At 37.8% G+C, this 72089-nt stretch overlaps 4 protein-coding genes across 4 annotated transcripts; 1 reads left to right on the forward strand and 3 right to left on the reverse strand.

Annotated features, from left to right (window-relative positions):
- Nucleotides 1-29006: 29006 nt before the first annotated feature.
- LOC140885023 (protochlorophyllide reductase-like) lies at nt 29007-30762 on the reverse strand. Its single transcript, XM_073291943.1, has 5 exons — nt 30605-30762; nt 30431-30520; nt 29818-30352; nt 29374-29732; nt 29007-29302 (listed from the first exon to the last, which is right to left on the reverse strand). The coding sequence occupies exons 1-5, from the start codon at nt 30656-30658 to the stop codon at nt 29147-29149; spliced, it is 1194 nt and encodes a 397-aa protein (XP_073148044.1). The 5' UTR covers nt 30659-30762; the 3' UTR covers nt 29007-29146.
- A 1574-nt stretch (nt 30763-32336) lies between these two features.
- On the reverse strand, nt 32337-40584 carry LOC140887729 (uncharacterized). The gene is made up of 7 exons (XM_073295172.1): nt 38728-40584; nt 37936-38026; nt 36359-36516; nt 36177-36228; nt 36017-36099; nt 35731-35824; nt 32337-33436 (listed from the first exon to the last, which is right to left on the reverse strand). Exons 1-7 carry the CDS (start codon nt 40324-40326, stop codon nt 32841-32843), a joined length of 2673 nt encoding a protein of 890 aa, XP_073151273.1. The 5' UTR covers nt 40327-40584; the 3' UTR covers nt 32337-32840.
- A 5374-nt stretch (nt 40585-45958) lies between these two features.
- Nucleotides 45959-46519, forward strand: LOC140874441 (putative ubiquitin-like-specific protease 1B). Its single transcript, XM_073277730.1, has 2 exons — nt 45959-46189; nt 46259-46519. Exons 1-2 carry the CDS (start codon nt 45959-45961, stop codon nt 46517-46519), a joined length of 492 nt encoding a protein of 163 aa, XP_073133831.1.
- A 17473-nt stretch (nt 46520-63992) lies between these two features.
- LOC140874442 (uncharacterized) lies at nt 63993-64445 on the reverse strand. The gene has a single exon (XM_073277731.1). The coding sequence runs from the start codon at nt 64443-64445 to the stop codon at nt 63993-63995; it is 453 nt and encodes a 150-aa protein (XP_073133832.1).
- Nucleotides 64446-72089: the final 7644 nt, after the last annotated feature.

A 72089-nucleotide genomic window follows, 5' to 3' on the forward strand; every position in this document is an offset into this window, starting at 1 on the left:
CGAACTACTCGGGTTTTCGGACTTCCTAGACCATTTTTGGACATCCCAAAATTTATTTTCCACTTATTTTTAACAAAATAAAACACTTTAAATCATGTTTTACCACTTTAAACATGTTTTTCCATTTTAATTAGTAAACAGAGCTCGGGTTAGTACAAATATTTTTTTCAAGTTTTTTTTTTAAAAAAATAAGACTATCTTTTCCTAATTAAATATACATACATGCATTTACAAACACACAATAGTTCCTCCATTTATGATATCAATGTACATTATAACCTCTTAGGTTGATGCATTCAATGTAACCCCTTGGGGTTATGATTCTTTATAGTCTCTAGGACTTGGCAAATTTTTTATAGTAATCATGGCTTGATGAATTTTTTTTACAGTCACTAAGACTTGATAAATTATTTATAGTCGCTGTAACTTCTTGGGATATTTTTAATAGTCTTTATAAATTTTTTAAATTTTGTATAGTTCCTATGACTCTTTGTTGTGCTCTAGGAGACATAACGTAGTGCTTAACACGAAGTACTTAGGAATGGATCAAGTTTCCAAAATTTTGTCTAATGAGAAAGTTCTGAACCCACTCTATTAGGTGGTAAGGTATCCCGAGAATTTATTTTTGTTGTCTTTACCTCTTATAGCATCGTGGCTTAGGTAGTCTTACAGAGCTGGTCAGGCCTCTAATGGATGGGTAGCCTTTAATGATTGCATGAGTCGTGACGTATGAGTTAAGCATTTGTTGATGGAGCTGTGTTTCTGCCTATATAATTGAATAAAAAATTAAATAAATAAACATAAGTTTATTATTAAACTTTAAAATTCGTTGAGTTAGTATATTCCACGTAACCTCTTAGGTTGATACATTCATTGTAACCCCTTGGGTTTATGATTCTTTGTAGTCTCTAGGACTTGGCGAATTTTTTATAGTCATCATGACTTGATGAATTTTTTTATAGTCAATAAGGCTTGATAAATTATTTATATTCGCTATGACTTCTTGGATTTTTTTCAGTCTCAATGATTTGTTTGAATTAGTTATAGTCTCTATGACTCTTTGTTGCGCTCTAGGAGAAATAACGTAGTGCTTAACATGAAGTACTTAAGAATGGATCAAGTTCCCAAGATTTTGTCTCATGAAAAAGTCCTGAACCCACTCTATTAGGTGGTGAGGTATCCCGAAACTTTAGTTTTGTCGTCTTGACCTCTTATAGCATCGTGGCTTAGATAGTCTTACGGGGCTGGCCAGGCCTCTGATGGATGGGTAGCCTTTAATGATTGCATTGGTCGTGACGTATGGGTTAAGCATTTGTTGATAGAGATTTGTATTTCTGCCTACATAATTGAATAAAAAATTAAACAAATAAACACAATTTTATTATTAAACTTAAAAATAAAGGACAAATAAATAAAAAGTTTTCGATCTGCAGTGCAAATAAAGTAACATCACGCAATTTATTTTAGCCTGCAGGTGTTTTCCCTCTGAGTGTAGGGTTTCTTTAGATTGACATGACTTTCGTACTTGCGTTACATTTCGCCGTTTTTTTCTTTTTGCTTTCTTTTTTCAAAGGAGCACAACTCATCAGCTTCATCGATGCGTATGTATTTTTCGGCTCTAGACAACAACTCCTCCAAGGTGTTAGGGAATTTTCCTACTGTAGTTTCCTTGAAATTTCCATGACGCAAGTTTTGCTGCATTATTCTAGACAGCAAATCGTGGTTCACGTTTAGGACTTCATGGAATGCGTGAGTAAATCATCGAACATATTCTCTCAAGCTTTCTTCTTCTTCCTGAATGATTGTGAATTGGTATGCTGTTGTTTTTGGGTATTTATTGTTAATCGAGAATTGTTGGATGAAGCACTGGGTGAGTTGCTCCAAGTTGGCGATGGATCCAGAAGGCAACTTATTTAACCACGAGAGTGCTCACCCTAATAAGATTGTTCAGAATATTTTTCAGTATGTAGTATGTTATGTCATACAAATCTGCTTTCACATAAAACTTGTCAATATGATCTTGAGGGCCACTGGTTCCATCGAACCCAGGTAGGCTGGGGATTTTGACTCCCGTAGGTAATACTTTGGATAGAATGGAACTTGTGAAGAGGCTCCGACGTGCAGGAAGAATTGTGATGAATTTTCTCTGTCGATATCTGTGTGAGATCCATATTCTAGGGTTCTATTGGTGGTTTTTTATTTTTCGGAGTGGTCGCGAACTGTGTGGCTACTTTGTTCGCCTTCTTTACGAGTCGAATTTTTCTTAGTTCCATCGGGATCTTTGCCATTTGTTATTTATGTGTTTTTCTTCGGGTCTTTTGTACCGGGGTCATGAGATGAGGAGCTTCCACTTTGAGCTCTCTTTTCGGTGCTTCGGCATTGACAGGATGCCACGAACTGAGCGACCGCTTCAGTCGCTGCACGTGCAGCTGTTCCTTTAATTAAGTTTGTTAAGGTTTCTGAATCCAGGTGGTGGTTTGGAGATGGGAGGTGAGTCTACATTGCGATTATTTTTCTTGAGATATTTGTGATGAAATATGCATTCTCAATAATACAGTGAACAGGTTCCCACAGACGGCGCCAAGCTGATGTAGCCAAAAATTGATATTACCCGATTGGAGAAAATCTGATTAATTTATTTTGATCTGGGTGACCGGATTAATACTCGAACTGTTCTCGAGAAGGAACTTCGTGGGTTGTTACCTGCATCACAAAGCAAAGTGAGTGGTGTCGGGGGTTGTCCGGCGAAGACACTCCGACGCTCAAGTCAGTATTAGCCCAATAAAAGTTCTAGAGAACTAGAGCACGTGACTGTGAGAGCGTACCTTAACAATAAGAGGACTTTAGCGATTTATAGATAGTCAGAAAGTTTCATGAGTTTGAGCCTCTTATGGGCTTTTAACAATTTATAGGTCTTGATAAAATGTAAAAATAAATATCTAAATAATATGAGACTCAAATAAATTGAGTCACTGGTTTTGGGTCTGGGAGATAGTCAAATTGAGTCATAACCCATCATCAATGTACATTATAATAATGAAATTTTTACATATTTTCCTAAAAATAATTGGGACATTTGGAGTTTGGTAAAGAAGAAAAGTTGTATGGATTAAATTATAAAATTGGACCATAATTTTAATTTAAATATAATTAGTATAAGTAAAAGGTTTCCTTAAATAAATTTTTATTCTTCTAGCAGATCTATATAAAATAATCCAAGGTCGCGCCTCATTAATTGAAGATCTAGGTAGATTGAAAAAAAAGACTTGATTTTTATTTGTTAGCCACTAAGTTTGAACTGTATACACTAGATTATGCTATGATAAGTAGCTCGATCCATTTCAGTCTTAACACTACGAACACGTTCCGTGAATAAGATATAATATATAGGAAAAGTTAAAATTTAATTACTTGGAAATTTCTGGTACCGGCTTTATTTTATCAAATTTCAATCTTAATCTTTTGTCTTTCATCCATCTCTGGCAATTTAGTCATTTCTTTGTGGTGGTCATGACTTGATATTACATGCCACCCCTCGGGCCCAAACCCGCTTGCACTACTGTACAATGGACCCCTATAGCAACTACTTCGTATTCGTCCTCGCTTTACGAAAATGATTAACTCAAGTTGCTATAGAAGTTTATTATAACCCATTATAAACTCATTTTAAATCCTTCATTTTTTTCATGTGGGACTAGGGTATCACATTACACATATTAGCGCATATCACCTCCACTTTGGGAAAAAAAAAGTAATTTGGTTAAAAAAAAAAAAAAAAGATAAAGATGGTAGTAAGATTGAAAATATTAATAACAGAGACGACAAAATTGTAGAAATACAAATATAAAGAACTAAAAATATTGTAATTTCTTTGAAAAAAAAAATTTTGTTTCATTAACTTGTCCAATCTTGGTTTTGATCTATTAAGTTGTTAAAATTTGGTTTTGATATGCTAATTTTAAATTTTTAGATTTTAGTTATATAAGGCCAATTAGTGACCTCTGAAAAGCCAATAATTTTCAATGTCACATCGATGTTTTCTAATATCAATATTTTTTTGGTGCCCACATGTTACGACCATGTATACGATCATGGTTTTACTAACGCTATACGCAGTGTCTACTATTTAACATTTATTCAATAACTCGCATGGACTAGAGACTAGAGACTAGAGACTAGAGACACGTTGCATAGATCATCAGTGAAATGAAAATTTGTTGGTATATATGCATAAAAATTGATATAACAAGGCCAACTCTATTTTATTTACTTTTTAAAAATTTTCTAGTCCATCTCTTTCAAATAGGATTTTACTGAAAAGTTTGAAGACTATAAATAAGTCGTTATTAATATATTTTGATATAATTATTTTTATTTTTTAGTCGATCCATCTCCATTTCAAAAAAGTATTGTTTTAAAAACCGAACGTTTTTTATTTTATAAAAAATAATTGCTAGATAACGTGCAATTAACATATTTTAAAAAATAATTGCTAGTGGTAGCGTGCAATTAACATATTTTAATCTCGCAACAATCCAATTTTGACAAACTTCGATTATTGCTCTCTCAGCCATACACGTACTACACGCCCACACACCGGTGGAAATTGGACAATCTCACTTCAATTTAAATATATATATTATTAAAAGCACACGAATAAAAGCCCTAAAACATATTCATTCCACGCAATTTGAAAATCAAATTTAATATTTGGTAGGTGCATGTAACAACAGAATAAAAAAACATTATAAAAACTTTCTAATTTTTTTGTCACAGTAAAATATTATTGTTAGGAGGGATGATGTTTTCAATTATTTGATAGTTATTATAAAAAGGGTTTTTCTTATTATAGTTTTTTTTTTTTTTTTTTTAGAAAGAGTTTTTCTTATTATAGTACAGGACTAGACTATCGCTTGTGAAATTTATGATCGCTCTTATTGTGATACGGAGGTTATAATGAATAAATTTGACATTTTAAACCATCTACGACTTATTTTTAAATACATTTTTCATTTATGAAAAATAATATTACTTGAAGTAACCAAATTTTACTTCAAGGTAACTGATTTTTGGCCCCTGCAAATCAGAGAATTACTTCCACTCTCCTTTTTAGTGACCTGTGTCATATACGTAGAAACCGATAGAATAATATTTTTTTGATATATTCCCAAAAATGAATGCAAGACTAGTTTATATACAACTAGAAAACCTAAGAGATAAAAAAAAATACAAAATACAAAATATACAGAAGATAATATAGAATATATTTCAAGATATACAATATATTCCAATAGGCCCCCTCAAGATGGTGAGCTTATAGAGACACCAATCTTGGAACATAGGAGACGCAGACGAGCACTGGGAAGCGGCTTTGTCAGAGCATCAGCCAGCTGATCAGACGACGATACATGAGAAACTCGAATTTGTTTACTCTGAACCAGCTCACGAACAAAGTGATAATCCAGGGCAATATATTTTATGCGAGAATGAAAAATAGGATTAGCACAAAGATAAGTGGCCCCAATGTTGTCACAGTAGATGGAGACTAGAGAGGCCAGTAGCAACCCCAAGTTCAACAAGAAGTGATCGAACCCATTGTATTTCAGCAGCTGTAGATGCAATGGCACGATATTCGGCCTCAGTAGACGAGCGAGCAACAGTCCCCTGCTTTTTGGAGCTCCACGAAATGGGAGTTGAACCTAAGAACACAATATAGGCATCAGTGGAGGTGCGATCATCAGGATCACCAGCCCAATCCGCATCACAGTAGGCATGCAAGGTCGGAGAAGAATGCCTTTGAAGAAGAAGACCATAAGAGTGTGTACCATTTAAGTAGCGCAGAAGACGTTTGACTGCAACCCAGTGCAGGGAAGAAGGAGAGTGCATGAACTGAGATAATTTGTTAACAGCAAAGGCAATGTCAGGCCGAGTAAAAGACAGATATTGCAGACTCCCTACCTTTTGACGATACAGGGTGGCATCAGCAGGGGAAGAGCCATCCTGCAGGTGCAGAGCTGCAGTCGTGGCAAGCGGAGTTTGAACTAGTTTGGAGTCAGTCATGTTCGTCCGGGTGAGAACATCAAGAAGATATTTTTTCTACGATAGACAAAGGCCCCCTGCATATGAAGCAACCTCCACACCTAAAAAATACGATAAGGAACCCAGATCTTTGACAGAAAAACGACGGCTTAGGCGATCGATGAAGCCCTGGAGAGCACCAGAATTATTTCCTGTGAGAATGAGATCATCAACATAAACAAGGAGATACATAGTAATATCACCAGAACGATAAATAAATAGAGACGTGTCAGTGAGAGAGCAAGTAAAGCCAACACTGATGAAAAACTGACGAAGCGCAGTATACCAAGCGCGCGGTGCCTGTTTGAGACCATAGATTGCCTTGTTCAATTTACAAACATAGGAGGGTAGCGAATCATCAACAAAACCAGGCGGTTGAGCCATATAGACACAGTCATCCAATTGACTTGCAGGGAAGCATTATTCACATCCATTTGACGAAGATATCACCCATTAGAGACAGCCAGAGACAACAAAATGCGAACAGCAGTGGGCTTCGCCACAGGACTGAAAGTATCAGAGTAATCAAGACCTGGACGCTGATGAAATCCCTTCGCAACAAGGCGAGCCTTGTAGAGATCGACAGATCCATCCGGTTTCCGTTTAAGCCGAAACACCCATTTGCAACCAACCACATTCTGAGAGACGTCAGAGGGAACAAGATCCCATGTGTGATTACGAAGAAGAGCATCAAACTTCTCAGACATGGCTGCACGCCAGCGAGGGTCCTTGAGAGCGGAAGTATGTGTGGTTGGTTCAGATGTAGTGAAGTCAGGAACAACGGTGAGGCCAAAATGAGGGTTGGGTTTGAAGATATTGTTTCTGGAGCGAGTAACCATAGGATGGGTGCTGGATGGTTGGGTAGGGGGGGACGGCCATTTGGTTGGGTGGAGGTGGAGGTGGATTTTTGGTCGTGATAGGTGGCGGGTTCAGGGGTGGTGTAGCATAGGTGCAGGTGTTTGGCACAGGACACGGCTCAAGTGGACAAGCTAGTGAAGGAGCAGCAGCCAGGGAATCCTCCATCGGCACATCAGACGGCACTCCCAGAGATGAACCTGCACCAGAACCACCACTGGAAAAGGGAAATTCAGACTCGACAAAGACAACATGACGCGAGACAAAGATTTTTCCAGATGATAACTCAAAAGACAGGTAGGCACTCTGTGTGAGGGAGTAACCAAGGAAGACATAAGGTGATGAGCGTTGGCTAAGCTTGTGGGAAGAATATGGGCGAAGCCAGGGGTAGCAAAGGCAACCAAAGATATGAAGTTTAGAGAGATTTGGGGGGACACCGAGCAGGCGTTCGAAGGACGACTTGTAGGACAAATTGCGTTTAGGAAGTCTATTGATGAGGTAAACTGATGTGGAAAATGCAAAAGGCCAAAACTTGGTAGGGACAGACGCATGATGGAGAAGCGCTAGACCAGTTTCAACAACATAACGATGAAGACGATCAGCGAAGCCATTGTGTTCAGGAGTATGGGGAGGGGTGGTCAGATGAGAAATCCCATGCAGACTAAGAAAGTCTTTGAGAGCAAGGAATTCACCACCATTATCAGTGTATAGGGTGAGAATGAGACGATCAAAACATTTTTCCACAAGTGACTTGAAACACCGAAAAACAGGGAGAACGTCCGACTTATGTTTTAAAGGATAAAGCCAAATATATTTGTTGTAGTGATCAACAAAGATAACATAATATTTATAACCATCACTAGAAAGAACAGGGGAGGTCCAGACATCATAAAAAATAAGTTCAAGAGGAAATTGAGAGGATAATGAAGAATCATGAAAAGGTAATTTATGACTTTTATTGTACTGGCAAGAGTTACAATTAAAATGATGCAACGGAGAATTAAAGGATGACAACGACTTAGACACTACTAATTGACGTAGGACTCGATCAGATGGATGACCTAGACGATGATGCCAGACGGGCTGAAACACAAAAGAGGAGGTAAATGCAAGTGGTGAAGACGGTATGGGCGCAGACCAGGAGTAGACACCATCTTTAAGTGGACCCTGATGGAGAATTGCTCCGGTGCGACGGTCCTTCACCTGAAAAGAAGAGGAAGAGAAAACAACCAGGACGTCATTAGATTTACACAGTTGTGAAACTGATAAAAGATTCTTCTGAATTGAGGGCACACACAAGGCATGAGGAAATTGAAGAGAAGCAGGAGTAATGGGTGGTGAGAGACAACCTGTGTGGGTGATGGGAAGACCAGTGCCGTCACCAACAATTACACCATCAAAACCCACATAAGGGTCATGCATTGAGAAATTGGCAAGATCAGATGCCACATGATGAGTGGCACCGGAGTCAAGAATCCAGTCAGACGGAGAAGACAGTGCAAGCGAGTAAGCCGCTGGGGAAGCAGAAGGACCAGAGGCGGAATAAGACTGCCCAGAAGCTGCCGTAGGAGCTGGTAGATACTGAAAATCCGGGCAGCGTTTGGCAGAATGTCCCTGACGACTGCAGAGCTGACAACGCCCAAGATAGGGTCGAGGGACACGTTGTCCGTTTGCTGACAGAGACGATTGCTGCGGCTGCCGCGAAGCCCAGCCGCCAGGGTGGCGGATGGGTTGGTGGTGCGCGACAGGGGCGTTAGTCGCAACGGGCGGTGAACGGCGGAAGCCCCCAGTCGATCTGGCATGTGAAGCAAGGAAATTTCGATCATCTAGGCTTCTATGTGTTTTAAAGGATCGTATATATGTGTTAAAATATGATCGTACATCATTTGATTAGTTTTTTTGATATATGCATATGTGTGTGTGTGTGTGTGTGTGTGTGTTTCATCCATTCCATATGATTCGTTCATATGTTTTATGATTTGGTAAGGGGGCTTACATTTGTTTTAAAATGTTATGTATTGTGTTAAAATCTAGTCGTACATCATCTCGTTCATGTTTTGATATGTATAAATTCATTCTATTCTTTATGGCACCCATCGTATGCTCTTAGATTTCGCAAATGGATTTGTCTACTCTTTGAGCAATAATCATTCAGTTTTGAAATCCTATCGTACATGATCATGCATTTCGAGTGATCTAATTTGTATATGTTCAGCAACTCTTGTTATTCGTTTTTATGCTTTGAGTCTTCGAAACGACACTGTTATGATTTGATTTTGAAGTGGAAAGAAATATGATATGTTATGGTCATGTACGGTGGGTATAAAATCATACTTATGGCCCTTCACGATGGGTATAAAATCGTACTTATGGTCCTATACGATAGGTATAAAATTATACTTATGGCCCCCTTCGGTGAGAATAAAACCGAAAATGGTCTCACCCCTTAGAGAATTAACATATAGAGGACATAAAATGAACCATGAATAATGAAATGAAGTTTCAATGTCGTCCATATGTTTATGTTCTGTTTCTGATATGATTTTATGCTCTGTTTTTAATTATGTTTCTGTCATATTTCGCCTCATGTCGTGACACGTCCTGAGACATGTCACATCCAAAATCGTATTTATATGTATATGGCTGTTATGAACAGTGAGATTAATTCCAGTATCATATTTATATGTTCATGTTTCGTCTCTGGTATGTTTTAATGTTTCTTTTGAGTATTGTATCTATCCTATCTTGACTCGTGTTGTGACATATTCTGAGACATGTTACGTTCAGAACAATTTTCATATATATATATTATGTATTTGGGTGTACGAACATTCCCAACTCTTTGAGTGTTTTCCAAAACACTCACCCAATTACTTTCCTTCCCGGATAGGAATTAAGAGCAAGTCGAAGAAGATGAACAAGACATGTTTTGAAGATTGGTGATCAAGTTTCAAGACATGAAGACTTCTTGAATTGTTTTTCTTTTAGTTTCCCTTATATGTTATTGCTTCCGCACTCATTTTAGTATTATAAAGATAATTTCATTTTATATAATAGACTGGTTTTTATGGTCTTTTAATGAACGACGAGACTTATTGTTGCAATATTAAATTGTTTAAAAATGTCAGTGTCGTGTCTCGATCTCGGAACGTGACGTTATTAAGAGCAACATCCATTTGAAATATTTTGAAATCTAAGCAGCATAAACGAGAAATATTATATCAGCCTCTAGTCTAGCTACCAGTACAAAAGTTTCATCAAGGTATATAACATATTCTTGTTTGTATCTTTGAACAACTAATATGACCTTATTTCGAATCACAGTACCATCTTAAAATAAAATTTATTTAAAAAAATAAATATATATATTTACAGTAATAACAACTTATTTATGGTTCTTTAAATTTTATAGTAAAATTTATCATTCTAAATGCATCTGAAGCGATTTATTATAAACATTAATTCAATTATTTTTCTTTAAATATCTTTTTTATTTGTTATATATATTTTAAAAGCCCTAACACAACAATCATAAAATTCTTGTACCGGTGAATTATATTAAGAAGTAGCTAATAGTTATATCTATTTAATTATTTGTACAGTGCCTTATTTCTATATTAACGAAATTAAAATAGTTGTATTTATATTTGATATTTTTAAAAATGACCTTATTAAAACACATTTCTTGAATTAACCTGTTTTCAAAAGTTTATTCCCTATAAGCTTCATGTTCTTTGAGAGCTTAATAAAAATAATTGTTGTTATTAGATATCAACTGTTATTGTAAATGAGATATTGAAGGAAGAAAACGGTGTGATTTGTCGAGGTAAAAGTACGACTCTCATTCCGCAAGACGTAACAGTGTTGACAATCTTCTTTAAGATACAACGACTTGTATCAAGCAATAGTAGCACAACAAATTGTTTGATCTCTACTTTTTTATATTTTTTTAGTCCATCTCTTTTAATTAGGATTAGGATGATAACTTTTACTGAAAATGAAGTTTGTAGACCACAAATAAGTCGTTATTTTATCTATTTTGATATTATTATATTTTAATTTTGTCTAGTCGATCCATCTTTTTTTTTTTACAAATATTTTCTCTAAAAATCCAATGTTTATTACAAAAATAATAGCTGATCATATCGTGCAACTAAAATATTTTAAATCTCATAACTCAATTAACAAGCTTCGATTGCTCTATCAACCATAAACATAACTACTATAGGGCAATCGTGGGCATCCCCAGCGAAAATTGGTACATCCGACCTTCAGTTTAAACTAGCGTCTTGTTGTACGCATTGCGTGCTAAACAATCTGTTTTTTTATAATAAAATTATATTCCAATTAAAATTATCAAATAAAATTATTGTACTATATATTACAGTAATGATCACCTGTACTTGCCTAAAAAAATGATCACCTAAACCCTAGGGTGTAAGGTTTTTCGTGTGTGACCACTAAAATCCAGTACCGGATTTTAGTGTTTTTTTTACACTAAAACACGATACCGAATTTTAGTGATCGCACACGAAAAACCATGCACCTTAGGGTACAGGTGATCAAAATTACTATATATTAAATACAAAAATTGGGAGGAAAAATAGGAGAAATAATTAAACGAAAAAAGAAAAGAAATTAAGATAGTGGAGGGAAGTTGTGAGACCCTGTTTCTAATCTTTTAAACTCAAATAATTAATAATAAACGAACACGAATAGCTGCGGAAAAGCGAATCAATTTTTTTTTTATATAAAGAGGGACGCGAGAGCGCGCCTACCGGCTGAGCGGGCGCGCATAGCCTGCTGAAATCACTCCCAAAAAGACTCCAAAAGTGTAAACTAACACCCGAAAAGGCTCCGACATGATCCAACTATCAATTCTACAACAACGAGATATTCAAAATACAAAAAGAGAGTAGAACATGCAACAGTCTAAGTTCTTTCAAAATACAACAAGTCGAGTTCTATGAAGGAGTTCAAACGACTCAACAAAACTAGAACAGGTTCAACAGACTCGACCCTACAACGCGGTGTCTCACTTATATTCTCTCATCCCAAGCTAACCCAACCGACTAGGTCCAGCTCCTGATCCTCCTGTTGCCAAGTACACATACAAACAAAGATAATAGCTGGGTAAACCGGTTAGAAATATAATTTCTAAGTAAAAGAGACAGACATGCAATAACAGATAACCACCTCAGATTGAAATGCAATAATCAATAACAAATCAAAATGAGAATGAATGTGTGCATGACTTCAAAACTCGGGACTATCAAATCAGATAATCGGAATATCAATCGGTATTTGGTTGGGATCCCGGGGCCAAGTCTTCACAATAACTCACCGACACACCCATTCGGGGTGGATGTCGTTCAACTCAACCCCTAGACTTCAGAGCAACTATAAGAAGTATTCTGGAACTTGGAAAAACTCGAAATTCAAGACCACTTCAATATAGCTCCCTAAATCATCTAATTTCAAAACGAATCGAGAAATCGGTTCAATATGGATGCAAGTGTAAATAAAATAATCAATCAAATTCACACAAGCAAATAAACATGCAGTATGTGATTTTCGGGGCTCGAGAATCAATCGAACTCGAGTATTCAACCCCATTCAAATCAATGTCATCTTTTACCTTTCGAGTCCGTCAAGGATTCAAATCTGAAAAATAACAACGAACTCAAATAAATAATCCATCGAATCGCAACAATTCAAAACAAAGAAGCTCAATCAATATACCGTCTTCAACTCTCGATTCAATTCAACTCCCAAGTTCGATCCAAACCCGATACTCCAATCCAAATCTAAAAACGAAGAATATACGGATTCGGTGTCAATCCAACAACTCAAACAAACTCGGAAATGAACCGAACAAACCAACGATAATCTAAAACTCGATTTCGACGGCATAACGGCTATAATCGTTCAAACCAAAAATCATCAACATCATCAAACCATCCATATCAACTTCTCAATCAACAAAACAATCCAAAATCAACCAAACTTCAACAAAATCCAACAACTCCATTTTCGAAAATAGGCTCCAAAATTCATATAAAATCCAAACTTCGTTCTTTTTCCAAACCGACTTTGAATACACGATCTATGCTAGCTCAAGAACAACATACTCCAAGATTATCAATTTCTGACGAACCAACAAAAATCAAAGTTCGAGGATCGTAGCAAAACTTACGTCAAAATGAAGCCCTCGTTGCGGTGATCGTGGAACTCAGCTCGGAATTAAAATCTAACGGTCGGATCGTGTGAATCGGACGAAAGAAAAGCTTGAAGAATCGTTGGTTATGGCTTCCGGAGGAGAGAGAGACCGAGAGAGAGTAGGGAGGAAGGAGAGGAGGTGATTGATTGGTCAACTTGCTAGTAATATAATATATAATCCAACCTTTTGCATTTCGGTCCCTGAAACTCCCGATTTAATTCGATTCAATCCCGCCTCAATAAATCTCCACAATAAAATAATAATCACGAAAAGTAATTTCAGGGCCTTACAATTCTCCCCTCTAAGATTCGATTTTGTCCTCGAAATCTGACAGGTCATAGACTGAACAAGAAAGAATCATACTGAAGATGACTCACCTCAATCGAATAACTCTGGAAATCGCTGCCTCATATCAGATTCGGTCTCCCAAGTTGCTTCTTCAACTTCGTGACGAGTCCACTGAATCTTCACCAACGGAATCGACTTGTTTCTGAGCTGCTTCTCTTTTTTGTCGAGAATCTGAATTGGTCTCTCGAAGTAGCTCAGAGTCCCATCAAGCTCGGCCTCATCTGGCTGAAGGACATGCGACGGATCCGGATGATATTTCCGCAACATCGAAACGTGAAACACATCGTGGATGCCTGAAAGAGATGGAGGAAGAGCAATCCTATAGGCAAGATCGCCTATCTTCTCCAGAATCTCATACGGACCAATGAATCTTGGAGACAACTTTCCCCTTTTCTCGAATATGACAGTGCCTCTGAACGGAGAAATCTTCATAAACACACGGTCTCCCTGATCAAAAGACAGTGGTCTGCGTCTGACATTTGCATACTTGGCCTGTCTTCATCCTGATTCGAATCAACTTCACTTGCTCGGCCATATCGCAAATCATATCTGGACCCAACTCAGGTGATTCTGAAATCTCATCCCAAAATAACGGAGATTTGCACTTTCTCCCATACAAAGCTTCAAAAGGCGCCATGCCAATACTTGCTTGGAAGCTGTTATTGTACGAAAACTCCACTAGAGGCAAAGAATCCTTCCAACCTGAGCCAAAGTCAAGCACTACCACGCGAAGCATATCCTCCAAAGTCTGGATCGTACGCTCGGACTGACCGTCGGTCTGAGGGTGATACGCTGTGCTCAAGTGCAAGCGAGTACCCAATCCCCCCCTGTAGACTGTGCCAAAAGTGAGAAGTAAACCTCGGATCTCTGTCTGATACTATCGACTTTGGCACGCCGTGAAATCTCACAACCTCTCTGACATACAACTCGGCCATCTGATTGTGACGGTATATCATACGGTATGGAATGAAACAAGCAGATTTCGTAAACCGGTCAATCACTACCCAAATCGCATCACAACCTCTGACTAAACGCGGTATCTTCGTGACAAAATCTATAGAGATATGATCCCACTTTCATTCTGGGACTGGCAGACTGTGCAATAAGCCACCTGGTTTCTTCCTCTCGGCTTTTACCTGTTGACAATTCAGACAACGGGACACAAATCTCGTGACATCTCCCTTCAACTGCTTCCACCAAAACTGAGTCTTCAAGTCGTTATACATCTTTCTGCCTCCTAGATGAACACTGAACCGACTGCAATGTGCCTCTCGAAGAATACGCTGTCTCAACTCAGAAATATCGGGCACAACAATATGGTTCTTCACGGATAGAACATCATCCCTGACTTGAAACTCTGACTGATGACCTGATCGAACCTTCTCTATCAAACACTGACTGATCGGATCTCTGTGCCTCTCTGATCAACTGAAAGAACTCTGGCTCGGCCTGAATCACAAAAACTCTGATAGATCTCCTATCGGTCTCAAACTCCAAACCAGAAGTACAACAGTCTTCAATCAATTGAGAGACACCAATCGTAGCAAGAGATAAGGAACAAAGCTTCCGACTAAGAGCGTCTGCAGCTGCATTCGAATTTCCAGGATAATACTTGTAGTAGCCCGTACCCTAATTGAGTAATTAAAGGATTAATGCTAATTAATTCAATTGGGGATTGGACGGATCGGAAGCTCCGAAGGGACGATCGAAAGCTCCGATCGGGATCGGAAGCTCCGATGAGGATCGGAGGCACCGATGATATTACGTCATCCATGACGTGTGGCTGGATCGGAAGCTCCGATCAGGACCGGAGGCTCCGATCACCCCTATCCGGAGTCGTCAAGTGATATTTTGACACGTGGCAGATCAGGATCTTCGGAAGCTCTGATGACAGGATCGGACGTTCCGATCGAGGTTCGGACGTTCCGATCAAGGATCGGAAGTTCCGATCGTTGTCTATAAATAGAAGGCCGAGACTTCATTTCTCCTTGCCAATTCCGGATTTCCTCTCTATTTCTAGTCCTTTTGGAGCTGTTCTAGTCTTCTTAGGCTTGGTCCGAAGGTCGGAGAGGCGTTCGGTAGTCGTAGCGGAGTTGTGCCCAAGTTCTGGAGGCATCGACATCAAAGGGCTAACGACGGACGAAGGTATAGCTTTTGCTCCCTATAAATATTTAGGAGAATGCAATAGCTTAGTTAAGGCTTTTATAGCACTTTGATGATAGTAGTATCATTTGGCAGTGTAGAGAAGACTATAGGCGTGGACCTAGAGTTGGTAGAGCTTGCACTGTATTGAGGTACGAAAGTACTGTTCGAGATATCCTGACTGAGTATGCATGTATTATATGACTGCATGATTTATATGCCATGATATTATGCTGCATTCATTTGCATCTTGCTGTATCTCCTTCGAGATGTCTGTTAGTAGGGTTGTACCCTATCCTGTTAGTGGATGGACTTCCATCGATTTGGGTCCGGCGTTTCCACGGTTATCTCGGTATGGGAGCCACCTCCTGAAGCGACGGCACAGCGTGCTACATACCAGGGCCCGGTCTGTCTCTGTTATCTGATCCTTGACCTCGAGTCTATAGGGAGTTCACTTTGCATGCATGTATACTCATACTCTCGCACTGAGCGTTTTATGCTCACGTCTCGTACTCTGTATTTTCTGGACACCCTATTCCATGGGGCAGGTTTGCGATTGGATGAGGAGGGTGGATCCAGGAGGGGCTAGTCAGTGGTTGGCCGGCTGGAGCTTCGTCTAGGTTTTATTACTGTTGTTTGGGTTTATACAGCTATTCGATTTGGTTGTATAATATTGGATAATTACAGATTCCTTTACTTGGGATTGTATAATGTTATTGAATTCCGCAGTTTTATTCTGATATCTGTTTTATTAAGTTAATTGCATGCCTAAGTTCTGTTTAGTAGGTGATCCGGGTAAGGGTCACTACATTTATGGTATCAGAGCATGCAAAAGATTTCTTGGGATTTAGTCTCATCTTGAGGTATTTTTGTAGATGTCAAATCGTGACGACAAGAGTTCTCATGGCAGTGTTGGTGGGCGTTGGGGTGATGCCGACCAGGAGCCTCGTCGAGAACGGCGTCATCGTCACCATGACGACGAGCGTTTCACTGTGCGTCGATTCTTAGCTATGGGTCCTAAGCCCTTAGTTGGAGGTGAGTCTCCGGAGGATGCGGAGAACTGGTTAGACCGCATGGAGACGACTTTTCAGACTTTCCAATGCACCGATGAGTAGAAGGTGGAGACCCTTGGCTATCTTCTGGATGGGCGTGCGCGCAGGTGGTGGAGGTTTACTTCTACACCTTTTGTTGCGGCGAGAGGAGTGGCCACCTGGGCCGAGTTCCGCACAGCTTTCCAAAAGCGGTATTTTCCTCCTGCACTCCGACAGTCGAAGGCAGGCGAGCTACTGAGTCTGCGACAGGGAACCATGTCTATCGATGAGTATCAGCAGAGGTTCTTTGATCTGCTATCCTATTGCCCCGAGATTGCTGATAGCTCAGAGATGAAGTATAATCTGTTCCTTCAGGGCCTTAACCCTGAGATCCATGACCATGTGGCGGTTGGCGACGACATGTCCTACGAGGGTTTGGTGAGCCGTTGTCACCAGGCGGAGGACAGCATTCGGCGGAACAGGTCTTTCTCTCAGTCGAGACCTGCTAGTTCTTTGGGTCCCCGTGCCCAAACTTTCAAGAAGTCCGGGTCTACTTCTTCCTCTGGTTCGGGAGGTGTTGTCCGTTACGGTAAGAAGGAGAAGTGTGATCACTGTGGGAAGAACCATCCATCCGACAAGTGCCGCAGAGCTTCTGGAGCTTGTTTCCGTTGTGGAGAGACTGGTCATATCCGGAGAGATTGTCCAATGTCTGGGGGAGGTGGTTCTGGTTCTGGTTCAGGATCGGGTTCTCAGGCTACCGTACAGCAGAGGTCGCAGGGACAGTCTGCTGGGAGTTCTCATTTGAGGCCACGAGCTTCTGGCCAGGTGTTTGCCCTGAGACATGATCAGGCTGTGGAGGAGAATGAGAAAGTCATCGCAGGTACATTTATGCTTTATGGTATACCTGCTCTTGTACTTATTGACACTGGTGCATCTCATTCCTTCATTTCTGCATGTTTTGTTAAGAGGCATAAGTTACCATGCATTGCACTAGACGTAGTGATGTCTGTTTCTACTCCGACGGGCCAATCTGCTTTGGCTAAGCGTCTAGTGATGGGTTGCCCTTTAGAGTTCGAAGGGAACATTCTGTTAGCGAATCTCATGGTCCTGGCGATGGACGACTTTGATTGCATTCTGGGAATAGATGTGCTGACTACCTATCGAGCTTCAGTGGACTGCTATCAGAGATTAGTACGCTTTCATCCGGAAGGGAGTGAGAGTTGGTTTTTCTATGGTGAGGGAGCGCAACCCCCGATGCCTTTGGTATCCGCTTTGAGAGCCTGTCGAGCTCTAGAGTCTGGCGGGGAAGGATACCTTATCTATGCAGTTGATTTGTCCGCTAAGAGTATTGGGATAGAGAGCATTCCTGTTGTGGATGAATTTCCAGATGTGTTTCCTGATGATATTCCGGGTCTTCCTCCTGCTAGGGAAGTCGAGTTTGGCATAGAGTTGATGCCTGGTACTTCGCCTATTTCTAGAGCATCGTATCGTCTGGCTCCGTCAGAGATGCGTGAGTTAAAGAATCAGCTACAGGATCTTTTGGACAAGGGGTACATTCGTCCTAGTGTATCTCCTTGGGGAGCTCCTGTTCTCTTCGTGAAGAAGAAGGATGGGTCGATGCGGCTGTGCATTGACTATCGGCAGCTGAATCGAGTGACTGTGAAGAACAAGTATCCGTTGCCTCGTGTTGATGACTTGTTTGACCAGCTGCAGGGCACATCAATTTACTCCAAGATTGACTTGAGATCTGGGTATCATCAGTTGAGAGTCCGTGATCAGGACGTAGCCAAGACTGCATTCCGTACTCGCTATGGGCATTACGAGTTCCTAGTGATGCCATTTGGTTTGACTAATGCGCCGGCTATATTCATGGATCTGATGAACCGTGTCTTCAGGGAGTATTTGGACAAGTTTGTCGTGGTCTTCATTGACGACATCCTGGTTTATTCGCGTAATACGGAAGAGCATGTTTCTCACTTGCGGTTGGTACTACAGACTCTTCGAGATGAGCAATTGTACGCCAAGCTGAGCAAGTGTGAGTTCTGGATGGATAGAGTGGTTTTTCTTGGCCATATCATATCCAAGGAGGGAATTTCTGTTGATCCAAGCAAGATTGAAGCGGTACTTAATTGGTCGCGTCCGACGACAGTTGCTGAGATCCGTAATTTTCTGGGTCTAGCAGGGTATTATCGTCGCTTCATTCTGAACTTCTCTCAGTTAGCTCGGCCGTTGACGCAGCTTACCCGCAAGGGTGTGGATTTCGAGTGGTCCTCCGAGTGTGAGGAGAATTTCCGTGAGCTTCGACGGCGGTTGACTTCTGCGCCGGTGTTAGCATTACCGTCAGGATCTGGAGGGTATGTAGTTTACACAGATGCTTCTCTTCAGGGGTTAGGTTGTGTCCTGACTCAGAATGGGCATGTGATTGCATACGCTTCTAGACAGCTGAAGCTTCACGAGGACAATTACCCAGTTCATGATTTGGAGTTAGCAGCCATTGTGTTCGCTTTGAAGATCTGGCGTCATTATCTTTATGGCGAGAAATTTGAGATCTTCACCGACCATAAGAGTCTCAAGTATTTGTTCACTCAGGCAGAATTGAACATGAGACAGAGACGTTGGATGGACTTGCTTAAGGACTATGATTGCGAGATTAAGTACCATCCGGGAGCTGCTAATCTCACCGCTGATGCTTTGAGTCGCAAGGTGCGACTATCCGCACTTCAGACTTGTTCGATGTCTAGTGCGATCAGTGACTGTTGTACTTTAGGTTATACCTTTAAGCATAAGAAAGGTATGCAGAGTATCCAGATGTTTGCGATATTATCTGAGCCAGCTTTGTATTCGCGGATCCGAGATGCTCAGATGTCTGATTCAAAGACCCAGCGTTTAGCTCGTCTAGCTAACGAGGGTAGCTCGTCTGGATTTCATTATCAGTCAGATGGCTTTCTGTGTTTGTCTGGTAGGCTTGTGATTCCGCAGGATGAAGAGTTGCGAGAGGAGATTTTGTCTCAGGCGCATCGCACTAAGTTGAGTATTCATCCTGGGAGCAACAAGATGTACAAGGATCTACGTACTCGTTTCTGGTGGAAGGGAATGAAACGCAGTGTTTATCAGTTTGTTTCGAGATGTTTGGTGTGTCAACAGGTCAAGGCAGAGCACCGACGACCTGGAGGATTGCTTCACAGTCTGCCTATTCCTGAATGGAAATGGGAGTTTATCACTATGGACTTTGTGACCCATTTGCCGGTATCCCCGAGGAACTGTGATGCTATCTGGGTGGTGGTGGACCGACTCACCAAGTCAGCGCATTTCATTGCCTATAGCCGAGAGTACTCTGTGGATCGCATTGCTCGGTTGTACATTCAAGAGATCGTTCGACTTCATGGAGTGCCTGTGAGCATTGTCAGCGATCGGGACCCCAGGTTTACTTCTAGATTCTGGGGGAGTGTTCAGCGTGCGATGGGTACTACTCTCAGTTTGAGTACAGCCTATCATCCAGAGACTGATGGTCAGTCAGAGCGCACTATCCGTACGTTAGAGGATATGCTTAGAGCGTGCGTCATGGATTTTGGTTCAGCCTGGCAGGATCATTTGCCGTTGATCGAGTTCGCTTACAACAACAGCTATCACACTAGTATTGGGATGGCACCTTTTGAGGCGTTGTATGGGCGACGTTGTCATACTCCACTCTTCTGGGAAGAAGTGGGGGAGAGACAGGCTGAGGGACCGGAGTTTATCCAGCAGGCGATAGATATTGTTGATCAAATCAAGAAACGGATTAAGACTGCACAGGATCGTCAGGCCAGCTATGCTAATATCAAGCGTAGGCCTTTGCAGTTCGAGGTCGGGGAGAAAGTGTTTCTGAGAGTGTCACCTTTCCGCAAGATTCTCAGATTTGGCCTTAAGGGCAAGTTGTCTCCCAGATTTATCGGTCCGTTTGAGATCTTGGAGAGTATTGGCGATTTGGCTTATCGACTAGCTTTGCCACCGCATCTATCTAGTATTCACGATGTGTTCCATGTATCTCTGTTGCGACGGTATGTGGCGGATGAATCTCATATTCTGCAGCGGTCTGAGGTTCAGGTAGACAAGGATTTGACTTATGTTGAGAAACCTCTTCGTATCCTGGATTATAAGGATAAGGTTTTACGGAACAAAGTCATTCCTTTGGTTTTAATTCAGTGGCAGCGCCGAGGTACTGAGGAAGCTACTTGGGAGCTTGAGGACAGGATGCGTAAAGACCATCCTGAGTTGTTTTGATTTCATTCTTTAAGTTGTATTCAGTTGCAAACTCTGTAAACGTTTGATTTGAATAAAGAATGTTTCTGATTTCTGTATTTGCATTCGGTACTTAAGATCTGATTTCGAGGACGAAATATCTTAAGTGGGGGAGAATATAGTAGCCCGTACCCTAATTGAGTAATTAAAGAATTAATGCTAATTAATTCAATTGGGGATTGGACGGATCGAAAGCTCCGAAGGGACGATCGGAAGCTCCGATCGGGATCGGAAGCTCCGATGAGGATCGGAGGCACCGATGATATTACGTCATCCATGACGTGTGGCTGGATCGGAAGCTCCGATCAGGACCGGAGGCTCCGATCACCCCTATCCGGAGTCGTCAAGTGATATTTTGACATGTGGCAGATCAGGATCTTCGGAAGCTCCGATGACAGGATCGGACGTTCCGATCGAGGTTCGGACGTTCCGATCAAGGATCGGAAGTTCCGATCGTTGTCTATAAATAGAAGGCCGAGACTTCATTTCTCCTTGCCAATTCCGGATTTCCTCTCTATTTCTAGTCCTTTTGGAGCTGTTCTAGTCTTCTTAGGCTTGGTCCGGAGGTCGGAGAGGCGTTCGGTAGTCGTAGCGGAGTTGTGCCCAAGTTCTGGAGGCATCGACATCAAAGGGCTAACGACGGACGAAGGTATAGCTTTTGCTCCCTATAAATATTTAGGAGAATGCAATAGCTTAGTTAAGGCTTTTATAGCACTTTGATGATAGTAGTATCATTTGGCAGTGTAGAGAAGACTATAGGCGTGGACCTAGAGTTGGTAGAGCTTGCACTGTATTGAGGTACGAAAGTACTGTTCGAGATATCCTGACTGAGTATGCATGTATTATATGACTGCATGATTTATATGCCATGATATTATGCTGCATTCATTTGCATCTTGCTGTATCTCCTTCGAGATGTCTGTTAGTAGGGTTGTACCCTATCCTGTTAGTGGATGGACTTCCATCGATTTGGGTCCGGCGTTTCCACGGTTATCTCGGTATGGGAGCCACCTTCTGAAGCGACGGCACAGCGTGCTACATACCAGGGCCCGGTCTGTCTCTGTTATCTGATCCTTGACCTCGAGTCTATAGGGAGTTCACTTTGCATGCATGTATACTCATACTCTCGCACTGAGCGTTTTATGCTCACGTCTCGTACTCTGTATTTTCTGGACACCCTATTCCATGGGGCAGGTTTGCGATTGGACGAGGAGGGTGGATCCAGGAGGGGCTAGTCAGTGGTTGGCCGGCTGGAGCTTCGTCTAGGTTTTATTACTGTTGTTTGGGTTTATACAGCTATTCGATTTGGTTGTATAATATTGGATAATTACAGATTCCTTTACTTGGGATTGTATAATGTTATTGAATTCCGCAGTTTTATTCTGATATCTGTTTTATTAAGTTAATTGCATGCCTAAGTTCTGTTTAGTAGGTGATCCGGGTAAGGGTCACTACAATACTTGATCTCACAGTCGAAGTCCTTAAGCAAATCCATCCATCTCCTCTGTCTCATGTTCAGCTCGGACTGGGAAAACAAGTATTTCAGGCTCTTATGGTCAGAAAATATCTCAAACGACTCACCATAAAGATAATGGCGCCAGGTCTTCAAAGCAAACACAATCGCCGCAAGCTCAAGGTCATGGATTGGATAACGAGCCTCGTGTTGCTTCATCTGTCTCGAAGCATAAGCTATGACATGCTTCCTCTGCATAAGAATGCATCCAAGACCACGGTGAGAAGCATAACAGTAAACGGAATAAGCTCCCGTACCTGATGGAATAGGCAAGATCGGAGCGCTGGTCAATCTCTTCTTCAACTCAACAAAACTGGCCTCGCACTCCTCGGACCAAACAAACGGTGCATTCTTATGGGTCAACTGAGTAATCGGCTTTGCAATGGAAGAGAAACCCTTGATAAAACGGCGATAATACCCCGCCAAACCCATGAAGCTTTGGATTTCTGGCACTGATGTCGGTCTCGGCCAATTCATAACTGGCTCGATCTTACTGGGGTCAACAGAAATTCCATCTCCTGATACAATGTGGCCTAGAAAAACAACTCGGTCCAACCAGAACTCGCACTTCGATAGCTTAGCATACAACTGTTCGGCTCGCAAAATCTGCAATACAATCCTCAGATGCTCGGCATGGTCAGAACGGTTCTTCGAATAGATCAGAATGTCGTCAATGAAGATGATGACGAACTCATCCAGATACCGCTGAAAGATACGATTCATCAGATCCATGAAAATTGTTGGAGCATTTGTTAAACCAAACGGCATGACTACGAACTCAAAATGCCCATATATGGTTCTGAAAGCTGTCTTAGGCACATCCTCGTCGCGAACCCTCAGCTGATGATACCCTGATCTCAGATCTATCTTCGAATACACTGAAGAACCCTATAGTTGATCAAAAAGATCGTCGATCCTAGGTAGAGGATACTTGTTCTTGACCGTCGCTTGATTCAACTGGCGGTAATCGATGCAGAGTCGCATAGAACCGTCTTTCTTCCTCACAAAAAGCACTGGAGCACCCCAAGGCGATACGCTAGGTCGGATGTATCCCTTGGCAATCAAATATTCTAACTGCTCATTCAACTCCTTCAATTCTAATGGAGCCATTCGATAAGGTGCTTGCAAAATGGGCTGAGTACCTGGTGCAAGTTCGATGTTGAATTCGATCTCTCGAATCGGCGGCAAACCAGGAATCTCGTCTGGAAAAACATCCGAAAACTCGCTAACCACCGGTATCTCAGTCAACTCAGGACTAGACCTCTGCACATCTACTACATAAATCAGGAATCCTTCTGCTCCTCTCTGAAGCAAACGAGACATGGACAATGCAGAAATCAAAGGAATCCTGGATCGAGAACCCTTACCAAAAAAACTTCCAATCATCTGTCATCTCAGGTCTGAAACGAACCACTTTCTGAAAGCAATCTACTGTCGCCCTATACTTGGTCAGAGCATCAATCCCGACAATACAGTCAAAGTCAGATAATCCAAGTACAATGCAGTTAATCTCAATCAAATTCCCCTCAGATTCTAACACACAGTTACATACCATTCTCACCGAAATAATTCCTCCATCCAAAGGTGAAGTAATCGAAACAACATCAGATAATGGCTCAGCAAATAAATCATGCATCACGACAAATATTTCAGAAATAAAACAGTGAGAAGCACCCGTATCAATCAAAACAAACGCAGGATAACCAAAGATCGAACAGTTACCTGCTATCACGTCATTCGGAGCTGCATTGGCCTGATCCTCTGTCAGGGCAAACACCCTCGCCTGCTTTCGAAGAGTTTGGTTCTGATTCTGGTTACCTCCCTAACGAGACTGCTGCTGGGGCTGAAAAGAATGGACTGTAGTAGCTGATCTCTCGGGCTGAGCTGGCAGTCGAGAAGAACTGCCGCTCTGAGCTCTATCGGATCCTCGCTGAGGACAGACTCTAGAAAAGTGACCCAACTGCTGGCAGATATTGCAACTACCAAACACGCCTCGACACTGATCACTTGGGTGGCGTCCTCCACACTTGCTACACGATGCTCCTGAAAACCCTGAATTCTGCCCAGAACTGAACTGTCTAGAGCCACCGGATCTCGATGAACTGCTATCAGACTTCTTGAACTGTTTCCCCTTCGGTCGATACTGATCTCGCCTGTTTCTGCCACTGTTGCCTCCCTCAACCCTCTGAGGCTGATTTGACTGCTAAGAAGGTTGGTACTGATACTGGGACTGCTGAGGCTGAAACTGAACAGGCTGGTTCTAAAAAGATCTCTGCTGCTGCTAAGGAGCTACCTGATTTCCTCGTTGCATCAAAAGTCCCGCTTCGGCTCCCTTTTCTTGATCCATTGCATCTACAAAGTTGTTGGGTCTCCCGGTATTGACCAAGGTAAAGATCTCAGGATTCAAGCCATTGATGAAATGGTCGGCTTTGTCTTCCTCGTGATCTGCAATGTAAGGTGCAAACCTCAAGAGACTGTCAAACTTACTCACGTACTCCTCGATACTCAGATTCCCATACTCAGATTCCCTTGCTTCAGATTCGCAAATTCGGCACCCTTTTCCTTTTGATACGAGACTGGAAAGAACCGTTTGTAGAACTCGATCTTAAACAAACTCCAAGTGATAACGGTGCCTCGATTCTCATTGGCCCTCTTGGTCGTGGTCCACCAATTCTTGGCAACACCCTGAAGCTGGTGAATGACTATCCTGATCCTGCGGTCATCAGTATAGTCGAGAGAATCAAAGAGCTGATCAATATCCTCTAGCCAACTCTCACAGTCAACGGAGTTCTCGGTGCCAGTCAAGGTAGGTGGTCGAAAATATCGAAATCTCATCAATAGAGTCTCCATCGGGGTCGCAGTTGCATCAAACTGATCCACTCCAGTACTATCCTGATCATTCGGAGGAGTTATAACTGGCGGCGGATTCTCAGTAGATGGAGGAGTCAAAGGTGGTGGATTCCTTATCAAAGATCGTCGAGGTGCCATCTGATATCAAAGGTTAGGACACAATATCTCAAACTCAATCTCAACCTCAAAACCTCGCCAAAACTCTGCTCTGAGAACTCATGAATCTCAACGATATCCAATGACAGATAATAGCACATAATTCATGCTTTATAAATTAAATCACAACTCATGTAATTCAATTAATTCAAAAATCAATAAAGAATGCTCGCACGTATTTAAATCAATCATTTAAATAAATCAATCACATGCGAGAATTCAATTCATGCGGACTTGATCTACCCCGCTCACTCTAGTTCAAATCCAAGAATCTTATCGCTCTGATACCACTTAATGTGAGACCTCGTTTCTAATCTTCTAAACTCAAATAATTAATCATAAACGAACACGAATAGCAGCGGAAAAGCGAATCAAATTTTTTTTTATATAAAGAGGGACGCGTGAGCGCACATAGCGTCCTGCCCGGGACGCGCGGGCGCGCATAGCCTGCTGAAATCACTCCCAAAAAGACTCCAAAAGTGTAAACTAACACCCGAAAAGGCTCCGACATGATCCAACTATCAATTCTACAATAACGAGATATTCAAAATACAAAAAGAGAGTAGAACATGCAACAATCTAAGTTCTTCCAAAATACAACAAATCGAGTTCTATGAAGGAGTTCAAACGACTCAACAAAACTAGAACAGGTTCAATAGACTCGACCCTACAACGCGGTGTCTCACTTCTATCCTCTCATCTCGAGCTAACCCAACCGACTAGGTCCAGCTCCCGATCCTCCTGTTGCCAAGTACACATACAAATAAAGACAACAGCCGGGTAAACCGGTTAGAAATATAAATTCTAAGTAAAAGAGACAGACATGACAGATAACCACCTCAGATTGAAATGCAATAATCAATAACAAATCAAAATGAGAATGAATGTGTGCATGACTTCAAAACTCGGGACTATCAAATCCGATAATCGGAATATCAATCGGTATTTGGTTGGGATCCCGGGGCCAAGTCTTCACAACAACTCACCGACACACCCATTCGGGGTGGATGTCGTTCAACTCAACCTCTAGACTTCAGAGCAACTATAAGAAGTATTCTGGCACTTGAAAAAACTCGAAATCCAAGACCACTTCAATATAGCTCCCTAAATCGTCTAATTTCAAAACGAATCGAGAAATCAGTTCAATATGGATGCAAGTGTAAATAAAATAATCAATCAAATTCACACAAGCAAATAAACATGCAGTATGTGATTTTCGGGGCTCGAGAATCAATCGAACTCGAGTATTCAACCCCATTCGAATCAATGTCATCTTTTAACTTTCGAATCCGTCGAGGATTCAAATCTGAAAAATAACAACGAACTCAAATAAATAATCCATCGAATCGCAACAATTCAAAACAAAGAAGCTCAATTAATATACCGTCTTCAACTCTCGATTCGATTCAACTCCCAAGTTCGATCCAAACCCGATACTCCAATCCAAATCTGAAAACGAAGAATATACGGATTCGATGTCAATCCAACAACTCAAACAAACCCGGAAATGAACCGAACAAACCAACGATAATCTAAAACTCGATTTCGATGGCATAACGGATATAATCGTTCAAACCAAAAATCATCAACATCATCAAACCATCCATATCAACTTCTCAATCAACAAAACAATCCAAAATCAACCAAACTTCAACAAAATCCAACAACTCCATTTTCGAAAATAGGCTCCAAAATTCATATAAAATCCAAACTTTGTTCTTTTTCCAAACCGACTTCGAATACACGATCTATGCTAGCTCAAGAACAACATACTCCAAGATTATCAATTTCTGACCACCCAACAAAAATCAAAGTTCGAGGATCGTAGCAAAACTTACGTCAAAATGAAGCCCTCGTTGCGGTGATCGTGGAACTCAGCTCAGAATGAAAATTTAACGGTCGGATCGTGCGAATCGGACGGAAGAAAAGCTTGAAGAATCGTTGGTTATGGCTTTCGGAGGAGAGAGAGATCGAGAGAGAGTAGGGAGGAAGGAGGAAGGAGAGGAGGTGATTGATTGGTCAACTTGCTAGTAATATAATATATAATCCAACCTTTTGCATTTCGGTCCCTGAAACTCCCAATTTAATTCGATTCAATCCCGCCTCAATAAATCTCCACAATAAAATAATAATCACGAAAAGTAATTTCAGGGCCTTACAGAAGTTGTTTATGGTGTGTGTGTGTGTGTTTTTTAATATATATATTTATTTTATATTTTTGTGGATATACCAAGAGACCAACTAAAGGTCTCTTACATAATATAGTAGTAATAAATATATTATTAAGATCATTAAAAAGCTCTAATAAATATTCAATCTCGCATTTTGAAAATTCAAATAATACTTGGTAGGTTGTTACAATATAGTAGTAATAAATATATTATTAAGATCATTAAAAAGCTCTAATAAATATTCAATCTCGCATTTTGAAAATTCAAATAATACTTGGTAGGTGCATGTAACAACGGAATAAAAAAGCATTACACAACAATAACAAAATTATAAATTTATTGCCAAATTTATGGTTCTTCAAATTTTATAGTAAATTATCATTCTATTAAAAGACAGATTACGAAATTTTTTTAAAAAAAATAGTATAAACCTTATTATGTAAAAGAGAAGGCCGATTAATCCTCAAACCCCACCTTCTCTCTCATGTTAAATTGAAAATGCATCCGAAGCAATTGATTATAAACTTTAATTCAATTATATTTCTTAAAATATCTTTTTTATTTGTTATATAAAAAGCCCTAACATAGCAATCATAAAATTCTTGTACGGTGAATTATATTAAGAAGTAGCTAAGGTTATGTTTGGATAAGTATTTATAAAACATGTTTATAAAAGTATTTTTTAAAAAAATTATGATATATTTTAAAAGTTGTTTTAAAAATAAATATTGTAGGATCGAACCCTTATCGCTTTACGAAAATTCAAGCGTCGTTGTTCGATCGTTCTACTAGCAGGGACAACTATTGCACCTGAACAATCTGTCTCCCAATAGTAGCAACTCTACAATCTTTCTTCCCAATAATTAGACTCCGTGCAATCAATGAGAATCGAATACATGACTTTGGTTCCCGTAGCAATTATGACCAAGTTTATCGTTTTATCAAAAGTTATAGGTAGTGATAATTGAACTCAAATCTTTTAAAATTTGGGAACATTAGCTCTCAAATTCATGGTGAAACAAAAATCAATGTGTCAAGTGCATAAAAACAGATCATTGTGTTGAATATTCCCTTATTCATGTTATTTGAGAGTTTAATAAAAACAAAAAAAAAAAAACTCAACATTAACTCGCTCCAACTGGATTCTAAGCTTGTGATCTTTCAACCCAGAAAGGCAAACGATTCAAGAAACTATGCGTGTGCTCATCCCGTTTTAAACGAAAGATCCCAATTAATCGAGTCGATTTAAACACAAATATGAATGAAGCTGTTTGTTTACTAGATTGGTGTGATCCATTCCATACAAGATATAATCACTTTGCTGGTTATTGATAATGCATTGTTGCCAGTATCAATGTAGAATGTAAAAAAAACGAAAAGGATCGAGCAATTTTATTGATTCTAACATGAACTCTACTTGGTTTTGAACAACTCCAAAGTTCCTCAATCCAAAATCTTGGCCAGTGGCAAAGATTACAATCAACAGTACACTCTCCGAAAAGTCCTAAGCCAAACCAACAAGTTTCTCGCTGACCTCCCACACTTTTCGGGCTTTGTGGCCATCGCTGGCTTCTTGAGACAACTGGTTCTCGAAATTTGCCGAGTCCTTGTTCCAGCTCCAGTACACACCCGACTTTGTCAAGCTAGGATCACTCACAACCTGCAGAATCATACATAATTAGCAGAATGTTTGCACATAAGCAAAAGAATTTGCTTTGTTTTTTTTAGTACCTGAGCAAGCCTCTTGCCAGATTCCTCCTCTGAGACGAATCCCTTGGTGATGTACTTCTGGAATGGAGGGAAAAGGGCCCTGAATAAAGGGATGTGCTCTCTGAATAGCCCCGTGGTGGCTATGCATCCGGGGTACAGGGAGGCAAATGTGATGCCGGTTTCCTCGTGGTAACGGCGGTGAAACTCTTGCATCATGAGCATGTTGCAGACCTTGCTGTCCTTGTATGCTTTTGCACCGTCGAATTCTCCTCCGTCTATCATGGCGGAGCTGTTGAGGCCATTCAAACCCCCCTGAAGACCCCTCATGTCCCCAAGATTGGCCTTGGGAGGCACATTTCCAGCCAATGTGTTTGTATTACCTGAAAAATGTAATCTTGAATATGAATTCTGCCATATTGATCACACAAAATGATATGGGATCATTCTTAATTTAATTTACTGTACCTGTGATGGAGCCGACTATTATGAGTCTCTTGGAAGGGTAATCGGATTTGTCCATATCATGAAGAAGCAATCTTGCGAGAAGGAAGTGACCAAGATGGTTGGTGCCAACACTGAGCTCGAATCCATCGGCTGTGAATGAAGGCTCGCGTGCTGTTGGTTGGTAGATAGCAGCATTGCAAACGAGCACATCCAGAGGCCGGCCGGAACGCTTGAAGTTTTCGACGAATTGCCTCACACTGTCGAAGGATGAGAGGTCCAAATGCATGATGCTGTAGTTTTCCTTGGCCATTCCAACGGATTTGGCTGCTTTCTCGGCCTTGAGGAAGTCCCTGCAAGCCATAACAACGTCCCATTTCCCACTCTCAGCCAAAGATTTAGCCGTGGCGAGGCCTAAGCCGGAGGAGGCTCCGGTGACCACCACCGTTCCCTTCCTCAAAGTCTTCTTCCCTTGGGCGGTGGAGGGGGTGACAGATGGGGTCGTTGTAGCAACCGCCTCCACCCTCAATGCGGATAGCTTTCTTGACCCGAATTCTCTCTGTAAAAAAAAAAACAATGTCTAAACGTATGAACAATCGAGGAAGAGCTATGAGAGACATCACATGAAGTGGTTTACCTTGGCAGAAGAGCTATGTTCAGCTTTGACATGGTCTGCGAGTGAGACTCCAAACAGGCTGGATTCCTTCAAACCCGCACTGATTTTTCCCTGAAGTGAAACAAGTTTAAAAGCTTAATTAGCCAAGAATTAAAGGCAACTGAAATAATGTTAATTTATCTATCAGCATAATACCTCCTTGTGAATGGTGAATGCAGAGGGAACAAAAGCGGCAGACTGTAGAGCCATTGAGTATCAAGATATTTTATCTTTTCTGTTGCTGCAAGTGCAAGTAAATTCTTGATACTTTTGAGTTTGTGAGTGAGTGGAGTAAGTGATAGCAGTATATATAGCGAGGATTTTTGAGAAAGATCTACTGCTGTTCTGGAGAAGGATAAGATAATATTTTGTGGATGTATATGCCAATTGGACTGTGAAAACCAATCAGAGTTTGTGGTTTGGGATTTCCCTCGTGATATTTTTTTTATTACCTTTTTTCTTATACAGCCAAGAAAGAGCTGGTGTGGGGGTTACACTTAAAACTTACAAAATATGGATATTGGGTACATTACCCAACGCTGTTATGGGCTGGGATATGGAAATGTGGATAACGGGATTCGAATGGGTTATTATGGCATCATTCTCGGATGTACAGGAAATTATATACACTTTTTTGAGTCAAAGTATATTATTTACATCCATGGAAACGCATCTCACTCACTATAATATATTATTTACATCCATGGAAACGCATCTCACTCACTATAATTTTTTTTAAAAAAAAAAAAAAAAAAACCACCTTGAAGTTGAAACACACTATAAGTCTAGGAGTAAGCAAAATATCGGTCAAACCGATAAAACCGATAAAACCGAAAAAAAAAAGAAATTCAATTCAGTTTGTTCGGCGGATCGGTTAATTTTTTTTTAAAATATCGGTTAAATCAGTTTAATCGGTTCGAATTTGGTTTTCATAAAAAAATATCGATTAAACCGATTAAACCGAAATTCATTTATATAATTAAAAAAATATTGGGCTTGTCAAAAAATAAATATTGGGCCTTAACTTTTAACTATAATTATTTATTTATTTTTGAGTTTTAACTACATATATCTAACTATGTTTTAAGTCTAACCCAGCCAACAAAAAAACATCTCATACTTTCAAAATATAGAATCTAAAATTTATTTTTTTTAAAAAAATAAGAAAACTTAAAAATTTTAAAAAAACAAATAAAAATCGGTCAGTTCGGTTGAAAACCGAAATAACCAATTTTTTATCAGTTCGGTTTAGTCGATTTTATATACAAATTCGATCGGTTCGGTTTGTTAAAAAAAATTCGATCGGTTTGGTTTTTATAAATATCGGTACAGTCGGTTCGATTTTGACCGATTGCACACCCCTAACACTTACCAAGTAACCAACCAAGCAACGAGAAATCCTTATTTTCAAATGTTATTTATTTCCAACATGGACAAGATCCAGTATGGTTTCTGGCCTATAGTTGGTGGGGTCAAACAAACTAGCGAGACGAGTCAGCACATAACCCACTGTAATCAACTGTTAGAATCCATCCCACGTATTAGACGAGTTGGAAAAATACTAATTCAATCCACCTATTTTAAGTAATGAAACAAACCGGCTAATGGGTTTATATATAATTTGACGAATTGAGGCGAGCCGACCCGCTACCCATCATTAAACAAAGCATGTCAGCCCGTTATTTGGTGGGTTAGAAAATTTCCATCTCAACCCATTTATTTTAGGTGACAACCTATTTTGATACTCTACCTAGCATCATTCTTGCCAGAATCAAAATTAAGTCAAAATACTTGCTAGACCACGAATCTAAAGAAGACAACACTAACTGTTGTAAACAGGAAAGAAAATAAAGAGATGTCAAAAACAATTTATCAAATAATACTTCCTTTTACTTGTGAAAATTTCAAATCACAGATACATGTACAAATAGGCAAGGAAGCTGCCCATATCTTTAATAGCAGATACTCCACTTTCAGCCTTACCTCCAACAATATGTATACAAATGCCAGTATAAAATTGAATGAACTGTTAAAAGAATTTTGTATATATTACGACACTCTTCACTCTACACTTGCCGATTACAGAAACAAACAAGTTTCTAAATGGTTTAACATCTTCTTCGCTCCTCGCCGCCAACAAGATGCTCTAACATTACCATCTCACAGAATCTGTACAGTTTTGGAAATGTTGTCGTTACGAATCCATCAGGCACTTCACTTGATCACTGCCTTTTGAATCCATTGCTGCCTATTTTTGGTATAGTTCTAAGCTACACCAGGTGGTATACACCACAGGTATTGACATTGTTGCATCATTCGAAATTTAAGTGGAACCAATGAAATCTGACACTTATCGATATACAACACATGGTGCAGCATAGAAAACAACCCCCTATATTCGAACTGGCAACCCGAAATTCTGGAAAATCCTGATCTCTCCTCTAAGACCTGCAGTTACTATCACCATACCCACGGCTGACCTGTTTTGACAAAACCCATTGGAGTAGTCGACACTAACGCGAGGACTATGGTTCTTAGTAGCAGTGAAAAGTTTCTCCTCGGACCATGTTCTTGAGATTCTATCGAATAGATTGTTATTTGTAGCATAACATGGAGTTCCATTAAATGGGCTACTACTTCGATCAGATGCTAATGGCGAGCTCTCGCTACCATTAGCTTCTTCAATAGGTATAGTCGGATGATTGGCTATTACATCTTCCTCAAATCGATCAACCATACCATTTTGCCCCCCAGAACTATGTTGAACCTCAGATTGATCCGACGTGCTAGGCCAAGGAATCGCCACAGATACATCTAGACAATGGAAAAGCTCATAAGATTGGGTAACGGAAACACCTTTGCTTCTGTTTGGTTGTGATCCAACTTCATGCCTCCAAACATAGACATAAGAATCTTCACTCGCTGAGATCACATATTTCCCATTAGATGCAAGGGAGGCTGAAATTTGACTGTGTGTGTTCCGGAAACCTGTCAGAGAGTCTACATTAATTTCTTGGCCATAAAAAATATGTAAAATATTTCAACCAAAGCAAATGCATCAGTTAGGTCCACTACATTAAAGGATCAGATGACAAGGCAAATAAAAACCCTCATCAGGGGTGAAACAAAGTAAAATGAATAGAATGAGAACCGAATCAAATTTTAACATAATCCATTTGTTTGTTGATTCTTCAATGTGATCCTTCTAATAACTCTTTCAATTGTTTACCTGTGATGATCTGATAAAATACCCTTGTAACAAATAGCATGCGCATATAAAAGCACATGCATCATCTAACTGAAGTATTCATTTCAACATTCAAGTATTAAGTAGCATACTAGTAAATGAATTTCAACAATATTGAAAATTAAAACAAATTACTAAAAAAATGTATGTTTTGTAAAGAGACACAGCACAAAAAATCAATAACCCAATGGAAAAATATCGATAAAGCAAAATTAAAAAATTTCCTCTTGATAAAGATCTAACAATAGATGTAAGATTAACATAATAATGATCGAATTTTATACTTCCAACAACTTCAAAAAGTATCACGCATTCCATATGGTTTTTGATAGGCTCATATCTCATATCCATTCAGCAACGCAATAAACCAGAAACAAGAAGCTGAAATAGATCGCATAAAATGAAAACAAAGATCCCAGAGATAATAACACTCTATACAAAGAGATAAACTCTTTTACCCTAGCCAATGCCGGTGAAAACACTCGAGCAGGGCCTTAAGTGATCAAGAGAGTGATACTGTCATGGGCCTAGATACATTGGGCCAAAGCTATTATCTTGTCGTGAAGAGAATTCTAGAAGGAATGACTTGGGAGGGGGGCAAGGGGAATATATTAGGAGGCTAGCTTTGGCTTGGGTACAGTTGTACAGAGATCATCTCTAGGTTATTCTTTACTGAAATTCTCTTCAATTATTAGTAGATATTAATTGTGGTTGCTAACAGTTTTTTGTGATAAGATATATTATTGTTAGGATACGATTGGTTGGATGGATGTGATAGTGTAATGAATATTTATTGTGAGATAAAAGAATTGATTTTGTAGCAAGTAAATATAAGAAATTAATATTTAAGTGTTGTTTTCTTTGAGGTTTTAGTTATACATAGGATATCATCCTTCCCAAACTTATGGGTGCCTTTCATTTTCCCCAACTTGTGTCACCATATGGTCTCTTCTCCACGCTTCATCAATCTTCTACAAGTTGCACCTCACTTACAGTAGTCTCCATGACCAAGCTATCCTCCAACCCACCTAATATCAGTAACAAGTGAAACTTCTCTTTCCCACCATACCTTCAACTCAAGCTCCACCGAGTTGATGCATCACCCTCATTTCAAGGTTTTAAACTTTCGAATCTCCATCCAATAGAAAAGCCCTGGGGTTCACTTCCATAGCCAACCACAGCAATTTTATAATGTCAAAATATGTGTTATTATTATCTTTATTTGGGAGCATAATGGGGAATTTATGATTCTTATCAAGGTTATGATAAATTAGCACACCATTCAAGGAGATGAAGTACGAGGCAGATACAGTAAATTACACAGGGCTGAGATATTCAATCCGGGCCTAAACCAAACAAGAGATGAAGTCGGATTATTTTATCAATCCTTTCTATCAATCACACCAAACACCGCCTTATAAATGCTAATTATATTAAACTCATAGGATCACTATTTTCACAGAAGTTGTAAAATTAACATTTGGTTAAAGCCTTAAAGGGGTCAGATTCATATTCATCCCTTGTCTTTTCATTCAATATTCAAATTCATTTATGTCACTATCATTTTCTTAAACTTGCGAACAAAAAACCGCACATTCAAATGTTTTTTAAGTTCGGATTAAAATTAATAGAATGAACATGAAAATTTTCACGATCTTTTAGTGATTACGTGAATTCATATGATATAGCAAGCCAAAACTCAAATTTTAGAGAATAAATTACACATATTCCCATTATTAGATGGTTTATTTATTTCATACAGAAAACTATTGATTGAGGGGTATTTTAGTAAAATTAATTTAAAAAATGGTATAAATAATATATCAATTTAATAAAAAAATTGAATTGAAGACGAATGAATGTTGGAAAAGTGAGGGATGATTATTTACCCATCAAAAAAGTGATCTGGTGGACACTGGGAAATAAAAATTGAGTAAAACTTTGGCAAGTTCTTTGAAGCGATACCATCAAGAATTTAGTAGATCAAAATCACAGCCTTTATGACTTAAAGAATTGCTAAGGCACATCTTCGTACCTTTGAACTTGTGAACAAGCTCAACACCGTCTATGACTCGAATTCTACAATCGGCAGATGTAACGAGCACTTCAGATGTACTTCCAGGTGCAAACTGCAAAATATGTCAAATCAGAATCGAGTTTCTCAAAATAATTTTAAAAAACAAAGCTTTCCAAGGCAAGGATGATTTAAATAATTGGGAAAAAAATTAGAAGAGCGACCACCGCTCCCCTCTTTTTCTCCCTGAATGAGTGGATACATAGTTGAGTGTGCGTTTTTCTACAGTTGCTAATGGCATGGTTACCTGGAAACCTGTTATTTTCTTCTGATGGGATTTCTTCTTCTTATTCTGCAGATTTATCTGGTTTTTTGGTAGCAATTTATTTTCTGGAAACAGAATGTCACATTCATAAAAAACTAATCAAGAGAAGTTTGTCTTATGCAACTAATTTACTATATCATACCAGATGTGTTGTATATGCGGCAGCTACCCTTGTATGAACCAACTAGAGCCCCCTACAATAAGTTATGAACTTATCGTATATAAACAAATTGAGTATGTGCAAAATCATATGGATTTCTCCAGATTATGCACTAAAAAACTGAAACAATTGGAACTAAGGTAATAAATAAAATCTATGCAAACCTGTCCATCTGGTGTATAGCAAGCTGCAGTAACCATTTCACGCAAATCACTCCAATCAACAACTTTCCGTTCAGGGATGCTCCATATCCGCACCTTAGCATCCAGGGATCCACTGATGAAGTATCTATCATCAACAGGATTGAACTGGATGCAGGTTACTGTTAAATCCAGAAGACTTGTCAGCAGATTAGCTATATTTTAACTCTCTTCGAAGAAAGTGCTTGAATTCAGAAATCCAAAACTTATACAAGAGAAAAATCAACTTCCATATGCATTGAGATTTGAGACAAACTGTTAGCCACATGCAAACTCTCTTACTGATTTAAATTTAAAATATTTAAAGATCCGAACCCCAGCCAATACCCTGCTTATTTCAGAACAAAACAACAAATTCCCACTTCAATTTTAATCTCATCATTTACAATCAACCACTTGACAAATCTTTATTGTTAATTTTACATAAATTGCTCGACTTTCTCATGTGTGTCCTTTCCATTCCCCTACGCACCATGAATTATTCTTCATGCTAATCATAAAGACAACTAAATTTGGACAGGCAGTCTAGTGCAACCATGTATCAGATTATGACAGTGACTCAGTAAGGCTTGTTACTAACAGGCTTTACTCGGTGGTTCAACAAAAATTGCATGTAAACTAAAATCATGCATGGTCATGGGATCCCTTTGTGTGCTTACTAAGACTGCCCACTGCCATAACATCTTTTAAAGGAATCAATTAACAACAAGACTGATTTTGACAGCCCCCTCAGTTTAACTATTTACAGTGTTTTAAAAGGGGGTGCCTAGGCGCTAGCCGGTCGCCCACCGCCCTGATTTTTAGACAGTTGAAGCTTCTGGGAGTTATTACATTAATTGGTCGCCTAATCACTGCCTAGACGCCTCAAAATTCGCCTAGACGGCCGCCTAGATTAACATATAATTTTTTTATTTTTCTTATTTTACTTTGTTTAAAAAAGATTATTTGACATATTTGGCAATCAATTTGTAGCGGATGAAGACGAGAAATATATCATGTATTCCGAGTTTGAATTCGATAAAGAAAAATTAATGGAGAAATATTAAGATAAACAAGAATAATTAGATAGTTAGACTAAAAAAACACCACTTAGGCAGATGAATTCGATAAAGAGGAATTATTAGAGAAATATTAAGATGGATCGGAATAGGATATTTAGCCTAAAAAGAAAAAACCGCCTAGGCGGGCGGCCGCCTAAGCGTCTAGGTGACCGCCTAACGCTTTTTAGAACATTGCCTATTTATGCTATTGTTCTTCGCCTTCCCTAAAGTCCTTGATCCATCCATTATTGGCCGAAACATGGATTATTGTTGTCACACCAAAGTCGATCCTAATGCAGCTTCTCAGGTATCAAATGCAGCATAACAAAGTTGGAGGTTCCATACTTAGGAGCACATGCAGTAAAGTCATTCTGAATGATTTGCAGAAGTATATTGATTCAAGAAGTCCCACAATCACAACCAAATAGGTACTCGGAAGTCCGATCTCAAAGGTGGATAGAGAAGTTTGAGCAAGACAGTAACACAGATATAAAAAATTACCATAGTCGCTGTGTGAAAAGATCTTTAAGCAACACTTGGCTGACAAATCCCATAGCCGCACTGTTTTGTCCATGGAAGATGATAATAGTTGCTAGAGACGAGAGACAATGGTTTGACATGTGTTAATTTTATGTCCTAATTGCTTAAAAAATAAAAAGCAAATGATAAATCTGTACATGGCAACGTAGATTGGTAAAAGATTACAGTGAAAAAATATTTCAAGATTGTGGCTGAAATACTTCTTAAAAAATATTTACAACAATATAGATTAGAATTTAGAACTGCAGTAAAGTAACATAAGCAAGATTTCCAAGTCATTAAATATGTAGAATAAAAAACTTGCAAGTTCCAACATTTCTCTGGAAAACAAAGTGTGGATCATTAGATTTTCACAGGGTTAACAATGACTCTCAAGCCGCTTTGAACCATCAAGAGAAGTAGCTCTGACAGTGAATAGATGTAAAAAATATGACCCTCTTAAACATGCATCCTTTTTTATTCATGTAACTCGAAGAAATTATGAAATAACAAGAATTCTCAGAGCTAGTAACTCATATATAGAACTGTTCGCATTTATGGTGCTCTCTGACCTTGCTGCATCGCATATGTGACCAAGATAAAATCAAGGAATCACAATGAAAGGCCAGCGTAACTCAGAGAGCATCCCAAGCACACAAGGAATTGAAAACAAAACATAAGAAACTACTCTCTTCAACTACAGGCAGCAATCAAAGGTGATAGTAAAAGTTTTACATTGTACATTTGGTGTCACAGAAGGAAGCATTCTCTTACTTGAGATTTGGACCATGAGAGATCAAGAACATCATCTGAATGACCTTGAAACGTACAGATGGGCTTCTCTGAAAGAGAGAAAAGGGTCTCTGGCACCAACACTTGCTCAACACTCAATGATTTTCTACTTACAGATGACCTCCCTCTTTTCTTCTTCTCCGAGAGACTATCTATATTGGGCGACAATGAAGAGGGCTCTGGAGATCCATTAGCTAGACACAGTAGATTGAAATTCCCATCTTCAAATTTATCAAACATGCAATCTCCCTTCTTCTCCGTTTCCACAACCTGCCACACATGAACCACACGGTCCTCACCAGCACTAGCCAAATACCTGCCATCCAAGCTAAACTTAATTGCCCAAATCGATCCATTGTGCGCCTGTATCTCCTGGCTCTTATACATTGCCGTAAGCTCTTTAACAGTCTTACCATACTGCCTGACACGAACTCTTTCCGGCCCATGAAAGGAAACATCTTGGCTATCATCCGTGGCTGAGCTTGATCTCCTTCCACCCTTCTCAGAAGAAGTATCCCTCTCATCACTGCTCCGCCTATCCTTAATCCCAGCAACAGAATTCGCCATATCCTTGATACTCCTCAACCAACTTCTTCTCTTCAACTTAGATCCACTCCCACAGCTACCATCGGTCTTTGAATCCGAACCTTCCTTGTTCCTCTCCTCCACATTCTGCCTCCTCATCAACTCCTGAACAATGGGTGAAGTCCCAACCGACATCTCGGAGGAGAACTCCTCCATGGTGAATTGCCTCCCGGTTCCCACTTCCTTGATTTTTTCCCACATCCCATCCTCCCTCAACTCGTTCACCACAAACTCCTTCCCATTATCCAGATTCTTTATCATACAGACTCCACTTTCGTCATCACACTCCAAACTCTCATCCAGCTCATTCTTAGAAGCAGTCATTGGACTATTCAAACTCCCGTGTCGCGTCCCATCCACATCAATCTTAATTTTCGGCGGTTTACCCGGAGAACTAGAAACGTTCACCGGTGATTCACGGCCACTTCTCTGATTAACATTATTTACAGCAGCATCAATCCCACCGGCACGGTCATTGCCAACAGAATTTTCGGAACGGACTTCAAAAATTTGAGCTGAATCGCAGTTGGCATCTGATTTCGATAGCACAATTCCAGAGACGGATGCTCTACCACTAACATCGCAATTCCGAGAAGAATCAAGGGTATCGGATACATCACTACTAAAACTGGGAGATTTGTCACCAGGGTTCAAGTGATCGGGTGAAGGCAAGAAAGTTTGTGAGGGGCGGTGGCGCAGGAGAGAGGGGTTCCTACTAAGACCCATCTGGCGAAGGAGGTGTAACCGGCGCTCCTCCACCGACAAGGGTTGAGAGGTCCAAAGGTCGTAGTTTTCACACACGCCCACAGGGAATCTGGGAACGGGGCCAGATTGAACGGCATTGTGATTCTCAGGGTGACGATCGTAGTCTTCCTCGGGGTCGGAAGAGTAAGGCGAGCAGGAACAGGAAGTGTTTGAGGAAGAAACGAGGCGATCGAATGAGTCGTGGAAGCACTCATCATCATCATCTTCTTCTTCTTCCCAAGATTTGGTCATGGCTTACCTTGTCCCATTGAAAAGCGACGGCCCGAATCACATTCCCAGAAGGGTCGGGCCGGGCAGCGGTTCTCGCTTCTCCCTCCCCAAACCCTTCCTCCCTCTATACGAGCACAAATGGGTATTGGTGGAATGCGTTTTGGAAGAGCTGTGGAAGAGAAAAGCGCAGATCCGATGATGGGTTTGGAGAGAGGGAGAGTGTCGTCTAGTGGCGGTGTTGGGTTTTGTGCGTGTGGGAGTGAGTTTGGGAAACAAAGAAAGAAAGTTCGGGGGGAATTTTAATGGCAATTCAACAAATTTCATCTTCATTATATTATTATTATTATTATTATTATTATTATTTCAATTTCCTTTTTTTTAGGCAATTTATTGTATTTAGGTTTTTAAATAATAAATAATAAAGTAGTTGCATCCACAACTAAAAACTCAAGTCTCATTTCTCAAGTTTTGTAGAAATGAGATGTTTTTAGTCATACATGATATATAGAAAAGGTACGAGCGTCGTCCGATTCATAAAATATTAAATAAAATGATTGTTACTAGTTAATGTGATATGACATAGACAAATAATATAACGGATAAAGATGAAATCTTAATTAATTAGTGTGTGTTTCGGCTCCTATGATATTCATGTATCTTCTTTCTATAGGTTCTTCGACTTCATGTCACGTCTCTGTCATACGATTGTCTCTATACTCACTACTGCAATGATATCTTCATATTCTCGTGTTACTTGCGATGGTTGTCTATCTCTATATGTAGTCTATATTCATATGAAAAGAAATTATAGAGATCATTTATCTGGACATGACGAGTAACTAGATTATCAGAAGACGTATTGAACAAGGGAATGAAAATGCATGAAACTCATGTATGCTTTTGACTTTTTATTTTAACATCCCCGTAATAAGTTTTTTGTGGAATTTTTTGAACGTAGGTGCTAAAGTGTTCGATTGGCTAGCACATCCCATTACTTCAAAAGCTCATGAGTTAGGATAACCGAAGATTGAAGAGACCTTGGCGCAGGTGCTCAAGTGGTGTCTTGCACTCTTACGGCACAAAATAATAATATTGGCAATCCAATTATTAATTCATCACTACTCAAGCAAATCTCCTCATTTAATTTCCTCTCAACGTAGGCTTTATATATGCGAAGTCTAGCAAGATCAAATCACTATGTTAAGATCGTTGTTTGGCGGTTGGAGCTGCAACGTCATGTTTTCTTTTTCCTTCTTCTCGATCTCGATCTATTTCTGATGAGTTTGTCATATAAATTTATATATGAATCTCGGTCTTATATATATAAGTTGTCAAAATTTGATAATAGTGTCATGTTGTTGCTTTGTTTAAAAAAGAATCACTTTTAGTTAGAGTGCTAACGTGATATTAAATACGCCAAAAATGGTTGACACACTATCATAATATTTGACATTTTATCAATAATGTTTTGTGTCCTGTCAGCAATATTCAATATCACATAACAACTAGGCGTGAAATTATTCCAGTGGTGTCAATTTAAACTTTGACTTACATAAAAAAAAAACTAAAATAATATAATATAAAGATGGTTTTGCTAATTTTCCTCTTACATTTACAATTATAGTTTGTGAAATTGAATTGAATTTAATGATAAGTACAAACAAGTCATGGTAGAAATTACAATTTTAATCATGTAATTTGATAATTTCCCATTTTTTGGTCCAAAATACTATCGATTTGAAGTTTTAGTGCAACAAATTTGTTTGTTTTTTTTAAAATTTTACTTATTTTTTATCGGATTAATGATGTGATATCATGACGTGACACCATAAAATTGATGATATGACATTGAAAATTATTGGTCTAAAATGAAAAAATGTTGACGCATGTGATGCTACGTCAAATCCGAAGAAAAAACAATTATAAGCAAAACAAAGACAATTTATTTAAAATTGTAAATTGAAAGTTTTTAGGATTGAAAATGAGAATAAGAAAAATTTGAGGACACACATTGTAAATTTTCCCTAGCAATTAAGCTATAAATTAATTACATGTTGGGCCCTAAAAAAGAAATAGTAAATTAGTAATATCTAATCGGAAAATTTGTGATAAATTCCTAATAGTAAACATGAATTCCTCCTCAGTCCCCAAGTCAGTAATTCTTTGTTCTAAATCCCTGACATAAGCATGTTGCTTGTTACAACTTCCTATTTGGGCCAGTTTACAAAAATGCCCCTAAAATGATTTAAACATCCAACACTATCCCTCACTTTAATTTTCAAATAAAGAAAAAACCAGAACATGGACGATCGGTAGTTTCCCTCCCTCACCCAACCGATTCTTCTCGCAGGAAAGCAGTGATCTTTTGCGACAAGGTTTTGAGCTCAGAAAATGGCACCGTTGACTAGACGAAGCAGGCATTCAAAAGATAAGTCAGTTGAAGGAGCTTGTAGAGTCCGGAAGGAAAATAAATCTAGCACTGTGAAGAAGTCGAAGAAATCAAAAATAGGTGAACCCTGTTTTAAATTTTTTAAATCGGCCGCTTTATATGATTCGTCTCGAGTAACTGAGAAAATTGTTCGTTTAGAGAAATAATTTTGGTCCTCATTATATGAATCTTTAATATTTTTGTGTTTCCATTATTTTGAGGGTTTTGTGGCTCAAATGTCTTGCTACCATTCTTGTTTGCATATATTTGTCGAAACATTCACATCATTATTTATAATTTTCGTATTTAATTTTGACAGTTCCTCAGTTTAAATTATTTATCCCCAATTTTTAGGGTTTTGTTCTTGAAATTGTTTTTGAAGTACATCTTGGTAAATGAATGTTATTTTGTTATGTTGTTGTGATGTTTTTGATTTATTGAATATATATTCAATAATGTTATATTGTTGAAGACAATTGATAAATTTCTGTATAGAAGTACCCAAATGTTCCCAAATTTGAAGTTTTTGTTCTTTTCCATGCAATATTCCATTCTGTTATTTTATAATGAAATTTTTTTTAATGATTTTTAAATATTAGAAATGGCTGATGAAGAGGAAATATGTGATGATTTTGAGTCGATCAAAAGTGGCAAGGTTATATTTACTCGATGTTCCCCCGCTTATTGTAAAAAAATAATGGAGGAGTTGAAGGTGGTCATAGGGAATGAACAAATGAGCAGAATAAAAGAAACTCCATTCGGTAAATGAATAGACATGCCTGCTCTACCTGTGAGTAGTGGCAGGGTAGATTATCTGTTTAAAAGATTTGATAGTTCTTCATGCTCATTCGTTATTGGTGGTGATATTTCCATTCCTTTCACATCAAGAGACTTCTCAATTGTGCTTGGTTTGCATCAGAGAGGTCAACAAGTTGATCTGGACCTCAAGCTTGAATCAAGTTTCCTGTCTCGGCACTTCGGAGGAAAAATAAGCAACACTCACAGGATCGTTATAAAAAGAAGCTTGTTTCACTTACGAGTAGTAATGTCGAAGCTGACATTGATGACTTTGTTAGAATATTCATTTTGTTCATATTTAATTCTGTAATATTCTCGACTGGTAATTACATTACTCCTGCTTTTATCTTTTCCTATATTGATGAACTGAGCACTTTTTTTGAGTTTGGATGGGGAGATGCTGCGTATCGGTTTTTATATCGAGAATTAGACAATCAAGCGAGTAAACTGTATTTGGATGGTTGCACGGCTGGATTGATGGTGAGTATATAATTATCTGAGTTATTGTGCTATTAATTTGTTGAATTTGTTTACTTATATGATTTTTTGCTTAGGCTTGGTTCTATGAAAGAGTGTCGCCATTAGCTGTGCCGCGTGGTGTTCATATCTGCCCCCGCATGTTTCATTTCGGAAAAAGCAAGATCCAGTTGGATGCTGTGAAAGCTGAAGTGGCTTTTGATGTCATATCGTCAACCAATATATCTTCTATTTTACTAATCATATTTCGAATGCTGGAGCTTTGCATTATATATATTTGTTTTTGGATCAGGTTTTGTCGATTCATCCCTTTCCTGAGGAGGAAATGTTGTTGGAGAACAAGGTAATATGAGTAGCATCCTTTATTTCATGTTTTAGAAAAAAGAAATATTCTTCATTATTTTATTTGTTGTTGTAGTTGTTGCTTCCGGTTTCAAAGGACAAGAAGATAGGAGAAATAACTGTGAACTAGAAAAAACTATGAATAAACAAATTGCTGAGATTAAAATGTTGAAAAGAATTTGTGCGCAGTTGAAACGTGAGAGAGTTGGCGCTAAGATGAAGCTGGTTGACTTGAAAGAAAATATGGTTTTGAAGAAAGAATTTACTCGAAATCGCAAAGGCAAGGACATTGTAGTTGATAATGATCTGAGTGTTGATGATGCTGCTGATGGAATGAATGAAACCGATGAGGAAGAGGAGTTGAGTGTGAGTCATGACCTAGGGGGTAATTTATATGATTTTGTTGATGTTCCTGTCAAGAATTGTGTTGATTACTCGGTGAAGGGAAAAAGTGTTGTTGGTGAATTGGATAAGACCAATGTTCCAGATATTGGTGAATTGAAGATAGGTGAAGATGCATGTGACGATGGATTGGGTATTGGAAATGGAAAATGCTGAGCCCGAGGGTGAAAAAAATGCAGAAAGTGGTCCATTGGGAACGAAAAGTACCGAAGCCGATGGACAGAATTCTTGTACTGAGGATCTGATTGAGATTGATCAAATGTTGGATAATCTTGTATCAAAAGTCGTTAAGGAAAATAATGTTTCTGAGGTTTATATTTCAAAAACTGTGTTAACCAATGTGTTGGAAAGGGATACTGGTGACTATACCTCTGAAAAAAGTGGTGGGGTCGACGAGAGTTGATGATAATTCGAATAAGGTTGCGAAAAACACTAATTTCCCATCTTCCATCGTTGATAATGTCCGAACGAGGGGTGATCGGGTGAAGAAAAGAAAGCCATCATTCTTTGTGACTCCACCCAGTACCACACCGAAGAGGAAGGGCAGAAAAAAGTTTTACTTTGCTTGAAACCAACTTTAACCTTGGTTAATTTATTTTGAGGTCCTATATTTTACTTCGTGTTACTGATGTTGACTATGTTTGTGTATTCTGCCATAGGGAGGAAAAATAATTGATGTTGAGCTTGAACAAAATAATGATTTGAGTAACCAGTGGACTAGTCCGTATCAAGGTAGAACAGATTTTTGTGGACATGAAGAAGCCACTGCCGAAGAGAAAAAGTTGTTGACGGATTATCTTTCTAGGGATGACATCACGTATGAATTTTCTCACTAAAATCTCTCTCTATTTGTTTATCACTTTTTTTAGAATCATTTTTAATACAATAGAATTCATTTATTTTTGTAGTGTCGACGTTTGACAAGATGAAATTGTCCATATGTCACGGTTCGTGTTCTGTGGTTTCTTGTTTGGTAAGCTTGTTAGCAATGAAATTATCAATGTTCAAATGCGCATGATGGAAAAATACAGTGTGGATAAAGGAAATGAGATATTTTGCATGGACACTTTGGTGCAGGTTAGTAGAAATATAAAAGCGGCATCGATGAGTTAGTATACATTTGAGTTCGTTTATGGTTTTTAATGTTATTTTGTTTTGTCTAACGTAGAGAGAAGTGTTTAATCTCCTCGGAAGAGTGGGGAAGAAATGAAGGTCCAGAACAATGACTACGACTCCTTTTTTGCGGAACTCTCAGCTGCCTCTAAGTTTTGTTTGCAGAAAATTAACGGATATACGTTCAAGAGATGCAAATACCTCATTTTCCCAATTAATAGCAGAGTGCATTGGTTTCTGCTAGTATTTCACGCAAAAGAGGGGATATTCAAAATGTGGAATTCACTTCCCGATTCTTTCAGCTTAGGGGCGTGTAGAACTTTGGTGAGTCTTTATTGTGTCATGTCATGTGATTTGTACGAATGTTTTTTTTAATAATCTTTATCTTTGAAGGCACGTTTTCTGGTTGGTTGGGTTCGTCATAATTCAAATTTCGTCATACCCGACTCTAATGTGTTGAGAGAACGTACGCGTCATCAAGGTGAATCACTTGATTGTGGTGTTTTTGCATGCATGTGGGTAGAGTGTCTAGCCCGTGACTTGGCTGAGATGTGGGAATATCAGAATACAATAAAGATGGACACATATCGTGCTCGACTGGCTGCAAGTATTTTATCTCATGAAAGGGGATTGCTCAAAAACAATTCTACATAACTGTCTTTGTAAGGTTTTGTGATTGATGGAAATATCAATAGTACGTAACTCTGTTTATATTATTTTGTAAAACTCCATTTGGGATGAAACAAGTTCAAGTAGCCTCATATTTTGTACAATTTAATTCTGGAATATATTATCACATATTAAGAATAATCTCCTTAATAAATGGAATATTCTCTCTTGCGTGGTGCGATTCATGAACTTGAATTGAATTTGTAAGACGTGTGCAGTGGTAGAATACAATATGATGATTATTTTTTTTTTTATCTACTACAACAATTTGAGGACTATCATTTACTCTAATTCCACTCAAATTTAGGAACAGGTGACCGAAAAAGCGAGCACAACTAGTAACCAGGTACGGGATAAATGTCACTTAATCGAGAACAATGCGTTCCGATTGTGGGACAACCATTGTGGACCATAAGTATCACACTCCCCTAGTGGAAGTGTCTTTGGATCAAAATTTCAGTTATATAGAACAATCCAATATGAATTTGGAATAATCTTCTTGAAATCCGGCACAAGATGACATGTCCTTATAATTCCACTCCAAGATCGTACAATACGGTGCATGACACAAGTGAAGAGGATATTTCAATCTCTAGAGATTGGGGGAACCATCACCCAAGTGTTTTTCTAGTAATGTATTGTGCTCTACATTGTCTAAGGTGTAGGAGAGAGACATTGATCATGACCCAATGAGAGCACCATTTGTAGATGTCCATTGCCACCCAATGTATATAATGTGAGTATATTGTCTGAAATCCAAACTCATAACTTGTTTAATATGATGTTTTCTCGTCTTTAAGGACTATCATTTACTCTAATTCCACTCATCTTTAAGAACAAGTCAGTGAGATATCGAGCACAACTAGTACGCATGGATGGGATAAATATTATTTAATCTAGAACAATGTGTTCCAATTGTAGAAAAAACAATGTGGGCCATGAGGATTACACTTTCCTAGTGAAAGTGGCTTTGGATCAAAATGTCATGTACTAGGAACAATCTTAGAATTATGAAGAATAATCTTTTCGATATGAGGAACAATAAGACATGCCCATGTTAACATGCACCAAAATCATATAATACACTGCATGACATAAGTGGAGAGGAGTGTTCAATCATTAGAGATTGGTGGAACCATCACCCAAGTGTTTGTATAGTAATGTATTGTGCTCTACATTGTCTAAGGTATAGGAGAGAGACATTGATCATGACCCAATGAGAGCACCATTTGTGGATGTCCATTGCCACCCAATGTATATAATATGGGTATATTGTCCGAAATCCAAACTCATAACTTGTTTAATATGATGTTTTCTCGTCTTTAAGGACACTATCATTTACTCTAATTCCACTCATTTTTAAGAACAAGTCAGTGAGAGATCGAACACAACTAGTACGCATGGATGGGATAAATATTATTCAATCGAGAACAATGTGTTACAATTGTAGGACAAACATTGTGGGCCATGAAGATCACACTTTCCTAGTGAAAGTGGCTTTGGATCAAAATGTCATGTATTAGGAACAACCTTAGAATTATGAAGAATAATCTTTTCGATATGAGAAACAATAAGGCATGCCCATGTTAACATGCACCAAAATCATATAATACACTACATGACAGAAGTGGAGAGGAGTGTTCAATCCTTAGAAATTGGTGAAACCATCACCCAAATGTTTGTCTAGTAATGTATTGTGCTCTACATTGTCTAAGGTGTAGGAGAGAGACATTGATCATGACCCAATGAGAGCACCATTTGTGGATGTCCATTGTCACCCAATGTATATAATATGGGTATATTGTCCGAAATCCAAACTCATAACTTGTTTAATATGATGTTTTCTCGTCTTTAAGGACTATCATTTACTCTAATTCCACTCATCTTAAAGAACAAGTTAGTGAGATATCGAGCACAACTAGTACGCATGGATGGGATAAATATTAATAATGTGTTTCAATTGTAGGACAAACATTGTGGGTCATGAGGATCACACTTTCCTAGTAAAAGTGGCTTTGGATCAAAATGTCATGTATTAGGAACAATATTAGAATTATGAAGAATAATCTTTTCGATATGAGGAACAATAAGGCATGCCCATGTTAACATGCACCAAAATCATATAATACACTGCATGACACAAGTGAAGAGGAATGTTCAATCCTTAGAGATTGGTGGAACCATCACCCAAGTGTTTGTCTAGTAATGTATTGTGCTCTACATTGTCTAAGGTGTAGGAGAGAGACATTGATCATGACCCAATGAGAGCACCATTTCTGGATGTTTATTGCCACCCAATGTATATAATATGGGTATATTGTCCGAAATCCAAACTCATAACTTGTTTAATATGATGTTTTCTCGTCTTTAAGGTGTAACACCCGGAAATTTTAATACGTAAATTCGCATTGCATAATTAGGAAAAATAATTATTTAAAAATTTATATTTGGGTTAAATGACATTTATGTGTTATTATGTGAATTATATGTATGATTTAAATTTATTTTAGCATTTAACCCGTGATTTTAAAATTTCTAAATTTTTCAGAATTTTATTGATTTGATCGCGTAGACGGGACCGTGGACGGATGAGATATCAACTTTTGAGCCAAAAATATTTTATGAGATTTTATGAGCCTTAAAAAAATAATATTTTATGGTATTTTGTCAAGAAAATTTTAGTATTTAATTATATATTTATTTAAGGGTTGATTTTTAGCCAAAATAAGTCATTTTAATGACTTTTATTAATTTTTAAAAATAGGCTATTTATTTATTTCGGGATTTTGGTCTATTTATCAGATTGGTAGGTATTTTAAGAGTTTAAAATTTTAAGTTTATGGTATATTATCTTTCTAAATAAATTATATTAGTTATTATCCTAATCTACCCAACATTACACCCAAAATCTCTCCCTACCCTACGCTCAAACCTCATCAGCCGCCAACCCCATCTCCTCCACCTCCTTCCTCACGTTTCAACAGAGAACCAAGCCTCCATAGCCGATCCTTCAAGGATTCTTCAAGTTCTTGGTCCGTTTGCCGTCCCGGAGCCCCGTATACGCGTAAATCTTCATAATAATTAACAAGGCATGTTTAGTTCTTTTCCTTGAACACCATATAAGCTATTAATCATGAACGATGTTTTTATTCCAGATTTCTCCTAATTATTTCGAAATTATGCAAGTTTTTGGTTGTTTGATGCATATATATGAGAATTCATGATCACGACTCATGTTTTAACTTGCATGGTTCGGTCCAGAGGGTCGGGTTCGAACCAGAGGTGAGTTAGGATCCATTAGGGTCAGTTTTAAAGGTTGTTTCAATCCTGGAGTGGCCTAAGAGTTGACGATATATATATATTTTTGGAGTGAGTTCTTTTGTTAAGAGTTGAGTCGTTTGAGAATTTGGGTTGTTGGTCCTACACACATATGGGTATTTGAAGCACTTGGAATAATCACAAGTCATCGTAATGACTTGATATTATAACTATTATCTCGATACTTTCGTTTTACGTTGGGATTAATGGTATATAAGTATTTGTATTGATGTTCTTTCAATACCCTTGGGTTGTATAAATTTGAATTACGAGGTCATGTTATAGGAGTGTCTCCACCAATATTTTTGTGATGTATGAGCAAGCATGGCAGTGGTCCCGTGACCATCGCATGGAAGAGTTATTATTATTTTGAGATACTTTATTAGAGTTTTTAAAACATGTTTCAAAGTTTTAATTTTGATTATTTCTGCATGCATGAGTTTGAATTTTGGGTTACAGATTTTTATTAATATTGCATGTTTTCAAGATTTTTATTTATTAAGGGGTTTTTAATTATTTAAGTTACTATTAAAAGAATTTATTTTTTAGTATTATTTCTAAAATTTATACATATATGTATGGGCGTATATGTATAGTATTATTCTTAGTTATAAAAAAAAAATTCCGCATTTATTAGTAGTAGATGTTTCAATTGGTATCAGTGCACAGTCCTTGGAGGGTGTCCATCTGCCACGTAAAGCTCAGAAATCCCACTACCGGTCTGTAAGTTTTAAATGTTTTATTATGATTTATCAGGAGCATATGTTATGACTTAAGACTTTATGTTAGCAAAGTTTTAAAATACTTAGTTATGCATTGCGATTACGTGACTTTAGGATACTGAAACTTGAGAACTAGATAAGTAATCATGGAGTTAGTAAACTAGAATTTTGAGGGACTTCGTTATTAGAATTTGATCAGTCGAATTTCGAGGACGAAATTCAATTTAAGGGGGGGAGAATTGTAACACCCGGAAATTTTAATATGTAAATTCGCATTGCATAATTAGGGAAAATAATTATTTAAAAATTTATATTTTGGTTAAATGACATTTATGTGTTATTATGTGAATTATATGCATGATTTAAATTTATTTTAGCATTTAACCCGTGTTACTAAAAATTCTAAATTTTTCAGAATTTTATTGATTTGATCGCGTAGACGGGACCGTCGACGGATGAGATATCAACTTTTGAGCCAAAAATATTTTATGAGATTTTATGAGCCTTAAAAAAAATAATATTTTATGGTATTTTGTCAAGAAAATTTTAGTATTTAATTATATATTTATTTAAGGGTTGATTTTTAGCCAAAATAAGTCATTTTAATGACTTTTATTAATTTTTAAAAATATGCTATTTATTAATTTCGGGATTTTGGTCTATTTATCAGATTGGTAGGTATTTTAAGAGTTTAAAATTTTAAGTTTATGGTATATTATCTTTCTAAATAAATTATATTAGTTATTATCCTAATCTACGCAACATTACACCGAAAATCTCTCCCCACCCTACGCTCAAACCCCATCAGCCGCCAACCCCATCTCCTCCATCTCCTTCCTCACGTTTCAACAGAGAACCAAGCCTCCATAGCCGATCCTTCAAGGATTCTTCAAGTTCTTGGTCCGTTTTCCGTCTCGGAGCCCCGTATACGCGTAAATCTTCGTAATAATTAACAAGACATGTTTAGTTCTTTTCCTTGAACACCATATAAGCTATTAATCATGAACGATGTTTTTATTTCAGATTTCTCCTAATTATTTCGAAATTATGCAAGTTTTTGGTTGTTTGATGCATATATATGAGAATTCATGATCACGACTCATGTTTTGACTTGCATGGTTCGGTCTAGAGGGTCGGGTTCGAACCAGAGGTGAGTTAGGGTCCATTAGGGTCAGTTTTAAAGGTTGTTTCAATCCTGAAGTGGCCTAAGAGTTGACGATATATATACATATTTTTGGAGTGAGTTATTTTGTTAAGAGTTGAGTCGTTTGAGAATTTGGGTTGTTGGTCCTACACACATATGGGTATTTGAAGCACTTGGAATAATCACAAGTCATCTTAATGACTTGATATTATAACTGTTATCTCGATAATTTCGTTTTTCGTTGGGATTAATGGTATATAAGTATTTGTATTGATGTTCTTTCAATACCCTTGGGTTGTATAAATATGAATTACGGGGTCATGTTATATGAGTGTCTCCACCAATATTTTTGTGATGTATGAGCAAGCATGGCAGTGGCCCCGTGACCGTCGCATGGAAGAGTTATTATTATTTTGAGATACTTTATTAGAGTTTTTAAAACTTGTTTCAAAGTTTTAATTTTGATTATTTTCGCATGCATGAGTTTGAATTTTGGGTTACAGATTTTTATTAATATTGCATGTTTTCAAGATTTTTATTTATTAAGGGGTTTTTAATTATTTAAGTTACTATTAAAAGAATTTATTTGTTAGTATTATTTTTAAAATTTATGCATATATGTATGGGCGTATATGAATAGTATTATTCTTAGTTATAAAAAAAAAAATTCCGCATTTATTAGTAGTAGATGTTTCATAAGGACTATCATTTACTCTAATTCCACTCATCTTTAAGAACAAGTCAGTGAGAGATCGAGCACAACTAGTACGCATAGATGAGATAAATATTATTCAATCGAGAACAATGTGTTCTAATTGTAGGACAAACATTGTGGGCCATGAGGATCACACTTTCCTAGTGAAAGTGGCTTTGGATCAAAATGTCATGTATTAGGAACAATCTTAGAATTATGAAGAATAATCTTTTCGATATGAGGAAAAATAAGGCATGCCCATGTTAACATGCACCAAAATCATATAATACACTGCATGATAGAAGTGGAGAGGAGTGTTCAATTCTTAGAGATTGGTGGAACCATCACCCAAGTGTTTGCCTAGTAATGTATTGTGCTCTATATTGTCTAAGGTGTAGGAGAGAAACATTGATTATGACCCAATGAGAGCACCATTTGTGGATGTCCATTTCCACCCAATGTATATAATATGGGTATATTGTTCGAAATCCAAACTCATAACTTGTTTAATATGATATTTTCTCGTCTTTAAGGACTATCATTTACTCTAATTCCACTCATCTTTAAGAACAAGTTAGTGAGAGATCGAGCACAACTAGTACGCATGGATGGGATAAATATTATTCAATCGAGAACAATGTGTTCCAATTGTAGGACAAACATTGTGGGTCATGAGGATCACACTTTCCTAGAGAAAGTGGCTTTGGATCAAAATGTCATGTATTAGGAACAATCTTAGAATTATGAAGAATAATCTTTCCGATATGAGGAACAATAAGGCATGCCCATGTTAACATGCACCAAAATCATATAATACACTGCATGACACAAGTGGAGAGGAGTGTTCAATCCTTAGAGATTGGTGGAACCATCACCCAAGTGTTTGTCTAGTAATGTATTGTGCTCTATGTTGTCTAAGGTGTAGGAGAGAGACATTGATCTTGACCCAATGAGAGCACCATTTGTGGATGTCCATTGCCACCCAATGTATATAATATGGGTATATTGTCCAAAATCCAAACTCATAACTTGTTTAATATGATGTTTTCTCGTCTTTAAGGACTATCATTTACTCTAATTCTACTCATCTTTAAGAACAAGTCAGTGAGAGATCGAGCACAACTAGTACGCATGGATGAGATAAATATTATTCAATCGAGAACAATGTGTTCCACTTGTAGGACAAACATTGTGGGCCATGAGGATCACACTTCCATATTTTTGGAACAAACCAATACATATTCAGAATAATCTGTTCGATTTAAGGCACAAGATGACATGTCATTGTGAACTTGAGATTTATCATTTGCAAATGCACCAAGATGACTATGGTGTATCGGCTAAAAATGTCACATATATGGAACAATCCTTGAATTATGCGAAATTATCTGTTTGATTTACAGAACAAGATGACATGTCACATGCATTATAATTACTCTTTTGACCCTCACAATAAAACAAAAATAATAAAAATAGACTTTGACTCCCACCTACCCCTCATTATTAAGCTCTTTCGGTACACTTTATCCATTCACTTCTTCTTTCTCGTTTGGTTAGGGTTTTGATTTTCAAAATAAAATTTCATTCTTCAAGATCGAGCACAATGGAAATGAAGATTGCACCACAATGTTTATGTGGTTTCGGAGAAATGATTTTACGAAGAGCCGGATCACGTTCGACCCGCCCGGGAGAGTTGTATTATATTTGTCCTCGTGAGCTGCAACATAAAAATCGATTTTTTTGGTACGATGATTATCACGGTGAATCGCTCCAAAAATCATTAAATTTCAAACCAGACCCAAGTAAGAAAGGTAGAGAGAGCTACGCATGTTCAATGAATCAACAATCTGCATCATCGTCCATTCATGATTCAACAGAACAGTTCAATTACAAGAAGAAGGAGCATTCGTCCTCTGATGTGCTAGACAACCAGTCTACTAGAACACCAGGGCCCGACCATATCGTAGAAATATGTTGTTGTTTTGGTTACACATGTTTTGTTCTTGTACTAATTTTACTTTTAGCTCTGTTTATTGTAATAATCAGACAATAAGTTCCAAATTTATTCAGTTTTATTCCAAATTAAATACAAGTTGTACGATATACACAGTAATGACAAAGATCATTTATCAAATTCGAACATTTTATATTTGTTTACCACAAATAGAGTTGGTTTCAGAATAACTTAAGACAACACAATACACTTAACTACACTACGACCCTAGATCAAGTTAAAATGTGACAGCAGATGGTTCCACAAAAGCCTCAAACCAAGCGCAATCCAGCAATGCTTCCACTCGAACGTGTGTGCCTTTTCGAGGGCAATTTCATGCTCGAACCAGCTTCCAGTAATCACTTGCCCCTGCATATTTTTTTAACAGTCAAGATTAATTTCTGAATAATTTCTGTTAAAAAGTTATGCTAATAACAAATAATTGAAACATCATATTATTAAACAATTACAGCTACTCTATCGGTTCCTTGCAACTGCGTCTATTGTGTCCTCTTGCATGACAACGACCACATGTTGAGACACGTGTATTAACTTGTGATGGTATTGAAAGAGTTGATGCCCCGCTAGCCAAGTTGTGGCCAAGGGCTTTGAGAGTCTCTTATTGTAAACAATCTTTATTTAATATAATTTACATTCATTAATGGCATTTTCTTTATCTTTCTTTATAATGTTATATTGTGATATACTATTATTGTTTTGATAAAGACCTTGAATATACTATAGTGTAAGTAAGATGAGATAGTGAATAAAGAGAGATCACTATCATGAAACACATCTTATAGTCATGTATATTCTAAACAGTTCCTAGTCAATTGAGCCATCCGCAAATAAGGATAAGGATCGCTCGAGATCGAGACTAGCATTTGCGATGCCATGTACCACGTTTCATTGGTATGGAACATAGAGATGTTCAAAGCATGAAAATGGATATTCATATGATGAATGATCGAACTACCCTATTCGGACTTTCCAAGTGGTTATCATTATTTAAGTGGATAAGTCCGCGGTTTTGGTTGTATACCATTAGTCCTTACTACTTGAAACATCATGAGACTCTATATGCTAGTACTATACTTTGACTCATTTACCGACTCTATGAGGGTCATTAGGTGTCGGGATTGGGTACAGTTACGAAACATATATGATTCGATGCTTTGTTGTCAAGGATTCACCACACGCTTGCGAGTGTGGATATCCTATGCGATCTGAGGAGATATTAGTGTGACAAATCTCTGGCCAGAGTACTCGATGTGATTTAGGTTACTTGGTTTCCTAGTAGCACATGCGATGTCACTATTTGATCTTCAAGATGAATTGCATAGTTATCGAATCTCGAACGACTCTCGATCTACCAATGGTTGTTGATTCGATCGGGATATATGGATGAAAGGACCGTACTGTACGCTAACCAAAACCTACTGGTTCTTACAGGCACTATCAGTGATACCTAGGGAATCATGGGGCGATGTTGCTAGGCGCTCTTACCATGATTCGATGGGTAAGTCGGAAATTGTTGTTCCGAGTCACAAGGAGTTGTGAGCCCACGGCTAGCTGTATCCCTGAACCATTGAAGGTTACACAAGTAATGGATTACTAATCCCCGTTGAGATAGTTAAATTTAAAGAGTTAAATTTAATGAAAGAGAAGTTGGACTTCTAAACTAAAGGGAGTGGAATTTCCTAAAATGACATAGGGATGGACATTTTTGGAAATCACTGAATTCGGATTCAGAAAAATTATCTTGACTTTAAAAGGTGCAGAAATGGTTTCTGTGCACATTGGTGAAATCAGTTTATCAATCGGAGTCATGATGAATTTTATATTAATTTCTATAATAACAGGCTTGGCTTGTTGGGCTTAAGTTATGGATTATGGGCCCTAAGGAGTTAGTGTTCTAATAGACATATAAATTAATCCAGTCTAGAAATTATAAATATATATGTATGTAATTTTCGAAAATAAAACAATTGAAGTCTTGCAATTTTCGAAAATCACATCTAAATATTAAAAGGAATTTTCGAAAATTTGAGAGAGTGTCTCAAGAGAATTTTCGAAATCTCTTCTCCTTTTTGAGAGAATTCAGTCAGTGATTTTTATGAAAAATTACATTCTGAATTGACAGATCAAATCTGTTTAATCTCTTCGATAAACATCTGATTGATTTCTAGTGCAATCAATCATAGGGTTTCAGTTTTCTGTTCGTGGACCTAATTCAGGAGTTGATCGAGCAAGTCATCAGTTCCTGGGATTTACAACAAGAGCAGATTTAATCTGTTGAAGAGGTAAAATATTAATTGTTATTATTATTTTGCTTGAATAATTTAATCGTTAGGATTTGATACCCATGATATGGAATCGTTCCATATAAAAAAAAAAAAAATTTAAACTTCCGCTGCACCGGATATCAGATCTATGATCCGAGAACGGGTGTTCCAACAGTGATATCAGAACCAGGTTGTTCTCAGATCAAACGATTAAAATTAATCGATTGTACAAAATTTTTAGCCTCGGTTTATTGAAACAAAACAAAATTTTAAATTAAAATTTTTGAAGGGCAACACGGGCAGCGCTCGGCGCTGCCCAGCTCCACGTGGGCAGCCCAGTCCCACGTGGAGGCGGGGCTGCCCGGGACCCCGAAAAATTAAAATTTGATTTTTTAAAAGAATTTTAGATTTTTGAAATTTTAGTTTTTGGTCCGATCGAAAATTGTTTTTGATTGGTCCCCGAGGCATCGGCTCAAATTGTTTGAGTCCGAAATTTTTAAAATTGATTTTTGTATAAATTTGAATTTTTGGAAAATTTATAAATTTTATCCGTTAAATTAGATTTTATAAAATTAATTATTTTGGTACAATTGATAATAAGATATGATCTTATGAATATATTAGATAAAATTTGATTTTATCTTTTTAATTATGTTGCCATTGCATGTTATCCAATTATTTAATTATTGAATTAATTATTGGATAAAAGGATGATCGATTGCCATGACCAATTTCGTAGGTGTATGTTAGGTTGTTTACATTTGGTTTTATTGTTGTTGGGTTTTATTAATGGGCTTGGTTTATGGCCCAATTTGAATTGTCATTTGTAATAAAAAGTGGGTCTGGTTTATGGCCCGTTCCCACCCTTAAATATGTATCCCCTACTTGTTATCGAAATTTATTGTAAATTTATTAGACTTAGTGGGAGATAAAGATTTGAAGACAATGGTGGGCCCAGCAGACAATAAAGACCGAAAAAATGTAAATTGGAAGCTCAATGTAATAGGATTGCATTGCATACTTGCATATCACCTAGGATTGGATTTAGACTCGTGATTGGCAACCACAGGTCGATTAGTTTTTGGGATCGATCATCCTTTAAATAATATATATGATATTATTGTTGTATGCATGTTTAGACTAAATTGCATGAATCCCGCAAGCATACAAAGATTGAATGATGAGACAAATTTTCAAAATAAAATCCCCCATTTTAAATATGATTTAAAATTGATATCAATATAAACAAAAGGGAATTTAAATATTGTTTAAATGTTCATACCTTCCATCAACGATCAATGTATGAGATGCTACCCGCGGGCACGGTCCGGCTCATATTATTGGGGGGGCTCATTCGTCGAAAAGCTGTACATTGGATCGACACATGTTGTAAGTTGGGTGGAACTCCCATGGGATTGGCCCATATTATTGGGGATCCACATGGCGACCGTCCATCACAACTTAATATTGATGGGTCATCTTGACATGTCACAGTAAACGGCGTCATATTATTGGGCTCTTATTGGACATGAGGTAAAAACATGGGGATTGCTTTGGAAGCAATTGGGCTCTACCTTTTGAAAATTATGGTTGACTGATATTATTCGGGATTATGATTTGTCAATTGGACTCCATATTCCCACTAAAAAAAATAGTTTCTCGTTTTCACTAGAGGGTAGTGAAATCGTTAAAATAGTGGGAGTGAAATTCATAAAATAAATCTCGCCATATTTTATGTCTTAGTAAATTAATTAAGCAATCACCGATAATTATCTGCTTTCATCTCAGTATATCATTATGATGAATCTTCGTAATCTACATGTCTCAATTCTCGAACAAAACAAACTGACTGGCGCAAACTATACGAAATGGTTCCGTAAGTTAAAAGATTGTCCTGAGTTCGGAGAAGATTTTCTACGTGCTAGAAAAGGCTCCTCCGAAAAAATCCCCAGCTGATGTAACTTCGGAAAGGTTGGCCGAACTAGAGAAATGGTAGGACCATGATCTCAAGGCCAAATGTTACATGCAAAGATGGACAAGTCTAAATAAGTTTACCATCACTGCAAGAAACCCGGTTACTGGAAGCGCAACTGCAAAAAATATATATATCGAGTAGTTACGAACTGCTAAGGATATATTTTATAATGAAATAAATGTTTCACTTAATACTACTTCTTGGGTATTGGATACCAGATGTAGATCTCACATTTGCAATGAGTTGCAGATGATGACAAGTAGTAATAGGCTAAGGATGGGTGAGACCCAGTTAAGGCTCGGGAATGATTCCAGAGTTGAATCCAAAGCTATGGGAAACATTTGTTTGATTTTGCAAAACAATTTTAAGCTATATTTTGAGAGAGATGTTTTTTATTTGTGCCAAGATTTCATTAAAACATTATTTCTATTTCTATTCTTGATTGAGAAGATTTTTCTTGAAATTTTGCGAATGGGATTTGCAATATTTACAAGAATGAATGTTTGATTTGAAATGGACAATTTAAAAACGATCTATATAACTTAAAATTAAAAGACGTTCCAATTAATTATGTTGATAAACCGGTAACAACAAATAAAAGGAAAAACGATAGTCAAAACCCGGCAAACCTTTGGCATGCTAGGCTAGGTCATATTTCCTCAAGAAGGATGAACAAGCTAGTGGGAGAGGACATGTTTGATATGTCTGATATTAACTCTCTACCAACTTGTGAGTCCTGCCTAAAAGGAAAAATAACTAAAACTCCTTTCAAAGGAAAACCTGAGCGTAGTCAAAATCTGTTGGATTTGATCCATACAGATGTTTGCAGCCCATTTAGTATTGGTACTAAATTTGGTCACACCTACTTCATTACCTTTACTGATGATTATTCTAGGTACGGATATTTATATTTGATGAAATATAAGTCTGAATCATTTGAAAAGTTCAAAGAATTCAAGGCTGAAGTAGAAAACAAACTAGGTAAAAGTATTAAAGCACTTCGATCGGATTGAGGTGGAGAATACTTAAGTACCGAGTTTTTTGGCTATCTAAAAGAGAATGGGATTATCTCTCAGTGGAATCCTCCTATGACACCTCAGCTTAATGATGTTTCGGAGTGTCGCAATCGAACATTGTTGGACATGGTTCGATCTATGATGAGCTTCACTGAGCTTCCACCTTCGTTTTGGGGCTATGCGCTTGAAATGGCCGTATTATTGTTGAAAAATGTCCACACTAAAGTTGTGAACAAAACTCCATATGAATTATGGACTGGCAAAACTCCTAAGTATTCGTACTTGAGGATTTGGGAATGTCCTGTTTATGTGAAGCAGACAGTGGGAGATAAGTTGGATAGTCGATCCACCTTATGTTATTTTGTAGGGTATCCAAAAAATTCAATCGGATATTATTTCTATCATCCTACTGAAACAAAAGTGTTTGTTTCGAGGAATGCCACCTTCATGGAGAAGGAGTTCTTACTTGATAAAAAAGGCAAGATGATGGAACTCGAAGAAATTCGAGAAGAACCCGAGATACAAAATAACGATCCCACACCTCAGGATCCATTAAACGACATGCCTCTTTCTAGAAGATCCGAGAGGACTTCTAGACCTCCTATTCGATATGGTCTACTTCTTGAAGGGGATCAAAATGAACCCGACATTGGATGTGATCCAAGAAACTTCAAGGAAGCAATTTCTGATGCGGATTCGAATTTATGTCTTGAAGCTATGCAGTCGGAAATAGACTCGATGCATACAAACCAAGTTTGGTCTTTAGTAGATCCTCCCGATGGAATTGTTCCAATAGGGTGTAAATGGATCTACAAGAGAAAACTTGGGTCTGATGGTAAGGTACTGACCTACAAGGCACGATTGGTAGCAAAAGGTTATACTCAAAGACAAGGAGTTGACTATGATGAAACTTTTTCACCAGTCGCAATGTTCAAGTCCATAAGAATCCTTATTGCCATAGCAGCTTGGTATGACTATGAGATATGACAAATGGATGTGATGACTGCATTTCTTAATGGAAACATTAAGGAAAAAATCTATATGATGCAGCCCGAGGGATTCACATCCATGGGAAGCCAGCATAAGGTATGCAAGCTTCAGAGATCAATTTATGGTCTCAAACAGGCATCAAGAAGTTGGAACCTGAAATTTGATGAAACAATAAAGGATTTTGGTTTCATCAAGAACCCGGAGGAACCATGCGTGTACAAAAATTTAGTTAAGGATGCTGTGACATTCTTAGTACTTTATGTTGATGACATCCTACTCATTGGAAATGATGTAGGGATGTTGCAGTCAACAAAGATATGGTTATCATGTAGATTCTCGATGAAGGATTTGGGTGAGGCGTCCTATATTCTAGGAATACAGATCTATAAAGATAGATATAAGAGAGTGATAGGACTCACTCAAGCAACCTACATCGACACCATATTGAAAAGGTTTTCTATGGATGAGTCCAAGAGAGGACATCTACCTATGTGTCATGAAGTTTCTCTATCCAAGTCTATGTCTCTCAAGACTGACGAAGAGATAGAGAAAATGACACACATACCATATGCATCAGTCATAGGTAGTATCATTAATGGGATGATATCTACCAGACCAGATGTAGCCTTTGCTCTGAGTGTCACGAGCAGATATCAGGCCAATCCCGGTCAAATGCATTGGAAAGCTGTGAAGGATATTCTAAAGTACTTGATAAGGACTAAGAATATATTCATGGTTTATGGAGGAAGAGAATTGAAATTGGAATGCTATACCGACTCTAGCTTCCAAAGTGACGTGGATGACTCGAAGTCAACCTCTGGATTTGTATTCATGCTCAATGACGGTGCTGTCTCTTGGAAGAGTTCCAAGCAGGACACCACAGCGGATTCTACCACTGAGGCAGAATACATTGCAGCATCAGCTGCTGCAAAATAGGCCGTTTGGATGAGGAATTTCGTCCAAGAGTTGGAGGTAATTCCTGAAGCTGTTGGTCCAGTCCCGGTGTACTGTGACAACACTGGTGCCATTGCTCAGGCAAAGGAAGCAAGGTCTCATCAAAGATCCAAACACATACTGAGAAAATACCACATCATCCGGGAGATCGTGAAAAGAGGAGACATCACTGTCGAGAGAGTGGCCTCTACAGACAATATCGCTGATCCACTTACTAAACCCTTGCCAGTACCATTGTTTGACAAACATCGCGAAACAATGAGATTACGTAGTATGACTAGTTGGCTATAGGGCAAGTAGGAGATTGAAAGAGTTGATGCCCCGCTAGACAAGTTGTTGCTAAGAGCTTTGAGATTCTCTTATTGTAAACAATCTTTGTTTAATATAATTTACATTCATTAATGGCATTTTCTTTATCTTTCTTCATAATGTTATATTGTGATATACTATTATTGTTTTGATAAAGACCTTGAATATACTATAGTGTAAGTAAGATGAGATAGTGAATAAAGAGAGATCACTATCATGAAACACATCTTATAGTCACTGTATATTCTTAACAGTTCCTAGTCAATTGAGCCGTCCGCATATAAGGATAAGGATCGCTCGAGATCGAGACTAGCATTTGCGATGCCAAGTACCATGTTTCATTGGTATGGAACATAGAGATGTTCAAAGCATGCAAATGGATATTCATATGATGAATGATCGAACTACCCTATTCGGACATTCCAAATGGTTATCATTATTTGAGTGGATAAGTCCGCGGTTTTGGTTGTACGCCATTAGTCCTTACTACTTGAAACATCATGGAGACTCTATATGCTAGTACTATACTTTGACTCGTTTACCGACTCTATGAGGGTCATCAAGTGTCGGGATTGGGTACAGTTATGACACATATAGGAGTCGATGCTTTGTTGTCAAGGATTCACCACACTCTTGCGAGTGTGGATATCCTATGCGATCTGAGGAGATATTAGTGTGACAAATCTCTGGCCAGAGTACTCGATGTGATTTAGGTTACTTGGTTTCCTAGTAGCACATGCGATGTCACTATTTGATCTTCAAGATGCATTGCATAGTTATCGAATCTCGAACGACTCTCGATGTACCAATGGTTGTTGATTCGATTGGGATATATGGTTGAAGGGACCGTACTGTACGCTAACCAAAACCTACTGGTTCTTGCAGGCACTATCAGTGATACCTAGGGAATCATGGGGCGATGTTGCTAGGCGCTCTTACCATGATTCGATGGGTAAGTCGGAAATTGTTGTTCCGAGTCACAAGGAGTTGTGAGCCCACGACTAGCTGTATCCCTGAACCATTGAGGGTTACACAAGTAATGGATTACTAATCCCCGTTGAGATAGTTAAATTTAAAGAGTTAAATTTAATGAAAGAGAAGTTGGATTTCTAAACTAAAGAGAGTGGAATTTCCTAAAATGACATAGGGATGGGTATTTTTGGAAATCACTGAATTCGAATTCAGAAAAATTATCTTGACTTTAAAAGGTGCAGAAATGGTTTCTGTGCACATTGGTGAAATCAGTTTATCAATCGGATTCATGATGAATTTTATATTAATTTCTATAATAACAGGCTTGGCTTGTTGGGCTTAAGTTATGGATTATGGGCCCTAAGGAGTTAGTGTTCTAATAGACATATAAATTAATCCAGTCTAGAAATTATAAATATATATGTATGTAATTTTCGAAAATAAAACAATTGAAGTCTTGCAATTTTCGAAAATCACATCTAAATATTAAAAGGAATTTTTGAAAATTTGAGAGAGTGTCTCAAGAGAATTTTCAAAATCCCTTCTCCTTTTTGAGAGAATTCAGTTTGTGATTTTTATGAAAAATTATATTCTGAATTGACAGATCAAATCTGTTTAATCTCTTCGATAAACATCTGATTGATTTCTAGTGAAATCAATCATAGGGTTTCAGTTGATTGAGCAAGTCATCAGTTCCTGGGATTTACAACAAGAGCAGATTTAATCTGTTGGAGTCCATAATCAAGCCATAGCTTGAAGAGGTAAAATATTAATTGTTATTATTATTTTACTTGCATAATTTAATCGTTAGGATTTGATACCCATGATATGGAATCGTTCCATATAAAAATAAAATAAAATTTAAACTTCCGCTGCACCGGATATCAGATCTATGATCCGAGAACGGGTGTTCCAATAGGTATTCTCTTCGTCATTCTGCGACCGGGCTGACTACGCACAGAAGGAGCTTGGATTATATCGGATTCAGCAACACATGACTCACTGATTTCAAAGGTTGGGATAGGATTAATATGTCCTTTGTACGCAGCGCGATACGCTTCGATCTTGAAATACTTGTCACAAAAATCATACACAGGCAGATTTCGCCTCAATGGCAGAAATGGCGTGCTTGCACGGAATCTTATTGATCTGCCAAACTCTACATGAACAAGTCATATCCACTAAATCCACGACAAATGACTTTTCACCATCAACTACCTCAAACTTCCAATCACACGAACGCTGAACTCTTAATGTTCGGGATTCCATATTTGCGCTTACAACAGACTTTTCTTTTCTTGGACTTAATTCCTTGGTCATGCGTAGAGTTGAATCACGTCGTCGGTGCATCATTTTCATTTTCTGCACGCGTATGTGATCAACCATAGCAACAATAGGCAGATGACGAGCTGACCTAACACAACTATTCCAACACTCGGCTATATTGTTATTTATAACACCCCATCTATTGCCAACAAACAATGCATTGGCCCAACTCTGTGGATCAGAATTTATAATAAACCCTCTGGCAAGTGGCATTGACTCTAATATATTGTTTATATGTTGCTCGTACTCTTGAAAAGACGGAGCATACACAACTTTCTTGAATACCAAAGACCAATGTTTTTTGTTATGTCTGGGATCGAGCTTAAAATGATCAGATAATATGAAAAAATTAAAGTAAAATTGCTCAGGGATTCGTAATTTGGAATTTACCTATTTAATGAAATTATCCACTAAATGTCTCAAACAATAAGCATGGTGACTCCCAACAAATACTTGATTCACTTCCTTGATGATACTGGGATGTCTGTCCGAGAAAAATGTGAACTCGTCGAATGGAATGCATTGATAGTAAAGAAGCACAAGACTCAAATGATAACAAAACCAATCTCAGTTCGCATCATTCTCCGCATCTACTACGGCATAAGCAATTGTGAAAAGATCATCGTTCGCATCTTTCGACACAGCAACTAAGATGCATCCTTTATACTTATTCTTTATATGAGTACCATCCAAAAATATCAATGGCCTACAACCACTAACAAAACCGATGACACATGCATGAAAACAAATGAACAACCATCTGAATTTTTTAGTCAAAGGTTCAATCTCACACTCTACAACACTACCAGGATTAGTATTTTTAACAACATCACAATACCATCTTAATCTATCATAGCATCCTTCATCTGTGCCATGAATATCATGCATCGCCAACTCTTTACCCTTCCACACTTTGCGGTATTCTAACTCTAACCCAAAATCTCTTTGCAAGTCCTCTGCATTGTACACGGACGATAAGAGGGCTCTCCTCTCAATTTTTCTTTCACAACATTCGCTATCCAATAGGCATCGGCTCTAGGATGCCCTCTGCTACGTAGATTATTCTCACCACAATTATGTTGTAGTTTACATTTTCTGATGGCAAAAAGATTGTCTCTTTTATGTTTCGAAGCATAAATTCTCCAACTGCAGCTCTTTTCACTACAAATCACAATAACCTTCTCGCTGTCATTTTTTACATACATAAATGAACGTCTTGTTGCAACAGAAAAGTTTTTCAAATAATTCCTAAATTCACCAGCACCCTTGAATGTTTGTCCTACACCATGAATACAATTAATCCAGGCATCTATAGTATTGGCGCAAGGAGGCTGTTCAACCTTGTTGTCACTCTTCGACTGCGTGTCTTCCTCGTCAACCTTTACCAGTTTAATATACAATTAATAAGATAAAAAAGAACAATAACCACAAAAACAAATTTTAAATTTTAAAAAATTAATCTTGGTTTCAAACAACTAATTGATAATTTATACAAAGCAATCTACAATATTTAACCTTAAAATTTTTTATTAAACATGTTACTAAACATATCAAAATAGGAGAATGAAAATACGTCTAATAATAAGTAAATGTATTTTACCTCCCATCATTCAAGTTGTTGAAGTGTTCATTTCTTTTCTCTGCCCTCAAATAGCAGATAAAAAAGCATCTTATGCAGTGGAGCTACGTATTGAATCATAGTGGATTCCGGAGATATTTCTGCACATTTTTTGCTCAGACTAGCAAAAACATCCATCAAGCTACAACCACTGAAGATTGAGATGACAAATAGCTGATTCTTGAATTTACAGCAACCCAAAAACGAAAGATTGCAAGGACCACTTTCAGATTCCATCCTCAAACTACAAAAGGGGAATGCTCTTCAAAACAATAAATCGAAACAATAATATATTTTTTCATCATATATTACACACAAACAATACAAAATAACAAATTCAGAATACTAGATTTTAATTCAAATAATTTAAAGCGCAGTATAAATGTAATAGTACAAAACTAAAACCCCAAAATTAAGATTTAAAACATTATAATCGAGATTAATACGAAATATAAGCTAATATATCACAAATGCTCATGAAATGAACTGCATTCCCAGCAACAGACGTAAAAATTGATATTGGTAAGCTAATTTGTAAAACTCCATTCTCAAACTACAAAAGGGGAATGCTCTTCAATACAGTAAATCAAAGCAATAATATATTCTTTCATCATATATTACACATAAATAGTACAAAATAACGAATTCAATTCAGAATACTAGACTTTAATTATAATAATTTAAATCACAGTATAAATGTAAGATTATAGAACTAAAACCCCAAAATTAAGAATTAAAACATTATAATCGATAACAATACGAAATATAAGCTAATCTATCACAAATGCTCATGAAATGAACTGCATTCCCAGCAACAGACGTGAAAATTGATATTAGTAAGCTAATCTGTAAAACTAACGCGATGCCCGAAAATTCAACACCACCTCTATAATCATAAAAAAGCTCAAACAATTCCATCAATTCAACATTTTAAATTTGTAAGACATACATCAAGCTGTGACAATAATTTATTTGCTCAAAATTTAAAAGATTTCTAATCTAAAAACTAACCTGCAAATATGTGAAAATTTTCGTTTGAGCACAAAGATGGGAAATTCCCTCAACCCACGTCAATGTAGATCTTCAACATTAACCGAGTAAACACAGATCTGCGACATTTTTGTTGAGGGATTAAAATTTTAAGATTGAGAGAGAAAGGTTCGGGAGAAGAGAATCAAGAAGAAGAACAGAGGGAAAATAACGATTACAGTAGAACCATCATGTTTTTTTTTTTTTTTGTAAATCATTTTATTTAGGGACATTTTGGTAAATTGGCCACAATAGGGAGTTCAAACAAAGAGCAGACTTTTGTCAGGGATTGGGAACAAATAATTTCTGAAACGGGGACTGAGGAAAAATTCAAGTTTGCTATTAAGGATTTATCACAAATTCCCCCATATCTAATTGTACGCGCTATGGTGTATTAGCTATTTTGGTTTGGTGAACACCATTTTTTTTACACCAGCACTAACATCTCTTTTGTCCTACTGTCTTGTGAACATGTTGTGGTTCATTTAGTTTTGGCCATTTCAATTATAATCAGTGTCCACTTAATTTTTTTATTTGAGTAATATCTAGTTCAAAAAAAATTATATGAGACCATCTCATTGATCAATTCTTTGAGACGAGATGACTCAAGAAAAAGTATTTTTATGTCAGAATTATTATTTTTTGCTACAAATAGAGATTCAATCAACCCGTCTCATAGACATAGTTTGGTAAGATCGTTTCACAATAGACATAATCTGTGTTTTTAACATATTTACCTTACTAATATATCATTTTCTTACCACTGATCATTTAATTATACATTAGTTAAGTTTTTTCTAGATCAACATATTTGCTCAAATAATATTATTACTCGTGGAAAAAAAACTTGAATCATAATCTGTAGTAGCCCAGTCCCATTTTACAAGATTAATTTGGTTAAACATGATTAAGAGATTATAATATGATCAAACGGACCAAGGAATCGGATCCAAAATGTCCAAAAATGGTTAATGGGCTTTATTGGGCTTGAGTAGTTTGGATGGTCCGAACTACAAAGCTTAAAGGGATCAGATGGTCTGAAGAGTTCGGATGGGGCGATGAGTTCGGAAGCTCTGAAGAGTTCGGATTGTCCAAACAGGGTTAGGCCATGAAAATTATCGACGTGTCATCTTGCTCGGACACGCAGGAGTTCGGATCATCCGAAGATGGGATCGGAGCATCCGAACTGTGCATTGCTGCAACATGTCTTGCATGCGAGATCAGATCGTCCGAAGTAGGGGATCGGATCGTCCGATCTCCGCCTATAAATAAGGGGTTCGAGAATCATTTTTGTACACCAAATTAATTTCTTTCCCTCTTGTTTTGTAGTAGTTTTTAGGGGCTTCCAGCCTTCTTTAACAAGGGGCGGGCCTTGGCGAGGTGTTTCCGAAGTCTTAGCAGAGGTTTGCCAAAGTTCTGGGGCAATTAACATCAGCGGGCTGACGACGGACGGAGGTATTCCCGAGATCTTATAAATAGTTTTGGAGTATTTAATATCTTAGTTAAGGTTTTTAGAGCAAAACGAGTAATGCATGGAAATATTTTCTTGTAGGCTTGGATCCTAGAGTGGTGAGCATAGGACTGCCTTTATAGAGGTACGTAAGTACAGACTGAGATAACTAGTTGAATATACATGTTTATGTGTTGCATTATTATTTGCCATGAGATGCATGGTATATTGTTCATGATTTGTATGCGGCATTTGCATACCATGTTGAGCATGTTATCATTTCGAGATAGCCAGTTGTTCTAGGGACGCTCAGCCCTAAGATTATTTTTATTGTACGATCGGGTACCGTGTGACACCCACTGGACCGATGGGGCAGCGTGTGAAATTTATCCATGATAGTTCTATATCAAAGATCGGGTTCAGTATGTGTGGCACCCTGATATGAATCTAGAAGGCGCTCGAAGATTCATATTGTTCCAAGGGTTGTTTCGTAATTTGCCATCAAGATTATATGGATTTAGAATCCATGACAATCAAGTAGGGGCACTTGAAGATAACTTTGGAGGATGCCTTAACGTCGTTAAAGTGGGAATATGTCAAGGAAATGAAGAAAACAGAATAAAACAAGACGAAGCAAGAAGCGCCTCTACACCTCCATTTTGCGCGTCTGCGCTTCAGCGTATAGAGGAAAGTGCTTCTGTACCGTTCATGAAGCGCATATGCGCTAGTGTTTCTAAAGGAAGCGCGTCTGCGCCTTACGAGTAGCGTGTCTCCACTTGCGAGGATTTCATGTTGCGTAAGGGAAGCGCAACTGCGCTTCTTATATTGCGCCCCTGCGATTGTGAAGAGAAAGGATTACTGTGATTTTGCGCGTCTGCGGTGGTTTCTAGTGCATCTGCACTTGTTAGGGAATTTCACACAATGCGGCATGTTGTGTGTGTTTCAGATTTTATTATTATTTTTAATATTTGTTATTTTGAGAGTTAGAAAGCCATTAGGAAACTATCTTTTGGTTATTTTGGTATTATTTTTCAACTAAAAAATCTATAGTCTAATTCTATTAGAATTCTTAGTTAGTTATCTTTTATATATTGTAAACTTTACATTCATGAGAAGACAACAACAATTATTATTGAGTTATTGATTTTATCAATCAAAATTCTTTCTAGAATTTTGTCCAAAGCTTTGCTTTATTTTTCAAATCAAACTTATCAAAGTTTAAAACTTTGTGGCATTTGTCGATTGATTATCTTCGTGGATTGTCAAAGACAAGTTCTTTGAAGGTTCCGTTGTGATTAATTGTTTATTCCACGATTATTTATTGCTAGTTTCAAGTAAATTAGAGGTGAATATTCAAACTTACTTGTGTCAAAAGATTTGAACAACAATTTATATCTTTTTGTTATTGAATTGAGGGCGCGATATTATTTATAATCGTGTTTGTTTTTCATATCATTAAAGATTCTTATCATTTGGTAATTAGAGCAAGGTTCTCTTGATGAAGTAAGTCATATCTTTTTGTTTCTATTTGTTCTTCATTTCTCGTTTTTCGTTCTTCGTTCTTCCTATCTTTTGGTATAAAAAAAAGGTTTTGAGTTAAGTTTTTCAATATCTTTGTTTCTATCCGATCTTCGTGTTCTTCGTTCTTCATCTTTCATTCTTCGTCTGAGTCTATTCTTTTTCAAATTTCAAAATCGTTTCTGTCAAACTTGTTGCCCAAGTTTCGTGTCTTGTGCTACAAGTTATCTATAAAAAAATTTGAAAATTTCAAAAAAAAAAAGAGTGAAAATCGGTCAAAAAAGAATAGAAAGGACCGAAAGCTTCAAAAAATAGAGGAAGCAAGATAACTAGCGGTCAATTCTTTTGTCTTTGTTCATCTTTGGGTGCAATTCAAAAATTTAAAATTGTCCAAAATTTCTTCTTCTTGTTTTTGTGCGGTCTACGTGAGTCAATCTTCAATGTATATAAGTTTTGGACTTGAGAGTTTGATACATTTCAATACAAAGCAAAAGACTTTCCATAAATTTTGAGTGAAAAAAAAGAGTGTTTGAGTGAATTCTTTTGGAGTGATTTGTGAGAATTTGGGTGAGAAATATTTTATTACTAACTTTTTTCTTGCAGGTACAATGTATTATAATGAGTATAGAGAGAGCGAAAGGAGATACTATGGATATGATAGTAATAGAAGAGAGAGAAGAGTTGATGGGTATGGAGAATCGTACTTGGATAGGGATAGGGTTAGACATGATAATGTTGGTCATGTGGAAGGAGATAGGAGAGATTTTAATTATTTTTTGGAAAAGTATAAGAAAGATAAAATTCCGTCGTTCCATAGAGATTTGGATTCGGAATCGTATTTGAAGTGGGAGAAAATGGTAGAATTTTTATTTTAAGGTCATGATTTTTCTGATGCAATGAATGTTAAACTTGTCATACAAGAGTTTACCGACTATGCTTGCACTTGGTAGGACCAATTGGTGGAGAATAGGGAGAGACGTGGAATGAGTCCTATTTCTACATGGGATGAGATGAAAATAGTAATGAGAAAACGTTTTTCTCCTAATCACTACCATAGGAGAAGTGATGAAGTGTCTTGCATGAGGCATCCACATGTAAATCTAGCCAATGAAAAATTCAAGAAGTGAAATTCCCAAGCAAGAATAACAAGGTACATCTAAATTGTCAAATTCTCGTACTTGTGATATTGTATGCTTATGATTTCATAAAGTCGGGTATGATATAGGTCAATGTCTGAGAGAGGTGATGATGAAAGTGGTGGATTCTCGAGTAGATGTTGAATCCAAAGTTGTAGTGGATGTTGAATCTAAAAGTGATGTTGAGAATGTTGAGGATGATGATACTTCAATGATTGATGATGTGAGTGTTGAAATATGTGCGGTGGGGGGTGAATCATTGCTTGATGAAACATCTTCTATTGTGCATGTTGTGGAGGATAATCTTGTTGGTATCACTTGTGAGCCTATTAATGAGATAGTAGATGAACCATGTATTGTTTGTTTGCAATTGAATCCAAAAGAATTTCTAGAGGATCAATTGGAATTTAAAAATTTGAGTGATATGGCCGAAAGAAAAAGTGAAGAAAAAAGTGAGATGACCATGGAAAAATTAAAGGAAAAAGAAAATATAAAGGCCGAAAAAAAGAGTGAACAAAAGAGTGAGATGACCTTGGAGGGAAAAAAAGAGTGAAATGAAATGAGTGGAAAGAGACCAACAAAAAAGAATATATTATGGTCCAACATAGCAAGGTTGAAAATATTTTGAGATTAAATAAATTTTTTTAAGTATTTATGTACAAAGAAGTTTTACTCATTGTGATGATATAGCTGGTTCAATCCCGAACATTGTTTGTTCTTCTTTGCAGGATATTGGAGATATATCGAAGAGAAGACAAATGAGATCCAATGTTAAAGTGAAACATATGTTGGATCCATGTAGAGTTGAGCATACACAAGGTGAGGTTCAATGCTTGAAAGTTGTCCTTTTTAAGAGGTATGGTGTAGATTCAAATCGAAGGTACAATTTCAATACAAACTTTCAAAGGTATGATCTTAATTCTATATTTCATGGATTTAATTACTTTTTTGAAGTATTTGAAAAAGTGTTATCTATGAAGTATGCTTTGATTTCAAATTTTGAACTTAGGTCGCTTGAATTTGTGCATATTACAAGATTTGATAATTTGGTTCATGTTGGTTTGTGTAACTATTGCATGAGTTGTCTAGGTGGAAATTCCTTAGTA

Source organism: Henckelia pumila, chromosome 1 (genome assembly GCF_033568475.1).
Source record: "Henckelia pumila isolate YLH828 chromosome 1, ASM3356847v2, whole genome shotgun sequence".
Lineage (NCBI taxonomy): Eukaryota > Viridiplantae > Streptophyta > Magnoliopsida > Lamiales > Gesneriaceae > Henckelia > Henckelia pumila.

Excerpts from the sequence above, each read along its gene's own strand:
- LOC140887729 (XM_073295172.1), bottom strand. The coding sequence starts at position 40,326 with ATGACCAAATCTTGGGAAGAAGAAGAAGATGATGATGATGAGTGCTTC. Across the intron at positions 35,825-36,016 it reads AGAAAATAACAGGTTTCCAG|TTTGCACCTGGAAGTACATC; the intron begins GTAACCATGCCA and ends CATATTTTGCAG. Across the intron at positions 33,437-35,730 it reads GCTTGTTCACAAGTTCAAAG|GTTTCCGGAACACACACAGT; the intron begins GTACGAAGATGT and ends ACTCTCTGACAG.
- LOC140885023 (XM_073291943.1), bottom strand. The coding sequence starts at position 30,658 with ATGGCTCTACAGTCTGCCGCTTTTGTTCCCTCTGCATTCACCATTCAC. Across the intron at positions 30,521-30,604 it reads CATTCACCATTCACAAGGAG|GGAAAAATCAGTGCGGGTTT; the intron begins GTATTATGCTGA and ends GTTTCACTTCAG. Across the intron at positions 29,733-29,817 it reads AATAGTCGGCTCCATCACAG|GTAATACAAACACATTGGCT; the intron begins GTACAGTAAATT and ends TACATTTTTCAG.
- LOC140874442 (XM_073277731.1), bottom strand. The coding sequence starts at position 64,445 with ATGCCACTTGCCAGAGGGTTTATTATAAATTCTGATCCACAGAGTTGG.
- LOC140874441 (XM_073277730.1), top strand. The coding sequence starts at position 45,959 with ATGAAGGTCCAGAACAATGACTACGACTCCTTTTTTGCGGAACTCTCA. Across the intron at positions 46,190-46,258 it reads TAGGGGCGTGTAGAACTTTG|GCACGTTTTCTGGTTGGTTG; the intron begins GTGAGTCTTTAT and ends TTATCTTTGAAG.